This window comes from Clinocottus analis, unplaced genomic scaffold (genome assembly GCF_023055335.1).
Source record: "Clinocottus analis isolate CAN_PGR_092001 unplaced genomic scaffold, fCliAna1.0.p SCAF_15, whole genome shotgun sequence".
Lineage (NCBI taxonomy): Eukaryota > Metazoa > Chordata > Actinopteri > Perciformes > Cottidae > Clinocottus > Clinocottus analis.
This window is the reverse complement of record NW_027175876.1, coordinates 2,989,580-3,047,967: the sequence shown is the minus strand read 5'-3', so window position 1 is coordinate 3,047,967 and position 58,388 is coordinate 2,989,580. Positions and strand designations below refer to the sequence as shown.

The 58,388-nt window shown below is 42.8% G+C and overlaps 4 protein-coding genes across 5 annotated transcripts; 3 read left to right on the top strand and 1 right to left on the bottom strand.

Moving 5' to 3' along the window:
- Window positions 1–6,585: 6,585 nt before the first annotated feature.
- On the bottom strand, window positions 6,586–24,612 carry med23 (mediator complex subunit 23). Of its 2 annotated transcripts, XM_068576709.1 has the most exons (31): window positions 24,450–24,612; window positions 23,793–23,824; window positions 23,532–23,619; window positions 23,308–23,432; window positions 22,718–22,829; window positions 22,411–22,509; window positions 22,180–22,281; window positions 22,000–22,069; window positions 21,556–21,668; window positions 21,377–21,472; window positions 20,557–20,574; window positions 15,546–15,752; window positions 14,891–15,034; window positions 14,548–14,693; window positions 14,179–14,424; window positions 13,897–14,039; window positions 13,431–13,605; window positions 12,888–13,051; window positions 11,947–12,071; window positions 11,648–11,853; window positions 11,096–11,276; window positions 10,827–10,997; window positions 10,521–10,737; window positions 10,265–10,374; window positions 9,917–10,043; window positions 9,397–9,562; window positions 9,153–9,225; window positions 8,844–9,058; window positions 8,626–8,746; window positions 7,639–7,770; window positions 6,586–7,160 (listed from the first exon to the last, which is right to left on the bottom strand). In XM_068576709.1, the coding sequence occupies exons 1-31, from the start codon at window positions 24,498–24,500 to the stop codon at window positions 6,936–6,938; spliced, it is 4,200 nt and encodes a 1,399-aa protein (XP_068432810.1). In that variant the 5' UTR covers window positions 24,501–24,612; the 3' UTR covers window positions 6,586–6,935. The 2 variants fall into 2 exon arrangements, with proteins under 2 accessions (XP_068432810.1, XP_068432811.1); XM_068576710.1 differs by lacking the exon at window positions 20,557–20,574.
- Window positions 24,613–25,397: 785 nt separating this feature from the next.
- On the top strand, window positions 25,398–31,359 carry il20ra (interleukin 20 receptor, alpha). Its single transcript, XM_068577317.1, has 8 exons — window positions 25,398–25,531; window positions 26,435–26,558; window positions 26,957–27,165; window positions 27,268–27,437; window positions 27,526–27,670; window positions 27,999–28,135; window positions 29,076–29,389; window positions 29,612–31,359. The coding sequence occupies exons 1-8, from the start codon at window positions 25,483–25,485 to the stop codon at window positions 30,033–30,035; spliced, it is 1,572 nt and encodes a 523-aa protein (XP_068433418.1). The 5' UTR covers window positions 25,398–25,482; the 3' UTR covers window positions 30,036–31,359.
- A 1,460-nt stretch (window positions 31,360–32,819) lies between these two features.
- Window positions 32,820–48,417, top strand: ehd3 (EH-domain containing 3). The gene is made up of 8 exons (XM_068576580.1): window positions 32,820–34,016; window positions 36,988–37,164; window positions 37,790–37,887; window positions 42,834–42,975; window positions 43,147–43,246; window positions 44,192–44,362; window positions 45,410–45,574; window positions 45,663–48,417. Exons 1-8 carry the CDS (start codon window positions 33,790–33,792, stop codon window positions 46,188–46,190), a joined length of 1,608 nt encoding a protein of 535 aa, XP_068432681.1. The 5' UTR covers window positions 32,820–33,789; the 3' UTR covers window positions 46,191–48,417.
- A 7,416-nt stretch (window positions 48,418–55,833) lies between these two features.
- LOC137785911 (C-C motif chemokine 4-like) lies at window positions 55,834–57,377 on the top strand. The gene is made up of 3 exons (XM_068577472.1): window positions 55,834–55,961; window positions 56,457–56,568; window positions 57,175–57,377. The coding sequence occupies exons 1-3, from the start codon at window positions 55,874–55,876 to the stop codon at window positions 57,269–57,271; spliced, it is 297 nt and encodes a 98-aa protein (XP_068433573.1). The 5' UTR covers window positions 55,834–55,873; the 3' UTR covers window positions 57,272–57,377.
- Window positions 57,378–58,388: the final 1,011 nt, after the last annotated feature.

The window sequence follows — 58,388 nt, the reverse complement described above, 5'->3', positions numbered from 1 at the left end:
TAATAAATTTAATAATTTACATTATGGGTGGATTTGCAGTTGGTCCCCAAAAGGAAGGCGAGTCCCCACGATGTGACTGTGTAATCAAACCATTGTCCCCACGAGACTGGTTAAACACGACACACACACACATTGCTAAACAGGTAGGCCTCCTTTAGAGGGAATTGAAAATGGTTTACAGTCACAGAAACAAGTCACCCTCACTGACTCAAATGAGCCCAGACTAAACACTGACAAAAGTGTGTGTGTGAGAAATATGTAGCGAGGTGATTAACGTCCTTGTGTCGGCCCAGCACAAAAATAAAGCTTTCCTTTTTTTTTGTTCTTGACTCTCTAATCTTCACCTTTTCATATTCCTCATTGGCAAAAACAGCTTCGGCAGCGCCGACACTTTGATGCCACAAAGTTATTCTGTGTGTACGAGGTTTTGGAGTTTGTGGGAAAACAGCTGCTCTAATCAGCCGGAGACACACTGCTGATCTGCCGTCTCAACTGGGACACAGCAGCACATTTGCATGGAAATGATGGATTTATGTTTGCTGCACTGCTTTGAATATTTCATGTTTGCACTGTCAAAAACACTCAAAAGGAATCTGTAAGAGCGCTGCTTCAGATTTATTAATCCAAAGACCAACATTTTTGGCATTTATTAAACATCTAAATGTCCTGAAACCCAAACCGTAGTATTAAAGATCCTACATTACGTATTATTCTGCGTCATCTACCTACATACCTACATACCTGATGACCTCTATGTTGAGTTTGATTGTTAAACTATTACAGATGTGTGATTTTTATTTTATGAATGCTGCTCATTTAATCATGAACATGTAATGTGGAACAGGATTTTTCAGGAGCTTGAACAAACAAATAAAAGCAGGGTGTCATTTCTGTGATTATATCGACTCGCTCATCCGTTCATTAGGTTCTGCAATTACTTTCAATTATCGTCTTGATTTATCTTTTTTAATATGCAGTCTGTGAACATTTAAACAACCCAATGCTGCTCTCTTCGTCTTTGTCCATCCGTCTCCGTCCTCCAAAATCCTAATTACTGCTGCGGTTAACGGCAATTATGTCAGTAATCGCTTCCTCTTCGGCATCATTGCTCTGTACAGCTTTATCCAAACACACACACACACACGCACACGCACACTCTTATGTGCTTAATCTTTATGAGTCCCATCTTACTTTGATTTCTGCTCTGATTTGAGTGCGCCTCCAACAACGAGCAGGTGTGTTGTTTTTTTAATTGTGCACCAGGAAGGTCGACAATTCAAGTTTCAAGTTTTTTTATTTGTTGGAGAGGGACAATGTACTTTGATGAACACTTTAAATTAAAATGTAAATGCACCCAATTACAGCCGCGAGGTTGATTTCTATTGTCTGTCCGCCTGCCAGGATGTACGGGCTGAGAGGAAAAGGTCATGCTACAGTGCAGTAGTAATAAACTACAATCAAGTTTAGTCTATAGCTGTCAAGACACAACAATTAACACCCAACACCGAGGACTCCACCTTTCTGTCACTTTGGTCACCCATCACGCTCCCCTTCCTTCCTTCTTCACACCTCTTCCTTTCTCCTCACCCTCCATCCTCTTCCTCCGTCTGTCTGCTCCTTGAGAAATAATAATACAAATAATCAGGTCGACAGACGAGATTCAGAATGACGGGGTGAGGAGATCATCACACACACACACACACACACACACACACACACACACACACACACACACACACACACACACACACACACACACACACACCCCGAAATACTTCAAATCAGAGACGGGCAAACACACTCACCCCTCCCCGGCCCCGAATGTACCTGGTTACCACGGCAACCAGAGATGAGGAAACGTGTGTGCTCCACGTCAGTGTATGTGTAGCGCCGAGCTACGAGGGAGGAAGGACTCCAGAGGAAGAGGAAGGACTCCAGAGGGAGGAAGGACTCGAAAGGAAGTATTTTAGAGGAAGGAAGGACTCGAGAGGGAGGATAGACTCGAAAGGGAGGAATGACTCGAGAGGAAGGAAGTATTTTAGAGGAAGGAAGGGCTCGGGAGGGAGGAAGGACTCGAGAGGAAGGACTCGAGAGGAAGGAAGGATTTTAGAGGAAGGAAGGACTCGAGAGGGAGGAAGGACTCGAGAGGAAGGACTCGAGAGGAAGGAAGGATTTTAGAGGAAGGAAGGACTCAAGAGGGTGAAAGGACTCGAGTGTGCGAGCTGTCAGCGACTGCACTATTTAGCGTGCATGACTTTGTGTCTGTTTGAGGGGGAAGTGAACAAAAGGAGTTTTTCACAGCTCAAACTTTGGCCCGAAATAAATCTGTTAATCGTGTAACTGATTCTTTTTCAAGGAACAATATATTCTAAAAGTAGAGAACAGATGAATATTTCCGGTTGATTTGTTTAAGAAAGTGATGACCGACACGACTAATTGCTTTTTGATGAGGCCAAAGTAATCAATTATTTCCTAAAATTCCAAATAAAATGAAATGTAGAGTAACATGACGGCAAAAACGACTTACAATGTGGTCATGTGAAGCGATCACACAAGATTCTGGTTTGAGATTAAATATTTAAAATGTTAATGAATCCAACATGGTGTCTCCGTGGTTCTCCTTGTCTTAAACATGACAGGAGTCCACTGACATGCCGGCAGCTCAGAGGTTGTAGTTTAGTTATTAATATATCAGCATGCGAAGGCCCTCATGAAATATTTCGCAGGCCATCTTAGTTTAGCATGTTAGCACGTTAGCGCATTAGCACGGTAGCCCTCAGCATGAAGGGCAGCTGAGGCCGATGGGATTGCCATTCATTTGGCAGGTTATGAATCATAAACCAGACTTGTTTTTTCAACCTGTAATATTTGTAACATCTGAAGTGATTATGAATAATCCTTAAGGGATCTTAAGCAGCTTTAGCAAATTTCAAGACGATCAGTCCAATGTTGAGACGTTCCCTCAATACTTTGGTTGGATGGTTATCCACCTGCTTTATCAATGTGGTATAATGCTTCATTATTAATATTTCCATGAAGCTTTACAGCTCATCTAAAGTGTGGCAAGGAGCCTAGATTAGTTTATTAAATAATTGTTTCCTCTTTGCTTGTATTTTGGTTGAGGGAAGTAATATTTTACAGGAATAAAAAACATTCAGCTCACGAAACAGTTATGATTGTGAGCGTATTTCAATATTGTGATTGAATTTGGTTATGTGTGTCTATATGTACATGCTGTAATAGCAGTGTGTGCTCACTTTGTGCTTAATTTGATAAACATGTCTCTGACATGCTTTTTTTTTGCTGATTCTAAACAAAACTAGTGGAAGAAACGTAACACTATAAACGACAATGAACAAAAGGAGTTTTATAGGTTACATAAATATTCCTGTTCAATACAAGATGAGTCATTCACACCTTGTACCGATCCATCCACAGCTCTCGAGCCTTATAAACGGCCATGCTATATATAAACCCGGACTTCCCACGCAACGCTAGGAGAGCTGAATCAGAAACACGCATATGGTCCATGCTGCGATATGAAAAGTCCCCGTGCAGCCGCAGACCACAGGCCTACGTGTTGCCACATCGCATTCAGGGCCGGAGTTTAATGTGTGAGCCACAGGCCCGGCAGCACATGAGATGACCTACATCTCAGCCCGGCCTTATAGAGAGATCATGCTATGACTCACACGCATGCATAGAAAGAAGAATGGGATTAAACAGCCAGAGCACATGGCTTTAGTTGTGATGTGATTAAATCACGGTTGACCCAGTAGACGTGGAACTTTAATGAAGAGGAATAATGATATTAAGCGGCGTGTCGGCGAAACTAAAATCGGTATTTCTTCCCATGGAGCCGCTTTCCTTCAAAGCCACGAGGAGCGACGACTCAGAGTTACATTTGCATCGTCCTCACGGTGGAAATCTCCAAAGATGAATCGGGTCTCTAATGCACTTCAGCCTTCGGCTCGCATAATGTTCTGGTGATTCAGTTCTGGCCGACCCGGTGAAGACACAATGTCACCAGGAGCAGGAATGATTATGGGTCTTAACTTGGTTTCTTCATCATGATTCAAATGATTGTGCTGAGGGGAATAAGGGCAGCTTTCATTCAGCATGAGGCGATGAAGGGCTCAGAGAGACTCACGAAGGATCTTCCCGGGTAAGACTTGATTAGGAATGGAGGAGGGTGGAGGTACCTGACCCTCACCTCACTGTGACATTCCTGTTGGCTCCACAGCTTCGTGATTCATGGGGTTAAAGACTCTTTTTATTTGCCATTTGAGGGCAAAAGAAACGAGTTGCGATCACCTCCACGTATATATTACGTTACGAACCAATTAAAGTCATTTTGCCGAACTTGTGCGCATAACGTAACATTTCAGTATTTACACATTGAGCGGTTATGGAGAAAAATCAATTAATTAATCATTAATTTGGGGTTGTGTTTCTGGCCCACCTGTCAGTCCACTAGTCCCTCTTTTTGCTCTGTTTTTGGTCTCCACCGCCCCCCGAGGGAAATATGTTGCCCTTTAGCTGCTAAATGCTCCACTACGTTAGCTAGCTAGTTGCTGGATGTCCGCTGTTTGGAGCCGAGCAGAGAGAGTACTGTGTGTTTTTACAGCTTATTTTATGTTGAGAAAATTGCTCTTCTTTTCTATGATTCAGGAGCATTACATGCTGGTTGCTTTGGATGTTGTTGTGGTTGCATAAGAGCGGTTTCCTCACTTCTGTCCGTTAGCTCATCTTTTGTTGGCGCCCCCTCTAGCTAATCATTTCTGCTATAATCTGCTAAACTCTTGTCTGTGTCTGTGTATATCTGTGTTTCAAAGCCCATCCACCAGCATTTTTAATAAACGGCCATGTCAGGCTAACAACAACAACAACATGTTTGCTTGTTATTCAGTCTGCATAATGTATGACGTTTGTGTTTGCAACGCTTCAGTGTGTGATTACATCGAGTATCGAGGAAAAACACAGTATCTAAGCACGAGAATTGATAACTTGATTAGACCGCACAAAAAATAATCTTCAAAGACGTGGTACTTAATTGAAATGACAGGATTTTGTCTTGGTTTCTCAAACCTTTTGTAGTTATAATTGGCAGCAAAAGTTGTACATGCTGTAATGATTACATGTTTGGGACATTTTTCGCCATACACTACACAGATTTTTTATTTTTCCAATATTCTTAACAGGACATTTTTAGATAATATGTACTAGCCTTCAATCAAACACTACCTTAACGTTGTGGAGGGATTTGTGTGACCCTGGAGGTAATGGCTCCTGGTAGGTAGGGTCTTCTGAGACCAAGTGGTCCCAGGAACCATCTGAGGTTTACTGACTTTATAAGAGTCAGCCAAAAAAACTTGGAGTCCTGGAAAGGGCCACGACTAGGTAGTCTGTAGTGCTGCTGGGGGACTCACTTGTGAAAGGATGGAAAACGGCCTAATCTGAAACTTAGTGGGCTTTATTGTTGGAATTATGTGCTTGTCATGGATTGGCCGTAACAAACACCATGATGGAGCATATGCCAAAAGGCTAGATTTGATTTGTCAGAAAAACAAACCAACATGCAAATGGATCCAGTTGTCACCATAGTAGCGTGGCTTAAGTATTCACATTTGTATTGTTCTTTATGAAGTGCTAATTATTGAGTGTTAGCATGCTAAAGATGGTGAAACATGTTATATTTTGTAATATTATCATGTAGCATTTAGCACAAAGATGACAATCCAACAGATTTTGGGGGGGGAAATAAAAGTGAGAATCGACAGAATTTGCCTAAAAAGCATTGACTTCCCGGCTTTCTTCAAACACCCAAAGGCAACACTTTAATTATGATTTGATTGACTGACCCGACAAATACAACCCTGGGATTTGTCTCATTCCAATTGTCAAATGGCAAAAATCCCAGATCCAGACTCGCTGCCAAGTGTTTCTGGCTCAAAGCTACGCGTTCCACCAAATTTAACGGATATCTGTTCAGATGTTTTACAGATATCCCTCTGGCAGAAAAACAGGGAAAGAAAATCTATGTAAAGAGTCTTCTCTCTTTCTCTCTCTGTGGTCCAGTCTTAGAGGACGGACTGAAGGAAAGCGTAAATGTCTGACTCCCCCTGCAGGAGTCAGACAGGCTACCATGTTATTCCATTGTAATTTGACAGCAGTTTAGGTCAGTGTTCTCAGAAATTGGGTCGTCTAGTTTGTGTGACGAGGGATAGCAACACAAAGAGAAGCAAGAAAAGAACGGATTAATAACTATACATTGAGTTTGGGTGGACTAGTTCAAAGAATGACATTATTTTCATACATGGATATTGTACATCTATTTTAAAAAGACTTAATTCATCATTTGAAACCCTTTTTAATCTGTTTACGCGTCTTTAACCAACTATGTGAAATGATGGCTCTGAAAGGCTGTTGAGACAATATCTGAAATCACGTGCAAGGATTTAAAGTCCACTGGGGGAAAAAACATATTCATGGGCTTTGTTTGCTGTCAATTCAATGTGTGCATGAAAGGAAGCACACACACGCACACTAGTGGAGGAAAGCATCAATAAAAAGATTAACTCAAGATTACCAAAATCGTTTTTTAATGAACTCGCAATAATGTACAATATAAAAGTTGACTACAAACCGAAAAATAAAAAAGAGGCCATGATATTAACAAGTGTCCTTGTGACAGCAGATACAGATTCTTCACTTCCTTTAAAGTAAATCAGTTCAACTGAATTATGTCCAAGAAGTTGGTCTTTAGTACATTGAATTTATGATCTTGTGATTTAATTGAATGGAATACAATTACCTCTCCCGATTTCTTGTTTATACAAATACAATAAACAGTTCTAATTCTTACTTTGGACACAAAATGTCCGTCAGTGATGTGGTGAAAAGGCCCACGGTCATGATTCTAACTGTGTGTTTACCTACATAGGTGTGTGTGCGTGCTGTGTGGCGGAAGGGGAGGCGACCACAGAGGACGCTGAGAGTGAGGAGGTGGCGGGCTGAGGGGCGGAGGAGGAAGAGGAGGAGGAGGACGCGGCGGCGGCAGCGGCGGCAGCAGATGATGAAGTCTCAATCAAGCTGCTGTGTGTGATGAAACGCAGTCGCAGCTTCATGGCCGGACGCAAAGTCATGATGATTTTCTCCACCTAGAGAAAAGGTGCAGGGAGAAAGTGACGCACAGATTTGAACACACAGATGCAGACGGCTTACTTGAAAAAGGTCGACATGCGTCACGTTAATTTATGCAGGATCAATTGTTTTGAATGTCTTCAGCCAACAACACAACACAGACAGCTCTGTGCTCAAGCGACTGTCTTTCAAATTAATTACACTGATCTAAGCCTCCAGCACAATGACACTATAGTTTAATCTACTCCAATTAACTCTGGTGTCGGGTCTGGACACCGGTGGGGACTTTTCTTGCAAAGCAGGAGGTGACAGATTCGAGCTAAAAATGGAAAATTAAAACAAGTGTCTCCTGAGGAGCTGCGGGTTCACAGCTGTCCTCTTAATTAAAGTCTGGGCGAAGAAGGTCCCCATTCGTCTCCACTTTTAGTTTATTTAGTTGTGTAAGCTGACGCGTTGTGACATTTTTAATTAAAAAAAAAAAAAAAAGACACTCACCTGCTCCTTCACGCTGTCTCCAGTATACATGTATTTAATGTGGTACAGGAAGTCACAGATGGGGTCCATGTAGCTGAGATGTCGGCAGTGTTGATCCACCGCCTGCAGCATCTCGTAGAAGGCCACGCCGATCTGAAGCACACGTTTATGAAGTGAACGTCTCACTATGACGCATGGACTGCCTGTAAGGCTTTTGCATGTCTAGAGAACCGCTCACATCATCTACTTCACACGAGTAAATTATCGAATTTGATACAATTTGGACACTTCCAATATTAATACATCTTGGATAAACAATCATAAATCGGATTTACGTGGTTCGGGAGCCTTTTGTGAGTTATTTTGTCCTCTAAAGAGTTTAATTTCTAGGTGAAGCTCCCTGAAATATGTCATGTCATATGTCTTATTGATTTAAAATGACATAAGACTGTCCATTTCAAATAATCTACTTCAAATGTGTGTTTAGGTTCATTCATATGTTGTTATTCCAATGTTTGGAAACATCAATTACCTGTGCATACACTGACTGAAGAAAGTATTGTGTTGACTCTTAAGAGGAGAGCACTGTCTCTTTAAGAGACGTGAGGAAGACGTGCAGGATGAAGACCAAAACGTGTGCTTGTGTTTAACCGCGGATTTGTTTGAATAAAAGTTGCAAAGCGAAGGAGGATGTGTTTGTGGACAGTTTGTTTTAAGGGCGCAACACAAACATAATAAAGCTGTGGCCGTTTCAGGACACAGGCCAGTAAAGTCAGCGGTGGATTTTTCTTCCGTAAACTAGACTGAAGGCATTTTTCTCCAGTGTTTCTGACTGAGTATCCGTGACTTGTGTGTGTGAGGAGAATGTGTCGTGTGTGAAGTTGTTGGCATCAGCAGTTCATGAGAAAGCTGCAAGCACCAACAGCTAAACAAATAAAACTGAAGTTAAAGGGAACGTTATTGTGCATCATGACCTGGTCCTCTTTGGTTAAATGTCTGTGCGTGTACCTCCAACATGCATCGTGTCCTTTCTTGCTGGAAGCGCTGCAGGAACGGCCCCACCAGGTGATACACGTAGAGCAACTGGAACTCCGTCTGCACGACAGGCTTCAGGGTCTCCGACAGGAATCTTCACACACACAAGTGTATGACGACGTGACAACCATGAATGACGCGGTGACTAAAGAGCATAAAGAAGGGACGAGAGGGTGGGAAGACTTCCTTACTTGGGGATGAGGGACAGCTGTCCGATGGACGAGTGATGCCACACGGCGTGCGCCAACGCCAGCACGTAACTGCAGTTCATTTCGCTGTAGCTCTGGTGGCAGGCGGTGAAGTCCAGCAAGGCGAAGGGATAACCCGCCCACTCGGTCTCCGACGTCAGCACCGGAGAGCCGATCACGGACACGATGCGATCGTGGAGAACGATCCAGTAGGGCTCCTGGAGAAGGGGGAGATGGTCATGGGGAAGAGTCTTAGTGTGACATCATCATAGTTGAGGCTCGAGCAGATCTTTTGTGTGCGTTCATTCTTACGGGAAGTGCGGTTATCACAAGTCCAATGGCATTCATCCAAGCCGTGATGTTCTCTCTGGGAACCAGCGGCTGGCTGAAAGAGGTAAAGATGTTGAGAATTACCGGTAGTCCACCTCAAACTCTCATCTCACCTGCACACACATCCAAAAACGCTCAATAACCGTTCTCAGTACAAAAAAAACAAAAAAACGCTGGGTTTCACATTCGGGGACGGAGCCGTTAACCATCTGACAGTCTCTTGTACCTCGTCAGCACGACGTTGAGGAGAGCGTTGCCGACATCTTTTCCCGACACGGCCAAAGCCATTAGCTCCACGCAGGTGACGTGCAGGGCGTGGGCCGCGGGGTTGGGGAACTCGTTGAACCTCCAGTCACAGGTGGGGAAGGGACCAGGGGACTTTCCCGCCATGGGTGAGGAGAGCGAGTTAGGGAGGCCAAGGATCACTCGGAGGAAACACGGTTCGAAAGAGGCATGAATGCATGACGTGTCCCTGCTTAAATTACATGCTTACACTCTGTCTTTCAATCTATGAGACGCCACTTCCATCCTGTGTAAAAGCTATATTGGCTGTAATACATTTAGATTAAACTATATCTTTCTGCCTTTCAAGCTAAAAGGGCATTAAGGGACACTAGAAGTATTTGCAGTGAGGTAAATGTATTATTCAGGTTTCCCCAGGGGCCACATGGAGTTTTATTAGCCAGCATCAGGGTCAGCAAGAGAGAGCAGTCTTCTACCAGCAGGGGGGGATAAATGAAGGATATTGTCCACCAGGCGGCCAATCAGCTTGCAGTAGTAGGTGTCATCAGGGATCCACACGTTGTCCTCTCTGGCGTTCATGCCAAACTTCAGATAGGTTTCGCTCAGGCACCACCCTGGGGCGCGGTTGTCCTTGAAAACAAACAAACAAAGAATTTAATGTGACAAGCGTTGGAATTATAGTTACATAATTACAAGATTCAAGTCAACTCTTGAGGGTTTGGGCGATGACAGAAGATACTCAGGCATTTAAGCGGACGAGGAACGGCCACATGCCAGACACATGTATGGTTTCGATGAATAATGCGGCCATCTAAACAATCACATGAAGAGGTGTGTCATCCTCCCTCTACCTTCAGTGACGACATGATGGCGTGCACCAGTTTTCTCTTCAGGTTGGTTCTGTCTCTCAGGTGTCGCTCGTAGTAGTGAAGTGTGTTGTACAGATACGTGACTGGACGGTCTGCACACAAACGAAGAAGTAAATTCAGATCGGCGTGCAAAAACAATGGCCGACACTTTTAATTCACACTCCAGGAGATGGTCCTCCCTCCCCCCTTTTTGATCTCCCTCTTTCATCTCCGCGTATTTTAGGTGAACCGTCCTCACCGTGGAACTTGTACAACCCTCCCAAATGGTCCAGCAGCGTTTCCAGAGACTTGGAGACAGGAAGCAGCTCCAGGAAGCGGTGGATGACGATGTCAAAGACGGGCAGGAAGCGCAGGCACACGTTGCCGAAGTAGATGGGCAGGTACTGAGGCTGGAGTTGCATGGGAGGGTTGACTTGGTCCGCGAGTCCCTCAAAGTACAGCTTCTCTGGGTATTTCTGGGAAAGAAACGACCAACATTGTTGACTTCAGAGCTGGGTTTCTCTCTTGAGAAAATGATGCTGTACACAAGCAAGTGTGTGTGTACCTTGTGGTAGCTCATGTGCTTGTTGTGCCAGTCACTCTGCAGCCAGTGCTCGGGAGCGTTCTCCTTGACAAAATCATTGACTCGGTTCCTGAAGTCGTTGGGCTTGAGCAGCAGCAGCTGGATTATGAAGTAGCAAACCTGAGCCTCATTGCCCTCGTGGCTACGCATCGCCTGGACGCAGAGGAAAAGGGAAGTGAGACACATCGACCTTTTACATAGTGTAATATATATGTATCTTTCCATACACACACACACAAGCTTCTCCTCACCAGACACAGAATGAGTCTGTCCAGGGTGACTATGTTGTATTTCCAGACCATGTCGTTGAGTATTTCTATGCACTTGTTGAGCTGCTGTCCGCCGGCCGATGTTGAAAACTCGTAGACAAGAAAGTCGGCGAACGTTCGCACATGAGCCACCAGCGCACGAGCCCCGATACGCTCCAAGACCCTGAGGGACACAAAATCAGGCGGGAATAAGCTCATCGTCTCAAAGCAGCACTGTATAATCCCACTGGATCAATTAGCCACAGATGTTGCTCAGCGATTTGGGAACCTCCCCCTGTCCCCCCCTCGGGCCAATTAGTTTAAACTAAATGGCTGAACATCAGTGGTAAGATGCATCATTACCACATTAAACATACAACAAGGGGGGGAAAGAAATGGTGGGAACTGCTTTCATTTTGACATATTTCTCCGTTTAAAAAGTTCACTTTTTAAAGAGGTTGTGTACGATGTGTGTGTTTGTGGATAGAATAAATGCATGTTCGAGTGGATTCTGTAAAAGTGTATCTGTAGAGACACAAAACCCTGCCATCGGACCTGAAGCCGATCTGGTTAATGTGGTCCGTCTCCAGCAGCATCTTCCACAGCAGACAGAGGAACAGCGGGGGGGAGCCCTGCATGGAGAAGTGAGTGATGATGTCGTTCTCGTTGGCCATGGACTTCCACTTCCTGTACTCTTCTTCCACGTTCTTCTTCAAGTTGAATCGAGACTCCTGAGGAACATTGTTCTGTTTGAAGAACGCCTGAGGAGGAGAGAGAAAGAGAAGTCATGATGACAGGATTTAATTTGAGGTGAACTGAACTTCGTCATTAAAGCCTAAGTGACCATAATGCACCTGTAGCGGAGCTGGGAAGCAGGACAGCGTGTGTGAAGCCCAGTTATGCGGCGTGAAGCTCATGATGGTCTGGAGGATGTCTTTACACCAAGTCCCATGGATGGAGTCGGACCCTGTGAAAAAGTCTACACACAGACACAAAGCAGGCAATTTAAAAAATAAAAATAAAAATAAAAAATCCAGTCATTTTATCTCTGCTTTGTTCAAAAAACATGCTAAAATTGTCATTTTGGGGCTTTTTATTTTGTCTTTTCAGCACCATACAGCTCCACCTGCTGGTGCTGAAGCTCACAGAGCTTTACGTTGGACTCCAACATGGTGGACTTCCTCACCAACAGGACACAGAGAGAGAGTAAATCTATTTTCTTTACTAATGACTGGGAGTTGGACCACCGGCATATAGACGCGGTCACAGTGATGTCTAACGATCCTGCCGCTATCCAATTTTGAATTGGTGTCAAGAAACCTTTCAAGAAATTAATCTGACAAAAACCAAGGACATCGATTTTAGATGTCACCACCCAACTCCGACAAATACTATAATCAACAGGGAAATGTTGACATTGAGTCTTGCATGTATTTGGGCATCACAATGATAAAAAGATGACCTGTCACAGGAATACATATGTGCTGAGTAGAAATAGCAGCACCTATTGCATCTCTTTGCCTGATGAAGCAAGCTCAGCTACAGCTTAACAGATCCTTTAAAAAATATGTTTTGAGTCAGTCTTTAGCTTTTCATTCATTTGCTGTTATAAATCTCGCAAACTTCAAACAGAAAGACTCGTAAACGAGGGTGACAAAAGTCAGCAACACAAGTATTGGCACTCTGTTTTAAGTTCATCTGAACTTTACAACAAACTGGAGACTTTCATGAAAGAAAAAAGCAAGACAAATAGAGAAAAAAGAAGGTAAATAAGTAAAAGCAGGGTGAGTGCTACCTGTGACGTGCGTGGCTCTGGCCAGAGTGAGGATCAAGGCTCGGTTCAGCTCCTCGGACTCCGCTGACAGGACCGTCTTCGGGTCGTTGAGGAAGCGAGTGAACTGGGGCTGCACCTCTGAACTCCCCAACGCTGTGATCAGCCGCAGAGCCGTGCTCTCAACGCTGTGGACGGAGACGGACGACGAGAGAGGCCGTCAGCAACCCGACGATAGCCGCGTTGTTGTGTAATGTTGTGAAGTATGTTTGATCAGCTGTTACATCACTTTTTTTTTTAAGGCATTTTCTAAAGTGTAAATTGTAAATGTGATCCTATTTGTTTTTGCACTGTGTTTATTGTTTAATGTCCATGCTCCAGTGTATGAACACTGGCTCCTCTGTCTTTGACGTAGCTCATTCATTCGGCTCGAATTGAATCAACAGAAAAGACTTGACGCTTTGTTCAACCGAAATTGCACCGGGAGCTTTGTTCACCGACACAATCCTGTGTGTTGAGAGTTTGCTTTGCATTTCCGTAAAAACGTTGAAAACATGATCACTTTACCATAGATGCAGCTGGTTCTGGTTGGTCTGAGGCACAGCAGCCAGACTGTGCAGATGACTCAAGAGCTGGACTCGGTAGTGCGGCTGGATGTGGTGCATCCTGTAGCTGAACATCTCCAGCAGCGTGTGAAGGATTCCCCACGCGTGAGACTTGAAAACGTTCGGCAGCAGCTGGCCTGAACGGACGGAGAGGGTTTACATTATTCAACATGCGTCTGCCGGCCCCAAAGAGGCAGATGCGAGTCAAACACAGCTGTTCTGAACCAGTCTGCTCAAAAAGGCAACCCGATGGCCCTGCAGGGACGACTGAATTTAAAACTGGGACGCGCCGGAAGAGATGTAACAGTCGACAATTAGTCTTCAGGGAACATAATGAAGTCAGGTTTGCAAATGACACGTTGTAGCTGAAGTTTTTAACACGGCTGTGAATCAAAAAAAAAAAAAAAAAAGGTGTTCAAGTGACTCACTGATGAATCCTTTGATGCCCAGTGACTCGATCTCCATGTAGACCAACAGCCTGCTGTATGTTTCCACCAGCGCGGGCGCCAGGGTGACGCTGGACTTGGCTTGGGCCAACTTTATGACCCGAGTGGCAATACTGTGGATCAGACTGGAGGCCGGCGAACAGACAGAGAGGGACAAAAAGACAATAAACCATCGGTGTAACGCACGTTCTATTCCTCTTTAAATCATCTTCACATTTCTTTTTTGCCAGGAGTTCATCCAGTGCGTCATTTGCCGTCCCTTGCCTCATCTTTGCATGCACCGTGAGCGAGTCCAGCAGGTTCATGGGCAGCGGGGTGACCGACCCCGACGCCATGCAGTTGGTGCCGGGCAGGTTGATCCTCATGGAGCCGTTTCCGTAAATGGTCTCGACGAGGACGCCCATCGGCAGGGTGAAGCACTCGGAGTTGGTGCTGTAGGCGTTACACAGCAGGGCGATCTTGTAGTCGGACATACCCAGAGTCTTGTTACGCAGCGACTGCTGGAGGAACCTGACAGACGGCAGGGAGGGAAGCAGAAACATGGGGGCATCGACTGACTACAGTGTTTTGGTTTTTAAGGTATTCATTGATGTGAAGGGCATATTGCGGGATCCATTATTTAAAGAGCCGTACTCGTGGTGTAGTTTCAGAGAGTGTGGAATGGGTATCTGGAGTTTGGAGTTGTCGTTCTGAGCTTTGCGGTTCAGGTGGATCCAGATGCAGGTCATGGCAAAGGAGTGAGTGGACTGGGGCTTGTTGATGTCTGGGACTGGAATGCACTGGAGCGGGTGACAATACAGGGATTAATCTGACGGCGCCGCCTATAAAGTTATCACTTATAGACTCAAATCTGATCACTGGCACTTCCGCCACAACTTACACCACTGCTGCTGCACTACAGCCAATACAATGTGCAACAAAATAGGACATTAGCGATGATGATGATAGTGAACCGAAGTGCTTGGCAGCTGTGTACCTCTTTTTCTGGGTAAAGCAGATCAAACAGCTTCATGACAGGCAGGAAGTCCGCCAAGGCGTTCTTCTGAATGCTTCCCGATATGAACTGCAGCAGGACCCACATCAGGTGGTCCCTCCCTTTTATGAGACCTCTACCTGCAAGCTATAGAAAAAGACAAGTCAACGACTAGGGTCACATCAGCGTTTTGAATTAACCATTTCAGAGGAATAAAGACCAGAGAGCTGGTAGTAACTTGCTGCTTTAGGCAGATGCTTCTACATTTATCTTTAATGGATCTTAATGAGTTTTTTCCCTCTTTGATAACCTTATAGGTCGGGGCTGGCAGCCCCTAGATATGCTGCTATAGACTAGACTGCTGGGGGACTTTAAAGGACACACAGAGCGCCTCCCTCTCCATCTGTATACATTGATATTCCATTAATGTACCATACTAACTTAATTTCTTCCCTGGGATGATTGTGCCTTCTTGCCTCGCAGGCTTCCATGTACCATGTGTGGTTATTTTTTAAGTGTTTAATCCAAAAAAAAGAAAAGTTTCCTGACAAAAACTCCACTATGTTGTCCACAAAATTCCCAAAATCGAGACAAAATGCTTTTTACCCGATACTCGGATTGTTAACTCTTCCTTCCCGTGACATGTCCCTCCTCTCACCTTTTGATGCAGCGACAGCACCATGTGAGGGAAGCTGGCGAATTGAAACAACACAAAGAAGATGAGCTGCGAGGAGAGGTGCTGCCACAGCAGCTGGCTGGTTCCCCCGATGTCGGCGTCAAAGTGCTCCTCGGTCTCGGAGCGCTCCATGGCGTACACCACGAGGTCCACCAGCTGCTCCTCCAGCACCGGGCAGCGCTGCTTATGCTGACGAGTGGGAGGAGGACGGGAGTGTTAAAGGATAAAAAGGAAAGAAAAAAAAAATAGCGGGCATGAGAGAGAGAAAGAGAGAGGAAGTTAAACAGAGAGGAGGGAGGGAAAGACGTCCGAGGACAGGAGGAGGAGAGGAAACATGGGAAGACAGAGGGAAAGGAAGGGAGGAGAAAGAAAGAAAGAAAAAAGGGAGAGAATGTGGGAGAAACCATGGTTAAATTACTTCATATCCACATTGTCATGTTAAGAGACGCTCAAATTATTGTCAGACATTGACATACGAAAAAAACCTCTTCCCATCCGTTGCATGCAGCATCTCCCTCCTGCCTCTGTCAGCTGGGTAACTCTGTGGCCTCCTTCCCACCATCTCCACATATTCTGGTAATTTCCGTGTGTTGTGATTACGTAGAAAACGGATGCTACACTCAAGTGTCCACTTAGCTCGAGCAATTTGCCAAGTTGTCGTTCTTGGACCAGTGAGATATTTGTCAGGTCTTCCTGTTGCAGCTCCAGAGCAAATAAATCACAGAGGAAGGCTCGCGTGCTTGAGGCCGGTTGTGATATTCGACACTCGACACACACACACACACACACACGGCAGCCAATTAGCGCTAAACTCACAATCTAGTCCCAGACAAATAGATATGAACATTTACGAGAATGTAATTGGTTTCAGAACATTGCCGAAGGACTGCGGTTGATACCGAGCCGCTCGCTCAGACACCGCCACACTCACATGTTGATTAATGTGCGTTGCCCATATGAATAAAAGGAAATGTAATTTAAAATGATTGAAATGCCGTTTAATGCAAATACATCGTCAAACTGAAGTCAGCGGAAGTCTTGTCGTATTACCCGTTTTGTCTGGAATGATCAAATCATGGAGGAACAAAGCAGAACGACACACTGTGTGACTCGTTGGGGAATCTGAGCCAACAATGTGGAGACTTCCGTATGTGAAGGGGACTTGATGAGAGAGAGGGAAGGGAATAAAGAGATCAGAAAAAAATTGCCAAAAAGGGAGAGAATGGAGAGAGAGGGAGGCAGGAAGACAAATTAACAAGGTCTTAAAGGGTAACTTTTCAACCCAGTCTCTATTTTCCCATGTTTTTGTGACTAATGGGAATGGCATTTTTTTTTTAATTGCTCCAGTATTGAGTGAGACTGCTAAACAAGTTGCTCGAGGTCATTTCTCACTCATTTCATTTTCTCTACAAGTACAGATTTTCTACCACCGAACGGCTCCTATTATTGTTGTAAGTGTGTGACAACAACTAGGAAAGAACTCTACAGAGAAATAAAACTCTGCTATTGACCTTTTCCCTGGTCCGGTCCGTTTGTTATCCTGTTATGTGACTTTTGCCGAAAGACGACGACGTGAAGTGAGAGTTGGAGTCAGAGTTTGTTGTGTTAAAGTACAGAAAGCCTAGGTTAGTGTCTTAAGATTTTAGTTAACGTCGTGGCTGGATATTCGGCCGATTTCGACAAGCTGCACAACAAAAATAATCATCATCAGTTGTACCCGCCGCATGAGAGCGTTAACTAAAACAGAGGGACTTGAGTCTCATAAGACATGACCCCACTATATCTTTACACAGCAAACATTTGATTGCTGCAATATTAATGCTCTAAATGTTAAAAACAGTTCTTTTAAAAACGGGTGAGTCACATCCAGACAGGAGTCATGAACAGAGATATTAAGGGTGGATGATGTTAACAGATAACCACTTAACTGACAATATGAATTTTGACGGGTTTATTGGGGACAGTTGGGTGTTTAGTGCATGCGCTGAAGCTGGATGACGGATTCAGACCATATGTGCATTAATTATTGTTGCAGCTGGGCGGCTTATCAGCCACTTCAACCAGAACACCTGCCATCCGTCAACAGTTTTGCTCAGTGATGGACCAATTAAAAATCCACATTACTTACTCAAAAACAGGGGAAACCACAGGATCAGGGTTGGAAAACACCTAAGTGACACGAAGCCCCAATCTAAAAAATGATTAACGGCACAGCCTCTGCCTAACATGATGAACGCTGACCGTCGGCCACACAGTACTTTGCACAAGGCGCATGTTTAAATAAGGGCCAAGTGGACTCTTCTGCTTATTAAACCAACAATGGATCGAAGCAATATTACACAGGTCAATTGTTAAACTGCGTGAAGGAGTACTACTACTGACATTCGCCTATTAACCCAGGGTGGGGCACTTAGCTCCACCCACCAGACAGACAGCAGGAGGGTGCAGCTCAGGAGTGGCTACCACTGGAGGTCTTCACACAGCCGGGGACACGACGCAAGCAAGAAACTAAACGGCACAACAAATACAACACAAGAACAGCACGGCACCAAACAGCGCAACACGATCCTGCATGCGGGCGTGCGTACGGGTTTGGGAAGGTGGGGAGGTGTTGTGATCGGGCAGAAGAAGAGAAACCGAGAGGAGGACCGTGACTTCTCTTCCTCTGCAGCCAAACACACACACACACGCTCACGCAAACACACATGCAAACACAAGAGAGAGGGCGAGAGGAAAATAACAAGAAAGAGAGAGAAGGATCCACAAGAGTATCGTCCGTCTACTGTGCAAATAAAAATCAGCCCAATGGCTTTTAGTTACTTCCTGAAGCCAGTGTCCTAGCAACAGTGAAGCCACACTGGTCTAAGAGCCGGCTCTTCTTCAGACATCAAGTCAACCAATACTCATGTGTATCCAGAGCAAACACATTTCAAGGCAACTGTCTCTCAACCCACATGTTTCCCAGTAGTAAATATCTGCCACTGACAGATGAGAACTGGTTATTAACTGTTGAACAAGTAAACATCGTCCACAGACGGCTGTCAGACTGTTTTGATGTGGCCTCCTGTTTGCTGGAGGGATGACTGACCTTTTGCCTCAAATGCCGCTCGCCGTGAAAAAAATCATCTCCATTATTACTAAATCATGAAAGCCAATTATCCGAGGAGTTGAAAACAATAAAGTGTTTGAAGGAACTCTCCAAATCCATTAAAACTGTTGTCATCTTGTCAAGCAATCTTGTATTTTTTCAATATGTTTAATTAATTATCATATAAAAGGCCCTAAAGATAATTTAGTGATCGGCATTTAAAAAAAATCAAATGCATGTGCAGAGAAGCTGTTGGTTGTAAAACTGCAATGCGAAATGTACAAACTGGAGGAAAAACAACAACAACAACAAATCAACCACGCGCCAACTAATGAACACCAAACAGCACAGGTCAGAGGTCACTCATCCACTCAGCCAATCAGAACCACTCATTGGCTGACCTGGGCAAAACCCTGACCAAAAAGACGACGCAGCATTCTGCTTTGTAAACCACATTTTTCCATGTTTTCTATTTTTTTTATTTTTTTTAAGCTGCTTAAAAGTGAACTTTGTAATTACAAAAGCGTCACGCCATCTCTAACCTGGGAAGACGAGAGGCCCTCTTTGGACAACAGATAAGTATACAAAGCAATACAAAAGGGAGTCAGCAGAGCACGGGCATCACAAATTACACACCGCCACTTTACGAAGCTTTTATCGTTTTCGCTCACGCCGTTAATTAACTGGATGGCACAAGCTGCATATGAATAAGGTTCTTCAATTGACTGCAGCGCCAAAAGTTATTTTCGACTGGATTGATACGATATAGATTACTGCCTGGCTGTTGCAGTGTACTTGAATTGCAATGTTTTAAGACCTCCATTAGGTCTAAATAGAGTGGTTTTGCCCAGGTGAGCACAGCAGAAAGCGGCATGGCGTCAGACACGAGAAGACCTCACTAACGACAGGCAAGGACCAGACTACATTCACACATGCAGCGCGGCAGGACTTGAAATGTCAACAGCAGGGTTTGAATCAGAAATACTTCATGTCGGCTGGTTAGCTGGACCCACACACACACACACACACACACACACACACCTGGCTAGAACTAACAACACAGTTTTCTGATAACAAAAACTGAAGTCCAGAGAGTTAATAACCGTCTCAGTCGGAAATTAAACCTGTATGATGAGTGTCAGTTAGCTCAGTGGACATTAAGCACAATCCAGCGGCGCAAAAGACACCTTAAGTGATCAATTTAGGGAAATTGGGCATTGACCGCAGCACAGCGAATATACATAATATAGGGAATGAGATATAGGAAAAGATTGAGAAAAGTATGTCAAACATGAACAAAGCAACCAATTCCAAGATTTCCATTACCCCTTTATAAGCATTTGAGGCTTATTTCCCTTCATAAAAAAAGCCTGCACTATTATATTTTGACAGGAATTCTGTTATGGTAAGGGATTACTTGTTTTACCCATAATATTGTCTTGTATACTGAATATGAACAGAAAATATTGTCCATCGAAGGCTTCAAATCAACACATTTTACTGTATTGTGTCTGCTGCTGTAAAAAAACCAGATACAGTTTGCACATGAAGCAAACGGATGCAACTAAAAAACTATTAATTTTGCACATAATAAAAAAGCCATTTGTGTTAATGATCCGTAAACATTGATCGGCCTGCGTCTGCTTGTCTGTTTGTGTACCTGCCCAGTATTTATTTGGCCACATCCGTCTCTTTCTACTGAGTCTCTACAAAGCCCTGCTGTGAGCATCTCAAGCTCTGGAGCATTTCTCTTCACACATCTTATTTTTTTCCCCCAGTTTCCCAGTTCTATGACATCAGCGTGCCTAAAAAAATGTTTTTTAAATGTAAAAAAAAAAAAGCTAAGCGTCCAATGGGCTGGTTAGTTGGTTGGTCAGGTGACCGGGAAGAGAAACAACGACATACCTGGGCAATGTTCAGAGTCTAGAGAGCGCACGGCAGAGAGACAGACAAACACAACACACAACCAGAGGACAAAAGAGAGAGAAACAAAGAAAGGAGGAGAAAGAAAACAGAGAGGGGAAAAAAGGAGAGACAGACAGAGAGAGAGAGAAAGTGGTGACTAAGGAGCTAGGCTGTTCACCGTCCGTTCAGCACAGTTAGCATCAACTCAGCCAATTCAAAACAGACAAACTGCATTCTGGGTTATTTGTTCACATTCATAAATCGGAGCTCTGGGTCAGTGTTGATTATTGCATCGTGTTGGCAATAAACGTTCTGGGAGCTGGCGCTCAGTGAGCTTGGCTGAGTTGAAACTGCATGAACCCAACAGGGAAAACGAACACCAGTGCATTATGGGTCAAGCTCACTGTATGTGCTTGCTTTACATATCGTCTTATATAGCCGTGTTACCAGGGTAACAAGGGAGGAGAGTGGTGTGTAACAAAAAAATGTTTGGAAAAAAAAAGGAAACGGGTAAAAAATACAAATGGAAAAAATAAAAAAGACAAAAAGAAAGGAATATGAGAGATAGGAACTGGTAAAAACAAACAAACAGGACGAGCAGAATATGATGAGGTTGAATATTAAGGTCAAGGAGAAAAAAAAAGAACAGATGAGGGGCGGCAGAGAGGAGAATGACAAAGAACAAGAAGGACAAAGGAACAGCAGGAGCAGGTAGGAGGACGAGTGGGAAAAGAAGAGGGAGAGTAACTAAAGGGAGTCTGATGGACAGGAGCAGTGAGTGCAGATGGAGAACCTGGTGGAGCAGAAAGGGTGGTCATACCTGCTTGTTGAGTCCTAACATGTTGCACACCATTTCTCTTGAATATGGCTGTTCTAACACATAGCGCAGCAAGCCCGTCTGCGGCTCAAACAGGTCCTACAAAACAGACAACATACAATTTAATAACACTTATCGAGTGTATGCATGAATGCCTGCGTGCTCCATAGTTAATATAACACCTTGTCAAACGGCAGCATGCCTCTCAGAGGGAAGTGGAGAGTCGTGGGGTCTAATTTCCAGGAGTTACAGATGGCCCCGCTGTTATTCACTACTGGTAATAAGCTGCACCGACCTGTGGACACAATCAAACACAAATTAATACACGGGGACGCTGTGACAATAGTTTAATTACATTGTGTACTTCAATTAAGAACAATAAATCAGAAATCAAAGGCATGCAATGTGGCCTACATGCATGTTGAGTTAGTCACAGACTGATCAACGGAAACTATTTTGTGAGTCTTTAAAGTTGTGCATATGTTTAGCTTTTTACCCTTTAGGTCCTATTTCACCATTAGTTTATATTTTGGTTTGAAAACAGGAATGTTGTTAAAGCTTAAGCAAAGCATGAAGAAGAATTTGACAACCGAAAACAACAAAACTCTGATAAATGCGTCTCTTACCACAGATGGAGTTGATTCTGGCTGTGGGTCTGAAACTGTCCACAAAGTCTGATATCAAACTGCCTAAAAGCTACAAACAGAGAGGGAGAGAAAGATAAATTAAAAAAATGTTAAACACAGGGATTTATCATATACACATGACATCATAGCTGCACAAACACACAAGAAACGTGACCGTACCCAGTGTGATAGCTGCCCTTCTGGGTACATTTTTCTGATTTCTGCGATGGCAAAGTAGGCTGGCAGGAGACAGGCATTTCTGTCAAGGATGTACTCAACCACCTGAAATACACACAGAGTAAGAGGTCAAAGTGAGAGATTTGGTGCGCTTCCATATTATGATTCAAACAAGTTAAAAAAAAAACAAAAAAAAAACATAAATGATTATATTTTTATAAGAATGAAAAATACCTCTCTGGCGGCCAGAAGCTGTTGAACTATAGCTGAGCTGACAGTGGTGGGAATGGTTTGTATTTTATCCAGTACAGCTTTCAACAGATCTCGAACACCCTGAAACCCACACACACTTAAACATGAAAACATATTGGGTGATGGTGGATTCAAACTTTCAGAGATAACAACAAGTCTCTAGGAAAGAATGAAAAATTCAGCTTTGAGATTAACTTGTTAAAGCACGTCCAAATGTGCCAGAAGCTTCTTATCAGCGTACTTGTTGATACATTATTACAGAGTGTGTGTTTGTGTGTGTGTGTGAGACCTTGTAGTCCATCCCTCCAATGATCTTGCGAATCAGCTTAAAAGTTAAGGCCCACAATTGAGTCCTCTCCCATTCCAAACTGTCCGAGCTTATCAGCGCCACACACACCATCCTTCAGACGGACGAGATTTATTAGATGGACAATCAAGACAAATAACTGAAGACATAGCATTTGTGTTGTTATAATAATACGTTGTATTTGTATATTGCTTGAAAAAAAAAAAAAAAGGTACTGAGAGGCACCTGTGAAACAAAAACAATACAAACAAGGGAGGTGACATAAGTATGTAAACAAAAACATACATAACATCACCGGTTAAAAGCAGATTTGTGTCACAGCTTTAAACAGATTGACTGCAGATACATGTTAATGAGATTTATGTATCCTAAATAAAAAGTAATACTTTTAATTATGGTATTATCATAAACCTTAAGGATGTTTCATCTATACTAGTTATATCTTAAGACGAAAACTGACATTGAGCATCCTCAACATACAACAATAAAACAAAAATCCTGGGTAAAATTAGATTCTGTCAATCCCTAGAGTAACATTGATACATGCTGAACGCCTTCTTTAGTGTGTGTACCTGGGCGGTAACAGACTGGTCTCCACAGCCATTGCTAGACAGTCATGGAGGAAGGAGATCCTTTTGGGACTGTGCTGGCTGTGTATGAACCGCACTATCCACTGCACACACTGTTCATGAGACTCCTGCAGAAAGACATGGAGGGAATTGATGCATCCAGCCAATCACTCTTAATATTGTGTGCAAGTGTGTGTGTGTCCGTGTGTGTGTGTGTGTTTAGACACCTGTGGCAGAGTCCCCCAGTATTGCCTAAAGGCTCCCAGACAACTGATCAGTTTAGTCCTCTCATCTTCTGGAGTGTCCATAAACATCCTAAAAAAAAAAAACAATACATTTGTCAGACCGCATTCGTTTATTTATCAGTGTACAATGGAACGTATTCTTGTTTTTTCTGCTAAGACATAACACGTGTAACTCAAAATCAACATTGCACCTTAGTGTGCAACTAACAAAACAGAAGCTGTGAGCGTGTTTGGTCATCTTACCCAGCGAAGGCCTCTTCTATCATCTCAGTTTTCTGAGGAAAGGAGAAGAAAATTAAATTTAGAAGATTCGGGAGGAACATGTGTTTTAAATTAGATTTTAGATTTAAATGTATCCAACAGCTTTCCACTCAGTTCATAAGAATAGCGATCACAATGAAAACAGTTGTCTGGTATGTTGCCTCTGTATCATCGACTGTAGCTGGTTGTAGGAAGAATACTACTTTCTTTATATAACGTTACTTTGAATAATCACAAAACATTTCGCAATTGGTTTGGAAATTAAAACACTCTTTTCAAGTGAGGTAACGATACATTGTAGCAGTGAATATGCAAGTATGCACATTAAAAAAGTCAATTGAATAAAGACTTAGAAGGTGTACAATGCAGAAAGTCTAAAAAAAAAAAAATGTTTTGAAATACTAACATTTCGTGAGCCACGACAGAGTTCCCCTCTTAGCTGTTAGTTCGTATATAATATGTATATATTTGACTACAATATTAACTGTATGAGGGAGTTGTGTAATCTTTGCTTTGTTGTTCAGGTTATTCATTTGAACAGCAGGTTAATTAATGAACATATCATTAAAAAAAGGCTAACGTTGTGTGACATGCTACCTAATGTTAGCTTTAAACACAGTTAATAAAGACATAAATTACCACGACATCTTCAAAGATGCTCTGGAGCTGCGTTTCCATCGATAGCGCCATGTTTGCACTAACAAGATTTAGATTTTTTCAGGGAACCATTGTACAAATCCAGCGAGTTACTCCTTTCAGTAAGATGAAGCTCTCAACAAAGCTAGACGCTAACAGGCACTGAGATGCGTGCGCAGCGAGAGGCGCGCCCTCATAAACAATCCGGAGACTCACGGCGCACCAGACGCTCAGTTCCGCTTTATATTCGTCATCGTGATTGTCATTAGCCGAGTCCCAATTTCTGTGTCATTAAAACGTGAGATCATAATGGCATTTGTTTTTCATAATTACTACTTACAGTCGGCATGTCTGTTTCAAATAATATTTAGTGACGCCTGGCGTTTTATTCTAGTACAGCACATGTGAATTTGAAGATACTATTGTGAAAGATATTTAAAATTGATCAGTGAAATCCGAATCTGTGGATATCTTGTGAGTGATAGAAAGTTAAAATCTTAGACTGAAGCTGATTCTAAAAGTTCAAAGCAAGATAAGTTTGTTTGACAGCATTAAATATAAATATCACCGGATGGAAATGAAAAGACTCTACATACAAAAATACAATCAAACATATTTTGCAACTCATTGCTTCGCCTTAGCAAGACGACTAATACATAATATAGGGCCGGTTTTACTTTTTCAGAAGTTTTCAATGTATTGATACTTTTACATGATAGGCAACGAGTCTTTGGTTATGTAATGACACACGCGGGCACACTCACTCGCACAGGTGTAATGTGCACAAACAAGTGAGGTCACATTCCTTCCTCGCACACGGAAGCACCGCAGGGTGTTCATCGCTGCATCCGTCGTTTTGGGATTCAGCCCTAACCTAATACGCGTTTAACGTGTTTTGTTTGTTTTAACTGATTTCTTGTGATCGTGTGGGGAGACATCGGGCCACTGACGGGCGGAGGAGCCCCCAGAGCCCAAGAGGCGGAGGGTTGGAAATGTTTCTTGTGAACGTGTGAAAATATGAGCGCTCCTCACAGCGATGTGGACGGTTTTATTCTTTCTGAACCTGGGAGCTCTGCACTGTTCAGGTATGACTTCTTTTAACTAACATTAAGAGTACTACTGTTGTTTTTCTCCTATAGGGTCTTAAATTATTCTTTACGTTATAGACCATCTCAAGTTATATGAATCAGAATTAAAAACTATGTATTGCCAAGTGTGTGTGTGTTTTCATGTCCGGTGGTGCATAACATTAAACAATAAACACAAGAAATAGGAGCATGTCTACATTTACAACTAAATGTACAATAGAATATGAAATTAAAATAAAGTGCATAGGCAAACAGATAACAGTACTTTAAACAAGTGAAATGTAAGTGTAAAGTGAAGTAACAAGTGCATGAAGTGTTACTCTGTCTGGAATGGCATCAAGGGTTCAGATTCAATAAATCATTGACTGACCTGAAACTCACTCACTGTGGAGAAGGTATGTTTTTATTAGGCCTTAGTTGATGTACAATGTGTACCCAATTAAAAGGGCAATCTTCACACAAAGTGTTTCATATTTACAACCTGCCTTGGAAACATTACACAAATGTTACTAACAAATAAATGAATTATATGGTGCCTTCTGAGTCCTGCAGGTTTGCCACAGTTACGATAATAAAGACTTAATTGATTCATATTAAGTAAACATCAGATATCAAAATAGCCACTGTTGTATGCACACAGTTTCTTAGGCATTGATTAACTTACTTCTTTATATTTGATTGTGTTTTATAAGAAGCCAATACAGGACAAAAGTATTAAAAAGTACTTTTGTCATACTGTAAAAACAAAAGGAAGTCAGTCAACCAGTATGCGGGAAGACAAAATATTCTCCAAAAACAACATTGCACAACGTAAAAGCGAAACTGATAGGGATTCGGATGACAAACACCAGTTCATATTACATGTGTCTCTTATCATTCTCCTTTTGCTTTTCTCCTCAGTCTCCTCGTCTCCCCCCATCCCAACCAACGTGACCTTCTCTTCAGTCAATCTGAGGAATGAGCTGCGGTGGCTCCCAGGAAGTGGCACACCGGATGGCACACTCTTTAAAGTGGAGTATGCCATGTAAGTAAAGATTTTAGAGTTTAAACAAAACAACGAATACAATAAGTTTATTTAACTGAAGTGGCCCTGAGAACAAATGTATTGTCTTCAAGTTGTATATACTTTAAGTTATTTCCATGTTGGCACATTACTGTAATTAGTTTGGAATTTACCTGGATAATAATGATGTACATCGTCCTTCAGCAAGGCTCCAAGGAATGTACAGACAAAAAGAAGCAGAGAAAAGAGAAGTAGACAAAAGAAAAAAGTAACTCGAGCTATCGAATAACTTACGCTCCTCGCTTGAGGGTGAAATGCACACGGAAAGCAGTGTGTGTTCAGCTCCTTCCCCCCGTTATATTGTCCCAGCTTATGCGGGGATTTGTCTGATCTATGTGGGTCTGCTCTGTGGTCCCCAGCTACGGGGACAGCGTTAAGGGCAGCAGAGGCCTGAAGGTGAACTGGAGGCCGGTGCCGCGGTGTGCCAAAATAGTGCGGAGCTGGTGCGATCTGAGCAATGAGACGTGGGATGAGAAGGAGGGATACCACGCCAGGGTCCGTGCCGTGAGCCAGAGAGCAGTGTCCGCGTGGGCCAACACGCGGAAGAGATTCGATCCGTGGACCGACAGTAAGTTAAAGTGGCAGTCTGTCTAAAAATGACACGCAGGGAAAGGCTAGAAAATATTTTGAAACCTACAACAAACGAAATATGTTTGCTCTATCTGTAAAGCTAGTTTTGGGCCTCCGCTGGTCTCTGTGGAAATAAAGGACAACAACGCCATCCTCACTCTGAAGGGACCAATGAGATATCAGCCTGGCAGCCGCACCCCGGCGATTTCCATGGCCACACTATACCCCTATATGACTTACGACCTCTTCATTGTAAATCGCGGCACAACAGTGAGTAAAAACATGATATAAAATGTGTCCCACTGCTTCCCGGACACGGGCAGGCTGTTAAATCAAGCATCTGTTTGTTTGTGTGTAGCTCCATGTCCCAGTGCTCTCCAATTCGTACACGTATCGACTGATGGAGTACGATACAGAGTACTGCTTCTCCGCCAAGACAAGATGCCTCTCCAAGCCCGCCCGGTGCTGGTCCTCAGCGCCGCATTGCATAACCACGCCTCAAGGTACAGCCATTAAGTGTGTCTGTGTGACAATGAGAATATGGTGCTCCCTGTTTGACAGGCAGAAAGGAATGTGACTGAACGTGGTGCAGAAACCAAGGACGCTATTACGTTTGTGCATGAGTCTTTAATTGTTGGTGAATCAGTTTGTAAACAAGACAACAAAAAAAAGAAGTAGATTTTAGCTGGATAACTGTAGGTTTTACATGTTTTTCAAAGACTTCTGATATGTCTCAGTGTTCACGTAGTATTTGCTGTTTGTACTTTTACACACATCTATGTTTGTATTTGTGTGGCATGTTTCTGATTCTCCCCCTCCGTCTTCCTCCAGACCCTATGATTGGCCAGCTGCAGACCGTGGTTGTGGGTATTGTTGTTTCATCCGTGTGCATATGTATCCTGGCGGCGGTTGGCTACTTCCTCTATCGCTACCTGACGGGGCAAGGACAGAAGAGCCCGTATATACTGGTAATGCATGCACACACTGACAATTTAACTACTTTATGTTTTAATAAAGTGCTCTTAAAAGTCGAGTTGAAATGAAAAATGTCTTCTTAACCCTTTTGGATCACACCCCAGGTCCTATTGTGCACCCTTTTTTAAAACAAATTATACATTTCTTTGTATTTTTATATCAAAATCAAATGATATTTTCTGTAAAACACTTCAGTTAGATAATACTCACCCGAAAAAAACAAGATGTTTTGGTTCTGATAAGTGAGGCCAATGTAGACGCGCCTGAAAGTTCTTTCTTATAGCCAATTATCTCACAGACTTAAATTGTATTGTATTGTCTATGAGATAATTACACCACTCCTCCCTTGAGTTCATGTTCTCATTCGCTGGTTTCCAGCCTGATGACATCATGATGTCCACTTTGTGAATCATGGTCCCATTAAGAGTAAAATAGACGGTAAAGCTGAGTATGTTTTGGAACATGGCTACCTTGTGATTGACAGGTTGCTACATTATAAGCACGCCTTTTAGCGGCTCAATCAATGGCGAAGGATTTGATTTAAACCCCTCTTGTAACTGTACACCACTCAGATATCCAGTTTCACTGTAGAATACTCACAGTACAAAAGCTAAAGACACTATAATTTTATTTTCACTGGGACTTAAATGTAATGAAAACCCCTCTTAAAGGGCACAATGACTTTACTTGTCACGACGAACAGCTATAAAATGTCCTCTGAGCTTTGAGGCAAAGTGGGATGCAATGATTTGGGAGTATATATATATATATATATGCCTGTGCTGATACAGTTTTTTACCGTGAAGCACTGACTTATTTGTTGTGTCTAACCGGTATGTGATACATATACAATACAGTTTTGACTCTTGTGTGAACTGTTTAGCTAAAAAAAAAACAATTCAAAAGGTCAATCTTTTCTCTGTCAACCTCCAGGACCCGCCCGCTTTTCATCCGCCCGTTCTGATATTTCCCCCGGAGAATCCCAACCTCATCGTCATCGCCATCGTCAAGGAGAAGCAGGCAAAAAGCGGCAGCGACGGGTACGCCTCCCAGAGGCCCGAAACGCCGCCGGAGCCCGAGGAACCCCGGGATGACTCGTCATTGGACTACGGGTTTGTTGGCGTAGCTCCGGGAACTGCGACCGGAGGAGAAGGTGGGAGTCACCCGAAAGGTGAAGAAGAGCAGAAACGTGCAGCCGGAAACAGGTACAAGAAAAAAGAGTGGAGAGTTGAGGACGGAAACACGCGGCCGGAGATGAGCACACTTACACAGGCGCAGGCGTGGCTACTGACGCAAAGCCAGGCAACCACGCGAGAGAAGGATGGAGAGGAGGACGAGGAGGAGGAGGAGGAAGAGGAGAGAGAGTTTCCAGGTTTGTTCATAAACACGAGCCCACAAACTGGCCTCTTCCGACTTCCTTTAACTCGACCAACGGCGGAGGGAGAGATAGGTGGAGGTGTGGAGGACAGAAGAGAAACTGAGGAGATCCCCCTTCTCTCGGCTTACGCCTGTCAGCGCACCGCATACACGCCTACTTCCCGCTCCGACCGCTCAGGTTTCTTACCCGACGACTACGGCGTTCTGAGAATGGCTGCGGCGCACGCGATAGACGAAGATGATTATGAGGAGGAGGGGAATATTTGCATCGATTGGAGCCCCGAGACCGGGAAACTAGTGCTGCCGCTGATGGGTGGGTTGATGCAGAGAGGGAGAGAGGAGGTGGAGGAGGAGGAGGAGGAGAAGCTTGAGTTGAGGTTGGAACATGTGATTGTAAGACAAGGGTCCGAGGAAAAGGCAGAGGAAAAGAGAGCGATGGAGGGAGGCGGGGCGGCGGGCGGCGAGCCGGAAGACTTTTTGACCAGATGGAACTTGGTCATCCCGATGGACGAGTAGATGATATTCATCAATAGATTCACCCCATTATAAACATAAAACATAGCTCTTATATGTATTTAAAATACAAATATTTTTGTACAAATTAAGAGCACTGAGTACTGAGGTTGGTTTACTTTAGCTGTGAATGTTTCAGCTTTCATATCATAACTTTATCTGATTAACAAATCACACTTATCAATGTCACGCTGATCAACTATGAAGGAAATGATCTGTGTTCACCTACATGTTGAACAAGCTGCAGCTCACTAATCCATTAATTTCTTCGGGTTAACCGTCATCCAAAGTATTCTTCTGTTTATTTTTATTGGAGACACATTGCAAAATATGTGAGTCCCAGTAGTTTCGCGGAACAAGGAAATATCACTCTGACGTTTACGTAGGCGGCGTGTGTGATACGACATGTGACCACAGTTCATTGCAGACACTCTGTGAGCAAACTCATCCGTGTTTATTTGATATTGTCGAGTAGTTGTGGCTATTTTCAAGTTTCGGGTTCGTTCCTGTTTTAGTCTCAGGGTCATAACAGCATTATTTCCCCGTTGTGTGCGTCTGTGATTGCAGCAATCTTTTTAATTAATACAAATGCATCACCGCTGACTATGTTATATGAAGGAAATACCAACGTTCAGATGAATAAATACAGTATCTATCTTTGTGTTCATATGAAGTCCAAACTACAGCACTTTACTGTTTATTCTTTTTCTACCCAGTGTAGAGATGTTCTAAATAATGAAGCTGCCAGACCGACAGTATGTGTCAATACTATTTGTGCCGTTGTACACGATGTTTTAAGCCGAGGATGTTTTTTTTTATGCTGTCACATCTATAAGTTATGCAATTGATTCCTCTGTATACCATTAACACAAGAGTAAAATATGTAGATGAGTAAAGCACATTTAATTAGCACTTTTGTTTGTTTTTCAGAAGAAAGCTACATAAATTGTTTTATTATGTAATAATGGAGGAAAACATGAGATTATTTTGTCAGTGTTGTTGATATTTCTAATTCCTTGTGTTTGCCTTACAGCTCACATGAAGGTATAACGAAACATTACATGAAGGAAATCTTTACTCGGCAGTTACCGACACTGCTTTCTCATTGTCTTTAGGGAACATTTTGGGTACTGTATCAAATACTGTAAAATCTCTTCCTGTTCACTGGTGTCTGAATTAATCTAAAAATACACTACTGGGAAATTATGAAACTTCGAAAGGTACTTCTAGGTTCACGTCGTTACATAACTCGGTGACAAGTTTGATGCCGTTCATGAAAATGTATCCATTTAACTAAAATGGTTTTAGAAGAAGTGAGTAACATGGTTTTTTTCATGGTTTAGTATGTCGCAAGACAGGATTATTGTATACTCACATCAATTTGAATAAAGTGAACTTGTAAACTATTCTGTTCTGCTTTGTTAAGTTCACATTCTGATAAAAGTGTACAACTTTCTCGCTCCACGTTTGTACTCTTACCAGCTTTTGCATATTCTCATGACGAAGTTTCAAAAATATTCACACACTGGAAGCATGGTTCACCTTTAACTCTCATTCCTGTCATCTGCCTCCACACGATGCAACAAGAGAGTGAATAGAGACATCTGCTGGTCAAATTATAAACACCAATAATGACGTTCATGTTGAAGTATGAGCAAGGACACTTCTTTTCCAATTATCTTTTCATCAACCCTCATTGTGGCCTAAGCAGATCAAAATCCTATATCAAGCTGTGCATCATTATAAGGCAGCTTCTTTTCCTTAAGCCAAATGGGCCAAAAAAGAGATTTAACTGACTCTGACAAGTCTGAAGAGTCTTTCAGAGGGATGTGTCCTCAGTAAAGAAGTACGAGGTGTTCAGTGTTCAAAGACATGGCCTCAGTAAAGAAGTACGAGGTGTTCACTTCTCAGGGACATGGCCTCCGTGAAGAAGGCTAAAACCTTCTGCACGCTAATAGTCTCCCAATAATTGTGCACATACAGAATTCTCCTGGCACTGATATGAATATGTAAAATAATAAATATATACAATATATATACATATATAATAAATATACTATATATACATTATATAAAATGTATATATTTATTATTTTACACGGCCCCCACAATAAATATGTAAAATAATAAATATATCGAGAATATATACAGTATATATATATATATATATATATATATATATATATATATATATATATATATATATATATAATTATTGTTTTACACTGTATATATTTATTATTTTACACTAATAGAATAATATATTTTACACAAACAAAATAAAAATAATAAATACTTACATTACAGTTACAAAATAATAAATAGTTACATTTATATATTTATGATTTTACTATATACACATATATATAATGTAAAATAATAAATAGTGTAAAAATAATAAACAGTATATATATATATATATGTATATATATATATACATATATATATATATATATATATATATATATATTATTTTTATTTATTTATTTATTTTTTAATATATATTTTTTACATATATATATATATATATATATATATATATATATATATATATATACTGTATATATTCATTATTTTACATATTTATTTTTAATGTAATGTAATGTAATTTATTTTTATTTTATTTATTTGACTCGCTCAGTACCGCCAAGGCCCTTTAGGTGGCGCGCTCCGGTTAACCGGGCAGCTCCTCCATCCCTCTCCATCCAGCATGGCGTCATCCTGCGCCGCTTCGGTTCCCGGAGCTCCGGCATCACTGGGCGGGACCTCGGCGGGTCACTGCCCGCCGTTGGGCACTTCCGCCGGGGCTCGGGTTTCCTTCGACTCGGCATTTAAATTGAGCTGCAGCACCACCAGCTGCTGCTACATTCAGCGCCGCGCTGTGACAGAAAATAGTCTCCTGGTATTTTTTTTGTTTTTTTTTAATTTTGCACACAACATCACAGCTGGTCCTGAGGAGGTGTGTGTGTGTGAGAGTGTGTGAGGCTTTTGTGTGCAGAAGAGCGGAGCCGTTGAACAATAACGGGGCTTGCGCTGTGACAGCAGCTCGGTGCATCATTTTTGGGATTCCTCCGCTCGCCGATGGACGAAATTGAATAGCGGTAACGTGATGTTGTGCATGCGCGGAATGATCTAAGTCCTGTTCCGGGAGCCAGCGTTTGTTCGTTTGAAATACGAAAACACACTAATTGAATGCGAAATTATTATTTGTGTTGCCCCGGGAGCACAAGTGGCCTGGACTTTGGAGGACCGATGGACTCGATGACGAGAGCGCATTTGAAGGGTCAGCTTTAAAATTCAGATATACAAAAAAAAAAGATTAAACAATTTTGTATTATTATTATTTTTCTTTGTAGACGTTGACGGAGACAAAATATATAGAAAATAACCTTCCACTGGGCGGACTATAACACCAAGCCTCGAATATCAATAACAACAACAATAGTCACCACCCCATTCCAGTGAAGCACGACAGACTTCAACATTTACATTTTTTTTTAGATACCTTCAATCAATTAACATTTTTCCAATTTTTAAAGATTGAAATATAACTTTGGCTATTTTAAGGTCATATTTGGCATTTTTGTTGGAAGATAAAGGTGTGTTAAGTTCTTTCTTTTTATTTTATTAGGTTATATTTTAGCTTAACAAGTGAGGAGCTCTCTCCCTCAGCTCCACCTTAGACCAGTAACCTTGACACGGGTGACAACCATCACCTCCAACGAGTAACTTTACGAGCCCAGAACAACAAGCGACCATGTTCAGCTGGCTCGGGACCGATGACAGGAGGAAGAAGGACCCAGAAGTCTTCCAGACGGTCAGTGAAGGCCTCAAGAAGCTCTACAAAACCAAACTGCTGCCGCTGGAGGAGAGCTACAAGTTCCACGAGTTCCACTCTCCGGCTCTGGAGGATGCAGACTTTGACAACAAGCCCATGGTCTTACTGGTGGGACAGTACTCCACCGGCAAGACGAGCTTCATACGGTGAGCACACACTCTCTCACACACACACACGGATAAGAAGAGGTTCATATTGACCGAGAGAATCACACACACACACACACACACACACACACACGAGGCCCCCAGAAAGATAGCAGGGGAGAGGTCGACACACCCAAACTGACTGTTCCCTGCAGAAGTTTGTCAAGAATGAGAAAGATGAGTTCATGGGAGAGAAAAAACAAAAAACCAACATAAAGAGCAGTCATCCCACACACTTACACACACACACACACATACACACACATACACTCACAACCAAACTGCGAGGAGTCACACCTCTGCAAGCTTTATTTAATCCATAAAATGTTCATAAGACAGCCAACAAAACACACACGGGCAAGCCCACCTCATGCATATGAAGTCAGGTGTGTGTGTGTGTATATCTATGTTTATATATGTATGTATGTGTGTGTGTGTGCAATCATACTAACAGACGGACATGGTTTCATATACGGGTTTGTTCTTGGGACCCACTTTATAAAACACCTGCTGGAGATTAGAATTTGCTCGTCGTTTTAGCCAAAAATGAAGCAAAAGCAGCGTTCGCTTGCCTGTAACTAACTTCAGGACTCTTTATTACCACTCGAGGCCTCATGGCAGACCTGCCTTACGCTCATCAAGGATCGGTTCATCAGTCATTCTGGACCAGAGTGCCGAATACACACCAACCTTAACTTCAATTCAGATTTAGCATAAACTTCTTTGGTGTAAAGATAAAGCTCCATCGTCAGAGGTTTTGTTATATGTGCCTGAAGTATCTCTGGCATTGGTATATGTGTGTGTGTGTGTGTGTGGCAGCCAGACGCTGGGCCTCTTTGATCTGCAGCACTGCTACTAACGCCCCTCGGACACACACAAAGAAACACACACACACACACACACACACACACACTTGCAGAGCCTAGTGGGTAATTAGTGAGGTGAACCTTTAAAAGCCAGAGAGAGGATGCTGTTAGTGACTTCCTGCTATAAGACGGAGCAGACATCCCTGCAGTGTTCGCTCTACTTCTTCCTCTTCTGTCTGTCTGTCTCTCTCTCGCCCCTCTCTCTCTCTCTTTTTGTCACCCCCCTCCCTCACGGTGACAACACCCACACGGCCCCCGCACCACTGGCATTGTAACAGTGAGATGCAGAATGCACAAATTGCTGAGTAACCCTCCGTCAGCAGCGCTTTCGTTTCACATCGCAGCGGCTCTGCATGCGGGAGCAGTGCAGGGCTTTGCTTTCTAAACGTCGTAGCAATAACGACGTTTTTAGTTCCATCACATTTGGCTTCGTGTGAGTTTAAAAAGTCATAAAACTTGCATGAATCTGTCTGGCAGCGTAAGAGGAAGACGAGCAGGATGAATGGAGAGCGACGCAATCTCTCCTCTTCGGCGGTTATTCACAGGCCCGAAATCTGAGTCTCTCTTCATTTTAGGGCCGAATTAAATTTTTCTGCTGCCAAATTATCCAGAGAATCTAAGTTTTCCCTTTTTTTTTTTAAAAGGATTTTTTCAGGGCTTCAGCGCCTCTTAAACCTCTTAAACTTCCACTCTGACGGTTAGTTCGGTCTGTGCCTGTGAAGTTTCACCTTTATCTCACTGACAGCGTATACTGCGCAGAATGTGAGGGATTAAGGGGAATGATGAGTGAGCTGACAAGTGAGCTCAACCCACACACACATACAGTATGTTCATTATAGTGAACGTATAGACACACACACACACACAGAGGGATGGCTCTACCAGGCACGGCTGACTCCGCTATCAAGGTGTTTGTGTGTGAGGAGAAGACGTGTAAGTGAAGCTTCCTTCCATCTGGCAGCACTTAAAATACACACACACTCACACTTTACATTAATGGTCCCTTTTTAGCTGTAAATCTTTAGCCTCCATCTCCTCTTTCTGGCCTGCGTTCACATTGTGAAACTCAACAGAAACGCACTATTCTTCATTTGCAACGTGAATGAGCAGAAGGGAGGAGGGACATGCTGCAGTTACAGATGAGGCCAAGAGGTTGCCAGAGCTGTGTGTTTTGAATAATATCCAATTTGCAGCAAAAACACGTTCACACGTTTTGAAATGTTTTACAGGTCTCCTGAAAAATGTGCCTGGTCAAAACCCATGCATGCGTGCATAAACTTTAATTTATGGCTGTTTTCGTCTTCACCTTTTTCACCTCATTCAGCTGTTTTTCATCATCGGCGTTCAAAACAAGTCGCTGTTTCTTCTCCACCAAATCCATGTTTAGATTAGTTTTAGTTTTACTTTACTTTAGTCTAAATATCTTCATTTCCCCTTTTTTGTATTAGGGAACTCAAACTGGTTGAGATGTATTTAAGGTAATTGTAATTGCTGTGCTTTCCTCTTTATTATGTCCACTTTTAGCAGACGGTCCCGCAGTGAGATGCTGTGATCGCCACGACTGACGGCAGTCACCTTGCTCTTGTACTCGAGTACCTCGCTCTAAAAACTTAAAAACCAAACTCAGTGCGGCAGAGTTTGTGCCTGGGAAGCAAACGTGGACGTAAAATTCCCCTAATTTTGGTTCCAGCAGCTTCTAATTCAAGACAGATCTGACTTCTTCTCACCATTCAGACACTGCAAGCCTCTAATCTAACGAGAGCCTTGCAGATGTGGCTCACATCTGTACCGCTGCCTCCGGTTGACTGTGGGTATTTAGTCAACTCTGAATTATGTAACTGTCGACTGCAAGCAGTTGTGGAAGTGAAGAAGTATCCCTTGTTGGAGAAAATGTATGCATTCTGTCAGGAATGATTCATTCATTTAGAGCGACATCATTTTCTTCCGTAACAAATGACTTTAAAAGTGAATGCCCATGTCTTGTAATGTGACTCTACAGTATCTATTGTTCATCGTCTCAGATAGCATCTTCTTTCTCAAAAAAAACCATCTCTCCTCCGGCCTTGTTTTGTGTCACGCTTCGTCGCACTATCTCGCCGCTCCAGCTACCTGTTGGAGCAGGATTTTCCCGGCATGCGGATCGGCCCCGAACCCACCACGGATTCCTTCATCGCGGTGATGCACGGCGACACCGAGGGAGTCGTGCCCGGCAACGCTTTGGTGGTTGACCCCAAGAAGCCCTTCAGAAAGCTCAACGCGTTTGGAAACGCATTCCTCAACAGGTAAAACGCGCTCGCACTCTTTCCCCAAAGTGCAGGATGACATGCGCCGATGGCAGATGCTGTCGGATGTGTGTGTGTGTGCACGCGTGTGTGTGTGTGTGTGTGTGTGGACGTTGGAGGAAAAGAAAAGGAGAAGAAAGAGAGAGTGAGAGTACTCGTGAAAATCCACACCACAGCTCTACATTCCTGTATGATTGAATTTCCCTCTGCTCACTGGTCAGGCTGTCGTGTCTGTGTGTGTCTGTGTGTGTGTGTGTGTCTGTGTGTGTGTGTGTCTGTGTGTGTGAGAGAGAGACACACAGCCAGTCATCTGTGCAGAGTCATCCTTCTGGAAAAGGAAAAGTGCCAAAAAGTGTTTATCTGGCGGTAGTGTCCTCGCTGTGAGGGCCTCACCGCTGCTGAAACTAGACAGAAGACGCGCTGCCTGTCAGAGGGGATTATGGGGGATCACAGCGAGGCTGACGGCTAACCTGTCAGTATTTATCCAGCTGGAGACTCAGAGATAGAGGAGAGGGAGGTGGAGGTCTGGTGTGGGACGATGTTTGTTGTTAAAAACGTTTTTACACTTCTGTCCGGTTTCTTTTAACCCTCTCCTCTCCTCTGTGTGTGTGTGTGTGTTTTTTAGGTTTGTGTGTGCCCAGCTGCCGAACCCGGTGCTGGAAAGCATCAGTGTGATCGACACGCCAGGGATCCTGTCGGGAGAGAAACAGAGAATAAGTCGAGGTAAGACGTATGTCAAATGTTTTAAATATCTTCCTCCCGCTTATGATGATGAGCGTGCAAAGTGTGTCAGCGTTCGTTCACTGGACCCATTCAGCTGCAGCCCCCCGTCGTCCCTCTGAACTCTGAACTACAGAGTCAGCGTTTCCTTTTGGATGTGTGTGTGTTTATTTGAGCTTGTAGCTATCAGGAGGATTACGCTTCATTCAATTCAAAGAACAGGAAGCGGCAACGAAAAAAAAGATGAGCTTTGAATGCTTTCTCTCTCTCTCTGTGTGTGTCTCTATGTTTTTGTGTGTCTGTGTGTACAGTTCAGATTCTAAAATAAAAAGGTGATAAACATTTGCTTGTTTGTGCAATGAACAATAGCCACATACACAAAGATAACTCGGTATGCGCGGGAACTACTTTATTCACGTCATATTTATATATTATCTTCATAATTACACTCGAGTGGACAGATCCCAGCCGTGGTGTGGAGACTATACAGTTTGAAGAGAAGTTTAGGTGCTCACAGGAATTTCCTCTGGGCTTTCTTACACTTTGATAAGTGTCCGGCATTCCCAGCGCTAAACGCTGTCATTGCCATACCGACCGCTAACGTACAACAAAAGAGCCGGGATAATGAAAGACGGCTATAATTTAGACTTTCCCCCTCATTCGCCCGCCCTTTCTTTCACAGTCCATCTTTTGAATTCCCTCCCTTTTTTGTTTGTGCTCCGCTGTTCATTTCATTGGTTCTGTCCGCTGGCTGTCACCACGGTGCGTTAATCCTGGAGTGCTGACGGTATCGCACAGAAAGACGGTTTTGTATGTTGCAGGTACTGAGAGCGATATCGGGTGTCGGGCCTTCGCTGGCTCGAGGAGCTGGATTGGGTATCTGTCCCAGTGCGGCCCATCTGTTCATGTCAATTCTATGTTAAATACCACATGCATTACGTACTGTAATTGTGATTCGATTTGGTTTTACCAATTTGTTGCTGCGTTCAAGAGGTTTACACTCATTTTGAAGGTTTACTTCATCACGTTGTTAGTGTATGATTTCTTGTGTAAATAATAGGGGCGGGCGAAACTTAATCAATAAAGCACAGTATCGCGATATTTTGCGTGGCGATATTGTATCGATAAACGGAAGCCGAGTATCGATATTTTATGAAATCAATTGGAAAGTTTTTGGTCCTCGAATAATAAAATAAAGTGCTTTTCCAGCTTTTTTTCATTGTGCTGCATTGTGTTGACAAAGTTTTCTTTTGGGGACGTTTTGCGGTGGAAAAAAATCGCAATATTTAATCCATCGCAGTATCGTGATAGCATCAAATCAGGACTCGAGTATCGTGATGAAATCGAATCGTGGGACCTCTGGGGATTTCCACCCCTAATAAAAAAAACACATTAAATACATTTATATCCGTGTATAATTTGTTTTACAGAGTTAGGAAAAGCAATGCACAGGTCAAGTCTGATGTGGCCTCAGGCTCTGAGTCCACATCGTTTTCTTTTTTAAATTGTTCCCAATGAAGCGGAGAGCAAAAGTCAACTCGGTGTCTTCTTTCCGAGCGCTCCACCTTTTTTTTTTTTTTTTTTTGGCGCGGCAGCTTTTAAGCGTTTCGCGTTGAAAATCGCTAATCTTTTCAGAAAAGGGCACACACAGACTCCAACATAACTAAGACCGTAAAAGCCTGTTTCGTGGGAGCAGATCGGCCGGATGGACACAGATTGTTGCCGGTTAGTGTACATGTGCTTTTATAAGCGTACAAGATGTCTCCTCTGGGCCTCGCAGCTGTCAGATTCAGCGGCGACAAACTCATCCAAGCTTCATGCTCGTGCCGAAAAAGACAAAGTCGGACAAATGAAAAAGAGAAAAAAAGCGACTGGCTGATGCTCGTCCATCATACATGCAAGTGACATATTGTCAAGATATTGTTGTCATAGAAAGATTTTAATGGGATAAAGCGCTTCCCAGAACCCTGTTGCCGCCTTTCTGCCAGAAAAAGGCGCAATGTGGACACGCAGCGTGTTAATTCAACACCGGTGTTGGATCGGTACTCCGCATGAAACGAGCTGCAAAGGCCAAATTGGAAACGAGGAACAATTTCTGGTCACGGAGTTCAGTGCTTGAGCAGGGTTGGGTCTGGATTAATGTTTGAATAATGTCATGAGAAGGTTTCTGTGTGAAGAGTGAACACTTCTGTCGGCAGAAGTTGACCTGAAGCCGAGCCACGTCGTCTCTGCCCTGCCTCTCTGTTCGCTCGGTCAATGTGTCCCGAGAACGTGTCGTCAAACCAAATAAACGGCCCAGCGAGGCGTGACCCTGCTGTTGTCTGTTGCGTGTAATAAAAAAACGTCTGCTGAGTCAGCACAGCTGTGTTTTCTCTCCGTGTGTGTGTGTGTAAGTGTGTACGGTGTGTGTCTTCATTTCCTTTTCTTCCAATCCTGCACTTCATGTTTTCATCTGTATGTTGTGTGTCTCTTCATGCTATCATTGCATTGTATTTATCAATGTGTGTTTGTATTTGTGTGTATCCAGATGAGAAGTCGGGCTATAGCTGCCTACATAGATGTCTTTTTGGAGGTATTGTAGATAATAAGCTTGGGTATTGACCAGCTACAAAAAAGCTAATAAAAGTGATATTTTGAAGGATTTATGGACTGCTACATGCTCTTCACTGGACTCCAGTCACATGGTCTGGGGGGAAATATATACATATATATTTTTTAATTGACCTTATTAGTTAGCCAGCTGTATATTCTGTACAGATATGTCATATGTGTCTGTTTCCTTCAGTTTTTTTCCCAAAATGCAGTGAGTTTTTTTTGTTCAAGAGGATGAATTATAGTAGTTTTTAGTTATTTGACACTTTTGACGTCTCTCAGAACTAATGGCTGTATTTTCGTGACATTTCTTTTGGATATTTGTGCTTTTCCAAAAGGAGGAATCCTACAGCAACATTTCCACAAGTGAGACAAAATAATAATTTTCTCTCAAGGTTCTCAATTTGATAAAATTGATACTCTAGGAGCGATTACTCTAGTTCCACCATGAGACCCAATATTGGCTTTGTGTAAAAGATGCAACACTGGAAAAGAAATACTTTTGGTACTCATGACCCCTTGAACTTAACCTTCACCACGTAGCTGTGGGACAATATGATAATTCATGGCACGATTATCCTGGCCAAAATAATTGAGATCCACAATATAATCCAGCTAATTATCAACATGTTCTTAAAGCATACTGTCATCACTTCACCTTTATGTTTTGTTAAGATTAAATATATTTTTTTAATTTTATTGAACAATCCTTTTATGAAAAAAGATATATTTGAGAAATCATGAGGTCTATCTGCATATATGAATAAAACAGACAACATTATGCAAGTCTATTTCTTCTCATATGACTTTTAAAATCAATCTCTAGGCAGCTTTTTTACGTTTTTCAAGATTATCCTGACAAATGGAAATTCACCACAATCAAGATATCAAACTTCAACGTGGAGCTTTAGACTCCAGTCTCGTTTTTCCCCCCACATCATGTGAAAAGAGCTTCCCGTGAAGAATGATCCACTAAAATTCATAAATATCAAGGTGTGTCTCTCTTAACCCTCCACAGCTTCTCTCTCGTCTCCTCGTCTCCTCGTCTCCTCGTGTCCTCGTGTCCTCTCAGCTGTGCTCGTTTAGGACGGGAAGGGCACCGATAAAACCAATTTACATATTTTACACACTTATTGCTACAGCTGCCGAACTTTTGCGCACACCCCGGTGAGGAATTAACAAACACTCGACACCGCTGCTTTTAATAATCGCTGGCAGAAGAGCCTTGAAGGCGTCAACACTACAATACAAACACCTACATCAAGACACACAATGTCAGCCATCGTGGGAATCTTACACCTCGAGTGATCCTCGTCTGGGAGGCGACGATGTATGAAGTGTGTTTTTTTTTTTTGTCGCCGCTTTGTCTGCATAGTGAGGCTGGACAGATTTAGATACACTAAAGCGATAACATGTGCAGAGCTTGTAGAATTTCTCTTTTTTCCCCTCACAAACGAAGCTCCACTCGCTAACAAAAAGCTTCTTCCTATCACTCGATCGCCAATGCCTCCTAGTCGCCCTCTTCCATAATCTCGGCGGCAGCAGGTTCACCACTGACTCTGCATCTCTTCAGCGTTGTGTGGAAACTTGAGCTCACTAATCCTTTCGTTCTGTCCTTTTTTTTTTTTTTTTTTTTTTTGTTCCGTGTTCTCCTCTCATATCCTGTGGAATTTCTCCATGCGAGCGTCAGTTTCGTCCTTGAGGAGGATGGAGAGTCAAAAGGAGGCAATGATGTATTCCCGCTGACAGACTTAATCATTGATTCATTTATTTATGCCGTGCGGGAGGCATTAACCCATTCATTCACTCATTCCAGCATTCATTACCGCCCTGATTGCTTCTCATGAGATAAAATCGGGGCCAAGACGGACAATAAAATATTGTTTTTGGTCCCCCCTCCTCTCACTACCCGCTCATTATTTAATTTTTAAAAATGCCACTTAGTTGAGTCCCGGCAAGCCCGCCTCCATCTGTAAACATGCATTCTTTTCTCTCAGCATGTTGTAATTTGTCCTTCGTGTTGCGTCCTCCATGACTTCTTGGGGGGGGGGGGGGGGGGGATAGCCACATCACAGCTGTTGTTCTTGGCCTCACGGATGATACATAGTGTTGATCATCTTCATGAAAATGTCAGCGGACTGACCTGTGTCCTGCAGAAGTAGAATGACTTCAGATGCCTCCCCTTGAATGCCATGTTGACACTGGGATGGGATCAAAGATACAGAAAGTCAAAGGGACACGCAATGAATTATCTCTGTCTCACAGTCTCTTCAAAACAAAAATCTAAACTTTCCCATCCTTTCTAATACTAATACTAATGCCCTTTTTGTTGGGGATCCCCCCCCCCCTCCTCTCAGGCTATGACTTTGCCGCTGTCTTGGAGTGGTTCGCCGAGCGAGTGGACCGCATCATACTGCTGTTTGACGCCCACAAACTGGACATCTCGGATGAGTTCTCAGACGTGATCAAAGCCCTGAAGAACCACGAAGACAAGATCAGGTGCCGCGGCGTCGCTCTCTGTCCGGTTCTCCACGAAAAAGAGACGAGAGCGGCCGTCCTCTTTTCTGCATTCATACCGACGTTATGGTGTCAGCAGCGCTTTGCTTTCAGTCCACATCAACGCCTCTCTCTCTCTCTCTCTCTCTCTCTCTCTCTCGATGTCTTTGGCAGGGTGGTGCTGAACAAGGCGGACCAGATAGAGACGCAGCAGCTGATGAGAGTGTACGGCGCCCTGATGTGGTCGCTGGGGAAAATAGTCAACACCCCTGAGGTACGGTACGCAGGAGGAGTTTGGGTTTAAAGCTTTTCTTGTCTGGTGTTTGTCGCAGTTGATGCTGAATAGAACTATGAATGAAACATGCAGCATAAAGATACCTGAACACTGTCACAGCTCCTTTTGGAGCTTTATTGTCAAAGGTTTCAACCTACTGATCGTCCTGAGGCTTGTTGTGGACGTAATGCCACGGTTTATAAACCTGGATTTCATCTACTATACACAATCATTCAAAATGATTGGATATTGTATCGTTCAGTGTTCCACAAATTGCTTCGCTGGAGACCCATTTTCTAAATATCGATCCAATTCATAAGTGGGCTGCGTAAATTCACCATTTTTACTGCTCTTTCCGCTTTACTTTCATCAATAATATTTACTAGAGCAGCCATTTTAAAGAGGTATATGTTTGATACATCACAACTTAGTTTGATGCATGTGCTATTAAAAACATATACAGATGTTCAATACTTTATAAATGTATCTAATTAACTATCTAACTAGTATGGGGTGTTATCAGTTATCTCCTTTATTTATTTTTATATATATATATATATATATATATATATATATATATATATATATATATATATATATATATATATATTTATTTATATATATATTTATTTATATATATATATATAAATAAATATTCCTGTACGTGCTAATGTAATGTTAGCGTGTAGATTCAAATGAGTAAAAAAAATATTATATATGAAATGTCAAAAGCCGATGGAAGAAATTCAAAAATATTATCCGGCGACTGGGAATGACTGATATGTACATTAATGTGTATTATTGGTTGTTTCCCGACCGACTGATCAATGCGGTTGTTCGCTCCGTTGGCTTTTCCAGAGTCGACAATGAAACTCTTTAATCTGAGCCCTTCCTCTCGCGTCTTCAGCCTCGTTGACTTCCTGTCCGCCTCCGTCTCGCCGACAGGTGATCCGCGTCTACATCGGGTCGTTTTGGTCCCACCCGCTGTTGATTCCCGACAACAGGAAGCTGTTCGAAGCGGAGGAGCAGGATCTGTTCAAGGACATTCAGTCTTTGCCGAGAAACGCGGCGCTCCGAAAACTCAACGACCTGATCAAGAGGGCGAGACTCGCCAAGGTAGGGGCTCGGATGAAAGGCTCGGCGATGGCAGCGTCGAGGTGACTCTTCACCTCGGGATGTTGTTGGACGGCGCGGATATTTTAAGCACAGGTGTGTGTGTGTGTGTGTGTGTGTGTGTGTGTGTTCTTACCATCCCTCACTCGCCCTCCTCGCCCCCGTCCAGCTGTTAACCTTGACAGAAAAAGTTTGTCGCTGTCACGGAAACAAATGGAGGGCAGACAAGTGAGGCCATCCTCCTCTGAGTAAATTGTTTCCTGTTTCCTCTTCCAATGCGGGAAGTCAGGTACCCGTTGTAGTTGGAGGAAAAACGAAGAGGATACACACACGCACGCACGCACACGCACGTGCACACACACACTTATCAAACTGGGAGGTGAGTGCAGTGTTCCTGTCTGACAGCTCATGGGGCGTGTGTTGTGTGGGTGGATGTGTGTGTGTGTGTGTGTGTGGGTGTATTGTGATGAGCTTCAAGGACACGATGTGGATTCAGGGAAATCTACACACACACACACACACACATGCATATCACCACGGTAACATAACAACAAAAAGTCCCATTAAGTGTTTTATTTGCCTAGTTAAAGGCTGTACTGTACTCCTCTGGTTTAAGGAGTCCTGCGTGTCCCAGACTCCAGCGTTGTAACATTCTTCTGCGGTTTCTAATGTTTGTGTTTATCGGAATTAGTTAGTCAGTTTAATGTTTTATCGGGATCATGACAATGAAGGTTGTGGAACGGGACCGCGATAAAACAAAGGAAGTATGAGTAACATTGTTAAAGCCTTGGTCCGAGGTGATTTAATGATATTCTTCAAAACTGATGCAGGAAGAACAACAGATTTTGCAGCTGTGAACTCTTTTCTGGTCCCTGTAGTGCGCACTGAGGGATTTATTCCCTCAATTACCCACATTTACCATCAACATCCCCATTAAAAAGGTGGTAATTTTCCCTTTTTTAAAGGATTATGACTTTACTTCAGTTGGCCGACTTGCTGTCCCAGTAAAGTTGCTGTTGAGTGCACTGAGCTTGCGCTCTCTGAACGCAGGTCCATGCCTACATCATCAGTGCACTGAAGAAAGAGATGCCCACCGTGTTCGGGAAGGAGAACAAGAAGAAAGAGCTCATCGGCAGTCTGGGAGATATTTACAAACGCATCGAACGAGAGCATCAGATATCACCCGGAGATTTTCCCAATCTGAAGAGGATGCAGGTAAACGGGGAAGAGCTGTGTGGAGTCATAGACGGGGGGGATTAAACCGATGAGATTAAAACTCGCGATGTGGTTTGTCTTCCTTCAGGATCAACTCAATTCTCAGGACCTCAACAAATTCCAGCCTCTGAAACCCAAGCTCCTGGAGGCGGTGGACGACATGCTGTCCCACGACATCGCCGGCTTAATGGTGCTGGTGCGCCAGGAAGAGAACCAGCGCCCCAAACCGGTCGTGAAGGGCGGCGCGTTCGACGGCACGTCGGACGGCCCGTTCGGCCACGGGTACGGCGAGGGGGCCGGCGAGGGCATCGACGACGCCGAGTGGGTCGTCGTCCGCGACAAGCCGGCGTACGACGAGATCTTCTACACGTTGTCTCCCGTCAACGGGAAGGTGACCGGCGCCAACGCCAAGAGGGAGATGGTGAAGTCCAAGCTGCCCAACACGGTGCTGGGAAAGGTCTGGAAGCTGGCGGACATCGACAAGGACGGGATGCTCGACGATGAGGAGTTTGCGTTGGCCAATCACCTGATAAAAGTGAAACTGGAGGGACATGAGCTGCCGGCCGAGCTGCCCGGACACCTGATTCCTCCTTCCAAGAGGAAACTACCTGAGTAAATGTAAGATTACATTTCCCCCCCCCCCCCGACCCCAAAACCTGTAAGTAGACGTCCCCCGATTAACATAGTAATACTCCTGTAGCGTTATAGCAAACATATTTGACCCCATTTTCAACTCCTATTCCTGCTCTATTGCCGTCAATCTCCACATCTGCAGTCTTTCCAATGCTTCAAGAGGCAAATATTGCAACAAAGCATTCAGATATACATAGAGAATGCTAATTATTGCTAATGTACTGTCAGCGTGTGGATTCAAATGACACAATCCTGCAGCGCCGACATGGATTTTACAGAGGAAGTGTCCTCTTTTGTTGTTCAGGGTGAGCTGTTAGGCAGGACAGGTGTTAGATATGTTAGAACAACTGATAAGGTAAATATATAAAACATAAATCTAAAATGAGAAACACTGGAGTACAGGAGAATGTGAGGTGACCCGAACTACTGGAAGACAATGGGAGAGATGCGACAATGTGAAGATAAAAAGATCTGATGGGGAGGATCGTTCTGGGAGAAGGGAGATGGGGATATAACAAAATGCTGAATATTATTGTATCATTATCTTTAATCGATAGAGAAGACGTATATTTGTCTTGAATTCCAAACTAAAACATGTCACGGTATCGCAGTGCCGCGTTAGTTTCGGCCTCTCGGCACCGCGGACGATTCTGGCTTTTGTTTCGTGGCGGCATAATGAACCCATTCAAGGATTTCCTGTCAGGTCGCTTGAGAATACACACACACACACTCACACTCATTGAGACACACACACACTCAGAGACACAACGCAAAGAGACACACACACGCCGAGAGACATACAAAGAGGAAGAGTCACACACATATACACAAACGCATAGAGAGAGAGAGAGAGACACGCACACAGAGGGAGAGAGAGAGAGAAGAAATGGACAGAGCACACACACACATGCAAACACACAGACTTGCACATAGACACACACAGATATAGACACACACACACACACAGACACACACATGAAGACTATTCCGAGCTTACATTCACTTCATGTGCGTTCACATCTCGGCAGCATCTGGATTCACTTTACCTACTGCAACGAATGTTCTCTCTTGTGTGTCTGTGCGTGTGTGGGGGGGGGGGGGAAACTAAGAATGACAAGTGGTTTGTCTCCTTTATGGTTTATGCATTGTTCGACATATTAACATGTTTTGGAAATACTGTGACTGTAACACGGACCTATACGACGGGGTATTGTCTGCAGAGAGAAGACATCCTCAGTCTCAATGTATTGGACGGACTCTGAATGTCGAATGTGTTGACATTCACCTCCTGTGTGTCTGCGTATGACCACGCGTATCAGTGTTATTATCCGTAACGTGTCTGTATCAAGTCTTAATAAGCGTCTCACCGGCTCCTTAATGGGCGCGTTCAGCGGGTCGTTAACTGGAAATGAATCGGTTATCGTTCACCTTGTGAAAGTGATCTAACCTGGCTGTTTGCTTCTTATTTTTCGTGATAACAAAACACTAATAAACAAGTTTTCTTTCTTTCTTTTTTGAATGAAAATTTGGCCTTTTCAACAATGTATGTGTTTTAAATTGTATCCATGTAATAAATGTACCTGGATTCACTGCAGCGATATGCCAGTATGTACGTATGTGTGTGTATGTATATATATATATATATATATTTACACACATATACACTTCACTGATGGACTTTATTTGTGGTTTGTCACCGGTGAGAATCTTGACGATCTAATAGGATGAAAACACCAAACAAAATGTGTGTTCCCATGTGAAAAGAGATGGTGTTTTACGAGTGAGACGGCGTTTGAGCCGCAGGATCGACTTGAAATCCCCCGTGCGTCGTTACTGTGAAGCCGCTGTACACGACGGGACTGTTTGCATTCCACGAACACAGATTGGGAAATCATCCCCATCGTCTCGGGCGCCGCACGCACCGCCTGCTCATGTTTCACAGACGAGCCCGATCAGATGAACGAGAGTGAAATGTATGAAAGGATCACTTGTTGGATGTGGATGCTCCGCAAAACAAAGTCCTTGAAATTCTCGAGTTGTTTTCAGACCCTGACAGATTGCAACATGAAGTCCTGTGTACTGGTAAATACAGCGAGTGGAAACACTGGCGATGTGTTTTTTCTTTTTCAAGATGGCCATGCATCGCTGATTTCTGCTTTTCTGTCGACATTAACGGTCCAAAAAAATGGAATAAAAATGAATTTACTCTACTTATTTTGGCCTTGTTTCATTTGTGTTTGTAGATTTAAAAAAAAAGAAGCTTTTATATAAAGCTGAGACAATCATATGCTACTGGATGAAGTGCATATTGTGTTATTCAACTGTTGGAAACATAATAACCATTCTGCAAACTGTTAGATGAATTTCCCGGATTTTATTTTGGAATTGTCTTTTCCACTCTTAATATAATTGCTTTTCTCGTTAAGGAGGAAACTATGTTAATAAGATGTCGTTAATTATTTCAAAATCACACATTGAGGCTTTATCTGTCAGAAAGAATTATGTAATGTGCAAGTCATGAGATTCTCGTGGAAAACTATACTGTGATCAGGAATGTCGGGAGCAAAGAAGTCCTTACATATATGTGAAGAACAGTATTTTATTCCGCTGTAAAACGGGGGTCGATGCTACCTCCAGACTTCCACTGTGTGCTGAAGGAAGAGGATAATCAGACACAGATAAAGAGAGCTGACAGGACTTTAGACATGCTTTTTCTTTTTTGTATCATTAGGATACACTCTAGGGATTCTGTAAATTACAAAAACATGTGTTACGCTCCGACCAATGAATCAAAACCAAAAGGGCGGAGATGCTGTTCGCTGCGAAAAGGAATAGAAGATGCATTCTTCATGTTAAATCTCGAGGGGTTTAGTCTTATCTTGGATTAAGTTGAGGGAGGGTTCCTATCCCTGTTACAGTAAGATCATGCTGCTGTAACTGCAGTATGAATGTGTGCAATGTTCCTTTAAAATGTTGTGTATTCACACGGGAGGGGGGGAGGAGACGTCCATGTTGTCATCACGAGTCACTGACATTGACCAGAACATACCAAAGACAGGAAACATATAAAATAGCATGAAATATTACACATACAGCTATCGTCGAGGGACTTCCGTGTGTGTGTGTGTGTGTGTGTGTGTGTGTGTGTGGAAGGAAATCAGAGCATCCCTTGGACTGTGAGACCCCTTAAACATATACAGATACACTCACACACACACACAGAAGATGCAGCACTCTCTCCTCTCACACGGGAAGTTCTGTTCTCGTCTGCCATTTCCTGTCTGTCCCACCTTGACCCTCACACACACACACACACACACACACACACACACACATGCACGCACGCACACGCACTAACACACACATCCTCTATCATATACTAAAGTTAATGTTTTTGTTTCGAGCAGATCAGTCTCGCAAGAGTTAACTTCGATTTTGTATGAATGACATTTCTCTTAAAGGGCACTCGGGGAATTCAGGATTTACATATTTTAATGACACAAATGGTGGAGGAAGGAAAAAAGCAGCAGCTATACTGTGATTTAGTGACAATGGTGGGTGAGTGTTCAGGAACTGTCTCTCCAAAAATAGAAAAAGGATAACAAATGTGTCAATAGGAAAAACAAAAAGCAATGAAGCACGACAACTATTTAAAGGAGCATTCCAGTTTTTTTCCCTGGAAATTGTGGAGATATTACACAAAAGCGGAAGGAGACCAGAGGCACCCAGAGGCAGCTGGGACGTGTTTGTCCCTGGTTCGGGTTGGTATCTTATCGTTTCAGGAGGGAACACCATTCATCTTGAGCAGGTTTGTCAACGATGAAGACGTCTGTCAGCGGTGAAATATGAACGTTTATGTGTGTTTACGTGTTTGTGTGCTGGGGAGGGACGCACAAGGAAGCTATACATCAGCATCACACGCACACACCCAGAGACACGAGGGAACCGGTGTCTGAGAACGCAGGGTGGGGTGATGTTCTCACACACACACACACACACACACACATGCATGTCACTGTCATGATGTGTGTGTTGTGTTTACAACACACACATCATCCTGCAGCCATGATTTGAGAAAGATTCAAAATGACTAAATAATCTTAACTCAATGTACGTTATGTGTTTAGCTACCAGTTGAAAGGAGACGCTCAGTTGTCGTGGAAGAGAGAAGAAAAAGTAATCAATAAATATCCTTCATAGTAGATTGATTTATGATGGAGTAATATATGCGTTTAATTATAAAAGGAACATGTATTACAAAAAGCAATGGACACCAATATGATACTTACTGGATGTCAGAGAACATTCATTAAATTGAATTTACTATAATAATAAAAGAATCACGTGTGTGTGTGTGTCTGTGTGTGTGTGTGTGTGTGTGTGTGTGTCTGTGTGTGTTGTCACAGGGTCGGCCGAGTGGTGACACCCTCCTGTTAATTGCCCCCTGTCTCCAGGGTGACAGAAGGTGTGAGAGCACGGCAACAAAACAAAATACACATTTATTTCACTCACACCTTTCCGCTCAATACGACCAGGGTTCCTTCAAATTATGTGAATTTAAAAAGATGTGTTCGTTGAAAGTGAGCGATACAGGTATGAATCTGGCTCATAGTAATCAAATGATAAATTAAAGCTCATGTGGCACAGATCTGGGTACAAGCTATTAAAAAGAAAGACAATGACACATTGAACAGGTGTTAGCTGTCTCAAGCGTCTCTGTGTGTTGAAGGTAAAGGTGAACCTCTTCCTGGCTGAAACAGAGGTCGTGGAAGAGGTCAACATCCTGTTGAAACACACACACACACACACACACACACACACACACACGCATGATGCATTGGTTCATTTACTTGGAGGCGGCCAACGTATGCCCATCCCAAGATGTTCATTTTTTTCCAGGGAATCTCTGGCGGCGTTTTTGCTCGGCAAGCAAATCCGACCTTTGACCTCTAAAATAACAAGCGTCGCATTTGGGAAAAAGCGGGAGTCATTTTCTATAAATATACAGTATCAGCTTTTGGCCGAGAGTACATTTAAAGGAACCGCTTCCTTTCAGTTTCCATCATTGTTACGCAAGAGATGTCGACTTGAGGAATTCCCTGAAACGTTATCGTTAGGGAACATTATGTTTTAGGTATTTTTTTCTTTTTTTTAAGAGAGAGAGCATGGCACCAGACCGACTCAGCTGAGGGACATCTTATCTATTCAGGCTCGGAAGTTAACCATCCATCAATGTGATTATTAATGATTAATATGAGAACAGAGAGTTCAAGGTGTTGAGGACTAACGTCACCTGGAGGGGAACTTACAATTTAATACATCTAGATTCGTTTTCACATCTTAAATCACTGTAGAATGTTGACGAAAGCCGATATCAAGCTGCATCATGGGAAGTGTAGTATCCAGTGTGAGGGACTCAAAAGTTCCAATATGTTGTCCTCTGATGAATCCATCATGACCATCCTTGTTTGAACTAGTCTCTTGTGAGTTCCCTTAACTTAACATACAACACTTAAGTGCAGTAGAAGAGGTACCTTGAGTCCTTCCTTCCTGCTGCCGTCAGGCTGCACAACCAGCTGAGTTTGCCACACAAAACATTTCAATCACTTTGCTCACTTTTAACACTTCAACTGCAATATAATTACAGTTTTAAATACATTCTCTCTCTCTCTCTCTCTCTCTCTCTCTCTCTCTCTCTCTCTCTCTCTCTCTCTCTCTCTCTCTCTCTCTCTCTCTCTCTCTCTCTCTCTCTCTCTCTCTCTCTCTCTCTCTCTCTCTCTCTCTCTCTCTCTCATTGCTATTGTGGATTTTTTTTTTACTGTTTCTTATCACCGTCTTGATGTTTATTAATATTACTTTTTAATTTCTTGTGTGCACTTTTCCTGTCTGCTGCTGTAATCCTTCAATTTCCCCACTGCAGGACCAATAAAGGAATATCTTATATATCACTACTCAATGTCTGGAATACTCTTTTGAGTGGAGTTTCATGCAGTAACTGTACTCGAGTGCATCAAACTGCCAAAATCTCTACAGTTGTTGCAATTATTGATTTTTTTTGAGAACGTGTTTCCATTTCATTGCAGAGGAATGCAGTGATGGAAAGTTTTTTTTAATCTGCTTCTAGATCAGTTCGTATCAGTCTAAGATGTAGATTAGGCCCGAGGTCACCTCCCACCAGAATCCAAGCTCCACTTGTGGTTTGATTCTGCATTTTTCAAGACTTTTTCCACTCATTTTGTGCTTTAATTGTCTGATTTTTCTTTGTTGTGCGTCAGGGCTGAGCATGTTCTGTGTCGGTACGCTGACTGAAAGAGCAGGGAACACTTGATGAATGAGCGTCTGTTATCTGAACTGGTGGAGAGCCGGCATGAGAAGAGGATGTGCAGCAAAGCGACGGTGGTTATTGTTTGCAAAACATTTTGCTCTTTAACAGGATGTATTCTCAGAAAAAAAAAAAAAACACAACACTGAAATATAGACGTACCGGAAATAAAAACAATATTTTTGAAGTTGACAGTCATCAAAAAAGCTCTTTTACCCCGAGTTGCTTTTCTTTATTCATGAGAAATATAAATAAGTTCATATCCGACTCTATAAATAGACCTAATTTGACACATACCAAGTAAAAATATCTGAGTTTTCCAAATGTCCCTCTCTGATTTATCAAACACACAATACTCTTCTCAGATCAGCCTTTCTGGTGTAAAACACACAAACAGATACATGAAACTAAAGTGTGATTTGAAGAAACATATAAAACGAAAAAAATAGGGAAAGACTCATATAAATTCACTCTTCCTCTCCTCGTGCCTCTGCTGCCCCCCAGTGGTCACTCAGTTACCTTGACGTGTCATATTTCAGTCAGATGGAGGTCAAATCAAACAACACATTTGTTCTTATTTGTTTAAGAATAGAATAATACATGATTTAAGAATACTAAATGTGAAAAATGTCCATTAAAATATGATGAACAAACATTCAAGTGTGACTCCTATTTGGAGTTTTACACACGTGAGGTTCAATGACATCACGAATCATTCAGAGTCTAAATGTTTTAGGCTACGTTAACAATCTCTTTAAACTTATTGTGACGCACCAACAAATTCCTTTTATTCACAAACTTAATTGACAATAAACCGTTTGAATAAATTCTAATTCTCAACCCACAACCTGAACATGACAGGTTTTTTAAATCTTTTTTGGCCGGTTATTTGTGTCTTCTGATGAACTGTGACCTCATTTTCTGAGATGCTCCATGTGTCACCATCCACTCTCCACCGCATCGCCGCAATTTGTGAGGTGGACTTTCCATTTCACACTTTCTTCATACATATATTTTTTGGGTATATTTTCCTAAAGGTTTTGAGCCTTGTAGGCTTCCATAGTGTGTCTAACGCAGGTCTGATTTAATATAAACGGTCTACATAAGTCAAACTGGCTTGCTGTGGGAGATATTTTGCTGTTTGCACACATCCCTGTTGTTGCATTGTGTTGCATTACTCCCCTTCCTCTCTTACAAACCACAGGCTGCAGTTTGAGGTAGATTTCTGCAGCAGTCAGCCTCCGCTGTGTTGTGTTTGTGTGTCTGTCTGTGTTATTGATCTGGTCGTCTCTTTGACCAGCAAACAGAAGCTTTATTTCTGACTGTGAACTTGCGGTAAATGCACATTGTGAGACACATTAACAAACACAGAACATGACCAACTTTAAATGCAACAATACACACACACACACACACTCGTTCTGAGCCAACAAGTCACACAATGTATAGAATATGTTACTCGACATCTAGCTGTGAATTAAACGAGCGATGCAAATATATAAGACTTGGTTCAGTTGGTTTCATGATGATTTCACTTAATATTGACCGACCGTGTCGTAGTACATTGTGTGTGTCGACCGTGTAGTAAGTTGTGTGTCGACCGTGTAGTAAGTTGTGTGTCGACCGTGTAGTAAGTTGTGCATGTTATTGTACGTGGTTGAGACATTATAACTTGTCGCTGTGGTTTGCAGGCCAGCTGGGGCCTCCCCACCTCCGTCTCTTCATTTCCTGTCAAGAATCTTAAAGGTGATGTTTCTTTAGACCCCCAAAACATACAAATCCATATTGAATTAATTAACAGTATTAGTCAGTATTAATATCATGAAAATAACTAAATATGACCTTACATTTTCATAAAAACACTATATAGGCCCTTTGGAAGATTTTCACTCTTATTTTAGTAAATAATCCCTTCTGGGGATAAATGTAAGGATCTGTTTTTATAGCAGTTTGAATATTGAAAAGTTGTGAATATAATAATTACATGTAAGCTGACTTTGAAGTCACCTTTCTTCAAAACTGTACAATAAAATCTCAAGGTCATACACATGAACAGAGCACAGGTCAATATGAACAAGACTGTGTTGTGATTTCACTTTACAAATTTAAGGATTTGTTTTACAATCGTTTGAATATTGGACACTGTGAAATTATGAATATCATAATGTCATTGAGGCTGACTCTGAAGTCACTTTTCTTCAAAACTGTACAGTAAAATCTCAAGGTCATACACATGTGCATAGCAGAGGTCAACATGAACAAGACTGCGTTGTGATTTCACTTTACAAATTCAAGGATCTGTTGTTATAGCTGTTTGAATATTGAAGATAGTGAAGTTATGAATATCATTATTACATGCAAGCTGACTTTGAAGTCATTTTTCTTAAAAACTGTACAGTAATATCTCATGGCCATACACATGTGCATGGCGGGGCTCCACAAACACACGATTATAAACATATTTGTAATAAACAATAAAACCTGTATTCGCAACGTATTTATACGTCAAACACCGACGTAATCAGGGAGAAAATACGTTTCTTGTCAACGTAATTTAAGATACGTATTAGTTCTGGGAGAACGTAATTTGTAGGATAATCCACAACGTGTGTGTGTGTTCACATACTTCCTGGATCCTGATTGGTGGAGCCGCCGCAGCCGCGAGGCGCCGATTGGATACAGCAGATGAAAATGATTCAGACTACAGTTTATATGTTCAACAATATGAAACGTAGTCTTAGGTGTTTTAAAATGACACCAAATGTATTTAGGATTATTCCAAGGGAAGAATAAAAATACGCATGGAAGTTTGAGGTGCGTAAACGCCACTTAGAGGAAGATAAACGCTATTTAGAGGCACGTAAACGCCATTTCCAAAATTCCAGAGGTGCGTAAACGGCGTTTACCCTCCACTACAGCCCTGCACACACACACACACACACACACACACACACACACACACACACACACACACACGCACACACACACACACACACACACACACACCACATTACAAAGGTTTACGGATATGTTTTTTCTATTTCATCGAACCTGCTCTCACACCCACAACATCTTCTGCCCCCCACCGCTTTCTGGTTACTGAGAAGCGTTGACCACAAGCACTTTGCATGCTGGGTAGTTTCAGGTTATGCTCTTCATGATGTTTGTCATGGAACACACACACACACACACACACACACACACACACACACACACACACACACACACCTACACACACACACACACACAGCATAATAAAAGTGAGGGACTATGAGTGATGCGGACAGAAAGACGACATCTTCAAGACAACAAGTTTGACGGGCAGGACATTCACCATAACGATAATGATGATGATGATGATGATGAAGAACCCCTTGACTCTGATGACCTGCACTTTGCTTTTCTCGTCCCTCGCCGTCCAGGCATATGAAGGTAAGCTGTCTGCACGCCGCTTTTAATTTCTAAAAAAGGTCAAATCAATCTTCGGGTCGTCGTCATCATTTCTTAATATCTCTCTTGGGGACCAATTACTGTAAGTTCAGTCTCATACCGGGTCAAAATAATCAATGGAACGGTCCCATAATTAAAAAATAATTAGATAGAAACTAAGAAAAGAGTCAGGTTGTGACGTCATGAGGGGAAAGGTCTAAAAGCCGTATTAAAAGTTGATGATAAAAAAAGATTGTAGTAGATTTATGTCTTTTTAAATAGATCTTCTTTTGTTTTTCAGCAAAAAGAGTCAGTTTACAGCTCATTTGTTCTCTACCGAGTAAAATGTGTCAAAAAAAGACGTGATGGTTTTGTGTTGAACACCACTGAGTCTTTCTACACGTTCCCCACATGTTGTGAGTCTTTCTACATGTTCCCCACATGTTGTGTGTCTTTCTACATGTTCACCACATGTTGTGTGTCTTTCTTGGTTTCCAGCCAGCTTTGGTCCAGACGCGTGCTGCTTTCGCTTCATCTCCACGCGGCTGCCTAAAGACAAGGTGGTGAACGTCGAGTTCACAGACAAGCGCTGTTCAAAGGAAGGTGTCTTGTGAGTGTCTCATCTCCTGTTTATTCCACTTCAACCGAGAATCCAAAGCCGGATCCTCTTCCTGGAGAGAAATGCGGCGACGCTCGGGCTCGACAGTAACTTGTCGCTCTTGTTAATAATATTAAAGCTCCTTCAACAATGTTGGGCAAAATAAAAGAGGCGGGGTCTTGAAAACAGCATTTAAAACAGGCACTAGACAGGTTTTTGAAAGCACTTTCTAAGTAAAAAGGCCGTTCAGATTGTATTAATGCTTAAAAAAGTAGCCATGTGCAGTAGTATAGACCACTGAGGATGCAATACATTGAGGATGCAATACATTGAGGATGCGATACGTTGAGACGCATCGAAAATCGTTGAGCATTCGCTGTGCAACAGGCGGCGAGAAATGCTACGTAGTATAGTTTTAAATATACGGAAAAACTCAATCTATGTATTCACGGTGACGAGGAACGAAATACACATGATGATTCCTGTACAGGCATACAGAAATGTAAGCAAATGCGCACCCTATTAAGTACAGCCATATGTTTTAGATTTAGATATAATAGATAAGCTACACATGATACAGTTTCTGCTGGGCATTAACGGTCTTTGTCTCTGTTTTAGCTTCACGATGAAGAACAAAGCTAAGATCTGCGCCGACCCGTCTTTGCCGTGGGTCAAGTTTCTCATCAAGGCCAAAGAGAGGCTGCGAACCAACTGAGCCGGAGGACATCTTTAACACCACACTGGTGATTCAGCATCATGTAGCTTCCTATGTTAGATTAAAAAAAAAATGCAAAAAAACCAACATTTTAATTTGGTTTCAAGTGATGTATTAAAAAGATTTTCTGCTTTAACATTAAAAAAAATGATGCGCTACTTGATGTGTCCTTGTTTTGACTTCACCACGTAGCTCACCCACTTTGATCAGAAAGAAGTTGAGCTCTTTAGGTTCATACATGAGTGACACGTCGGAGTTGATGTGGTTTCCGGCGGCGAAAGCCACAGGAAGTTCACGTCTGCATGACAAAGACTTGTCGTCAAGCACAAACAATCGGGTTGAAACTCTTTTCACCTCGTCTCTGCCTGCAGGTCAATGTGCGGCCTGCAGACGGCGCTCTTCTCCACTCTGTTTAGTAACGTTTCATCGCAGTTTCCAAAGCCAGATTTGTGTATCTCTCCACGTCGACTGCGAGAGAAAATGAGCAGTTGTTTCATCTCATTTTGAATTGCGCTCTCGACAGCTCGGTGAGGCGTTTGTCTGAAGCATCTCAGCTCTGTTCCTCACCAGCTGAACTGTTACGTTTCAAGTCAGAAACGACAACTCAAAGCCTCCCGTCGACGCTAAAAATGAAAACACAGGACGAGCGTCACAGACCGGCCTGTCGGTTCAGATCCCAGGGCTCAAACTTTGTGAGACTTTTCTTCATTAAACTTGGCACCAAGTCTCCTCCTGCCCCAGAAAGGCGCCTCAAATGACGTCAAAGCGACGGCACCCAGCTTTTCTTTTAATAGTTTCAGACCCAGATTTACATATTCCTCCACGCCCGCTGTGCTCGCTACCTCCATATTAACAATATGCAATATTATGAGGACGGCCGCTCATTGAACGCTCCCGTTAAAGGCTTCACAGCGCAGCTGACCCGTGAGAGGAGCTGGAGCTGGTTAGATGTGTGGAGGACCTTGCAGCGTTGATTTGCACATTCATGAAGAGGGACATAATCAGGAGAGCGGGAAGCTCGAGTGCTGCTTGTTTACAATTGTGGAGATCATCACCAATCATGTTATTGAATTAAAAAGACATTCAGAGGCCATCAAATCTCCCTCAATCGCTTTGG

What these genes read in the sequence shown, in the direction of transcription:
- med23 (XM_068576709.1), bottom strand. Translation starts at nt 24,500, where the DNA reads ATGGCGCTATCGATGGAAACGCAGCTCCAGAGCATCTTTGAAGATGTC. An exon ending in AAGGGCAGCTATCACACTGG is followed by an intron (nt 22,070 to 22,179) that starts GTACGGTCACGT and finishes CTCTGTTTGTAG; the next exon opens with CTTTTAGGCAGTTTGATATC. An exon ending in GCTTCCCAGCTCCGCTACAG is followed by an intron (nt 11,854 to 11,946) that starts GTGCATTATGGT and finishes TCTCCTCCTCAG; the next exon opens with GCGTTCTTCAAACAGAACAA.
- il20ra (XM_068577317.1), top strand. Translation starts at nt 25,483, where the DNA reads ATGTGGACGGTTTTATTCTTTCTGAACCTGGGAGCTCTGCACTGTTCA. An exon ending in ATTCGATCCGTGGACCGACA is followed by an intron (nt 27,166 to 27,267) that starts GTAAGTTAAAGT and finishes CTATCTGTAAAG; the next exon opens with CTAGTTTTGGGCCTCCGCTG. An exon ending in TTGCATAACCACGCCTCAAG is followed by an intron (nt 27,671 to 27,998) that starts GTACAGCCATTA and finishes GTCTTCCTCCAG; the next exon opens with ACCCTATGATTGGCCAGCTG.
- ehd3 (XM_068576580.1), top strand. Translation starts at nt 33,790, where the DNA reads ATGTTCAGCTGGCTCGGGACCGATGACAGGAGGAAGAAGGACCCAGAA. An exon ending in GGCAAGACGAGCTTCATACG is followed by an intron (nt 34,017 to 36,987) that starts GTGAGCACACAC and finishes TCGCCGCTCCAG; the next exon opens with CTACCTGTTGGAGCAGGATT. An exon ending in CCAATCTGAAGAGGATGCAG is followed by an intron (nt 45,575 to 45,662) that starts GTAAACGGGGAA and finishes GTCTTCCTTCAG; the next exon opens with GATCAACTCAATTCTCAGGA.
- LOC137785911 (XM_068577472.1), top strand. Translation starts at nt 55,874, where the DNA reads ATGATGATGATGATGATGATGAAGAACCCCTTGACTCTGATGACCTGC. An exon ending in CGCCGTCCAGGCATATGAAG is followed by an intron (nt 55,962 to 56,456) that starts GTAAGCTGTCTG and finishes CTTGGTTTCCAG; the next exon opens with CCAGCTTTGGTCCAGACGCG. An exon ending in TGTTCAAAGGAAGGTGTCTT is followed by an intron (nt 56,569 to 57,174) that starts GTGAGTGTCTCA and finishes TCTCTGTTTTAG; the next exon opens with CTTCACGATGAAGAACAAAG.